Source organism: Pan paniscus, chromosome 7 (genome assembly GCF_029289425.2).
Source record: "Pan paniscus chromosome 7, NHGRI_mPanPan1-v2.0_pri, whole genome shotgun sequence".
NCBI classification, from domain to species: domain Eukaryota; kingdom Metazoa; phylum Chordata; class Mammalia; order Primates; family Hominidae; genus Pan; species Pan paniscus.
This window is the reverse complement of record NC_073256.2, coordinates 107,148,966-107,221,054: the sequence shown is the minus strand read 5'-3', so window position 1 is coordinate 107,221,054 and position 72,089 is coordinate 107,148,966. Positions and strand designations below refer to the sequence as shown.

The 72,089-nt window shown below is 37.4% G+C and overlaps 1 protein-coding gene across 1 annotated transcript; it reads right to left on the bottom strand.

Moving 5' to 3' along the window:
• Positions 1–31,143: 31,143 nt before the first annotated feature.
• RIPK2 (receptor interacting serine/threonine kinase 2) lies at positions 31,144–64,680 on the bottom strand. Its single transcript, XM_003821148.6, has 11 exons — positions 63,983–64,680; positions 59,231–59,384; positions 56,729–56,884; positions 52,263–52,420; positions 50,402–50,451; positions 49,363–49,524; positions 42,057–42,142; positions 38,083–38,172; positions 35,537–35,627; positions 32,731–32,892; positions 31,144–32,130 (listed from the first exon to the last, which is right to left on the bottom strand). Exons 1-11 carry the CDS (start codon positions 64,153–64,155, stop codon positions 31,793–31,795), a joined length of 1,620 nt encoding a protein of 539 aa, XP_003821196.1. The 5' UTR covers positions 64,156–64,680; the 3' UTR covers positions 31,144–31,792.
• Positions 64,681–72,089: the final 7,409 nt, after the last annotated feature.

Genomic DNA, 72,089 nt, shown 5'->3' with positions numbered 1-72,089 from the left:
TTCTTCTCTATTTTTTTCTCCTCCAAGAGTTCAATACACGTTTGGTGAAAAAATAGTGTTTCAATCTAGAAGAAATGGATAAGTTCCTGGACACATACCCCCTTCCCAAGACTAAACCCGGAAGAAGTTGAATCCCTGAATAGACCAATAACAGGCTCCGAAATTGAGGCAATCATTAATAGCCTACCAACCAAAAAAAGTCCAGGACCAGATGGATTCACAGTCGAATTCTACCAGAGGTACAAGGAGGAGCTGGTACCATTCCTTCTGAAACGATTCCAATGAAGAGAAAAAGAGGGAATCCTCCCTAACTCATTTTATGAGGCCAACATCATCCTGATACCAAAGCCTGACAGAGACACAACAAAAAAAGAGAATTTTAGACCAATATCCCTGATGAACATCAACGCAAAAATCTTCAGTAAAATACTGGCAAACCAAATCCAGCAGCACATCAAAAAGCTTATCCACCATGTTCAAGTGGGCTTCAACCCTGGAATGCAAGGCTGGTTCAACATATGAAAATCAATAAATGTAATCCAGCATATAAACATAACCAAAGACAAAAACCACATGATTATCTCAATAGATGCAGAAAAGGCCTTTGACAAAATTAAACAACCCTTCATGCTAAAAACTCTCAATAAATTAAGTATTGATGGGATGTATCTCCAAATAATAAGAGATCTTTATGACAAACCCACAGCCAATATCATACTGAATGGGCAAAAACTGGAAGCATTCCCTTTGAAAACTGGCACAAGACAGGGATGCCCTCTCTCAGCACTCCTATTCAACATAGTGTTGGAAGCTCTGGCTAGGGCAATCAGGCAGGAGAAAGAATTAAAGGGTATTCAATTAGGAAAAGAGGAAGTCAAAATGTCCCTGTTTGCAGATGACATGATTGTATATCTAGAAAACCCCATTGTCTCAGCCCAAAATCTCCTTAAGCTGATAAGCAACTTCAGCAAAGTCTCAGGATACAAAATCAATGTGCAAAAATCACAAGCATTGTTGTACACCAATAACAGACAAACAGCCAAATCATGAGTGAACACCCATTCATAATTGCTTCAAAGAGAATAAAATACCTAGGAATCCAACTTACAAGGGATGTGAAGGACCTCTTCAAGGAGAACTACAAACCACCGCTCAATAAAATAAAAGAGGACACAAACAAATGGAAGAAAATTCCATGCTCATGGATAGGAAGAATGAATATCATGAAAATAGTCATACCGCCCAAGGTAATTTATAGATTCAATGCCATCACCATCAAGCTACCAATGACTTTCTTCACAGAATTGGAAAAAACTACTTTAAAGTTCATATGGAACCAAAAAAGAGCCCACATTGCCAAGGCAATACTAAGCCGGAAGAACAAAGTTGGAGGCATCATGCTACCTGACTTCAAACTATACTACAAGGCTACAGTAACCAAAACAGCATGGTACTGGTACCAAAACAGAGATATAGACCAATGGAACAGAACAGAGCCCTCAGAAATAATACCACACATCTACAACCATCTGATCTTTGACAAACCTGACAAAAACAAGCAATGGGGAAAGGATTCCCTATTTAATAAATGGTGCTGGGAAAACTGGCTAGCCATATGTAGAAAGCTGAAACTGGATCCCTTTCTTACACCTCATACAAAAATTAATTCAAGATGGATTAAAGACTTAAATGTTAGACCTAAAACCATAAAAACCCTTGAAGAAAACCTAGGCAATACCATTCAGGACTTAGGCATGGGCAAGGACTTCATGTCTAAAACACCAAAAGCAATGGCAACAGAAGACAAAATAGACAAATGGGATCTAATTAAACTAAAGAGCTTCTGCACAGCAAAAGAAACTACCATCAGAATGAACAGGCAACCTACAGAATGGGAGAAAATTTATGCAATCTACTCACCTGACAAAGGGCTAATATCCAAAATCTACAAAGAACTCAAACGAATTTACAAGAAAAAAACAACCCCATCAACAAGTGTATGAAGGATATGAACAGACATTTCTCAAAAGAAGACATTTATGCAGCCAACAGACACATGAAAAAATGCTCATCATCACTGGCCATCAGAGAAATGCAAATCAAAACCACAGTGAGATACCATCTCACACCAGTTAGAATGGCGATCATTAAAATGTCAGGAAACAACAGGTGCTGGAGAGGATGTGGAGTAATAGGAACACTTTTACACTGTTGGTGGGACTGTAAACTAGTTCAACCATTGTGGAAGACAATGTGGCAATTCCTCAAGGATCTAGAACTAGAAATACCATTTGACCCAGCCATCCCATTACTGGGTATATACCCAAAGGATTATAAATGATGCTGCTATAAAGACACAGGCACACGTATGTTTATTGTGGCACTATTCACACTAGCAAAGACTTGGAACCAACCCAAATGTCCAACAATGATAGACTGGATTAAGAAAATGTGTCACATATACACCATGGAATACTATGCGGCCATAAAAAAGGATGAGTTCATGTCCTTTGTAGGGACATGGATGAAGCTAGAAATCATCATTCTGAGCAAACTATCACAAGGACAGAAAACCAAACACCGCATGTTCTCACTCATAGTTGGGAATTGAACAATGAGAACACTTGGACACAGGAAGACAAATATCACACACCAGGGCCTGATGTGGGGTGAGGGGAGCGGGGAGGGATAGCATTAGGAGAGATACCTAATGTAAATGACGAGTTGATGGGTGCAGCACACCAACATGGCACATGTATACATATGTAACAAACTTGCACATTGTGCACATGTACCCTAGAACTTAAAGTATAATGATAAAAAAAAAGTAATAAAAAAATAAATAAAGTGTTTCAAAACTTTTTATTTAATTTGAGTTATCTGAGCTTCGGATGGTGCTAATTTGCATGGCCTAAACCATTTAGTAACAAATAAAACAACCGCTATTATCAGAATGGTTTTAAAAAAGTGTCTACCTTACCAAAGCAGCAAGCTAATAAGACATGGTATATTCATCACGCAGTAATATAAATTATTTTTTAGTTTTAATTTTTAGAGACAGGGTCTCACTCTGTTGCCTAGGCCGGAATGCAGTGACACAGTCATAACTCCCTGTAACTTCCTTCCAACTGCTAAGCTCAAGTGATCCTCCCACCTTGGCCTCCTTACATGCTGGGATCCTAGGCTTGAGCCACCACACCTGGCCACAGTGATATAAATTTGACTTTGGACTTCCAAGTATCAATTCTTTTTTTTTTTTTTTTTTTTGAGACGGTGTCTTGGTCTGTCAGGCTAGGGTGCAATGGCATGATCTCAGCTCACTGCAACCTCCGCCTCCCAGCTTCAAGCGATTCTCCTGCCTCAGCCTCCCTAGTAGCTGGGATTACAGGGGCACGCCACCACACCTGGCTAATTTTTGTATTTTTAGTAGAGATGGGGTTTCATCATGTTGGCCAGGCTGGTCTCGAACTCCTGACCTCAAGTGATCGGCCCACCTTGGCTTCCCAAAGTGTTGGGATTACAGGCACGAGCCACCACACCCAGCCATTTTTGTATTTTTAGTAGAGACAGGGTTTCACCATGGTCGTCAGGCTTGTCTTGAACTCTTGGCCTTAGGTGATTCACCTGCCTCAGTCTCCCAAAGTGCTGGGATTACAGGCTCATGTGAGCCACCATGCCCAGCCTCAGGTATCAATTCTTAATGTTCTCCAGTTCATTAAATTTTTGACACTGGAAGGTCCTAAGAATTTCACCTCAGGGTCACTTTTGTGTAATTGCTGAGAAAACAAAGTTAGCATGGTTTCAGTGATTTTTTCAAACTGATCTAAACCACTGGAGTTGAATTAGAATCTATTTCCTGACTTGGTGTTACAGTGCTTTTCTGAGTCTGTTACTAAAGCAGTTTGTTTTATAATATCTAAGATTTTGAAGACATGTTCAAGATGGTGATGTGGTTCCTGAAGGACAGGAGTATGTCTTGTTTGTCTTTGTATAGCCAGTATTTAGCATTGTGCCAGGCCCAGAGCTACCATTTTTCAAGCAAAAGGTTTAGTGAGTGGCTTTCCTGGGTAACTTTGGGAAAAACTTCATCTTAATTCTCACTTTCCTGATCTATAAAGTGGGAATAATACTTGCTTTGCTTATTCTACAGATGGGTTTTGATGATTGAAAGAGATAATTGTGCCAAAAAGCCACTGAAAATTGAAAAGCTAAATAGATTTACTTTTTTCATAGTTAGAACATTTAATAGTGGCTACATCTGAGATGTCATAACATTTTTTTTTAAGGTAAGCTCTGATACTTTTATTAAAAAATGTTTTTAAAACTAGAGACAAGCAACAAATAGAGCAACATGGAAGACCTATGTTTGTTAGGTAAATTGCATGTCACAGGAGTTTGGTTACGGATTATTTCATCACTAAGGTAATTAGCATAGAACTTGATAGGTAGTTTTTTGATCCTCAAAAATATGAAATGCTTCACAAATTTGCATATGTGTTTACATTTCTTTAAACTGTAATATTAGCTAACTCAGAGTTTACTAATCAGTCTAGTCTCTAAAAAGTATATCATAGGTTAATATTCATATAATATAGTAGTTAATATTCACTGATATATAATTAATATTTATATAATTAATATTTATTTAACTATTCCGTGGGTAATTTTTGCTTATTTACTTACATATACTTAGCTTTTGGTCTTACCTTTAATATTGAAATAGCCACCCACAGATATAGTTAAGATGAGGGTAGAGACCTTGGCATGCGTGAAAATATATTGCACTTTGGTCTCCCACTTTAAACTTAGGCAGTTAATAAATAGAGAAAATGAATATAGTAAGTGAAATGTAACATTATGCTAATTACATCACAGGAGCACATTATTCCAAGAATCAGTGTTCATGGAAAACTTTCAATAGGACAAAAGTCTATTGTTTAAAAAATAAAACTCTTAAATCTACATTTAAGAAAATGAAACTACATTCTATATGCTAAAGAAATAGATTTTGCACAGTAGTTCTTAAACTTACCTACTTAGTTTATCTTTCCTACCCTTCCCTACCCTATGATTAGAGTGGCTTCATGAGCTCTGAAATTTTCATAAAGGAGATCTCAGAGTTAGGTCCAAAGGCCTGAGCTGAACCCCAGCAGGCTTCTCTTCTACTTATGTGGAGAAAACTAAGGCTTCCTTGTATTTTATACAGCTCCAGGCACGCCATTCACATAGAAGACAGCTCTTATTTCCTTGTTGCCATGCCTTCCCTCCTGACCACTTCCCACCATTAGATTGCTCATTCTGCTCATGAAATGCTCTCTTGTATATATCCTCATATTTCTTGTTTGTCTAAATCCAATCTTTAAGTCACCTTCTCTAAGAAACTGTTTCTTAAAAGTAATTCATATATTCTCTCTCTCACCTTTGAAATATTACAGTACTTGTTCATACATTTCTGATGGAATATTATTTTTGCTTAAGCTATGTGTCTTAGCTCATTGAACAAGACTTTATTTTTATGTTCCCACAGTTTTTAACATATAGATGATTCATAATGAAATGCAATGGAACAGAAATAAACTATCAAGATTTAGATTCTCATTCTAGGTTCATCACCCACTAACTATAAACCATTAGTTACGAATGAACCTGAAGTGGCCAACTATTTTTTATAAAATTTAATTAAAATAAAAATAAAATTACAAATAAAATTTGTAATTAAAATAATCTGCAATAAATGAATACAACTTTCAGGGTGATAAAAGGCCCTAAGTTTAAAAATTGAATATTACTAGAAGTAGAAACAGCTACTTCCCACAATTAGATTGGCTCACAGCTCAATTTAAAATATAAGGTTGATAGGGCCTTAAAAATAGCCTATGGTCTGGGTGCAGTGGCTTATGCTTTTAGTCCTAGCATTTTGGGAGGCCAAGACAGGTAGATCGCTTGAGGTCAGGAGTTCAAGACCAGCCTGACCAACATGGCAAAACCCTGTCCCTACAAAAAAATAGCCTGGTGTGGTTATGCATGCCTGTAGTCCCAGCTACTTGGTTGGGTACTTGGGAAGCTGGGGCATGAGAATTGCTTGAAATCAGGAGGCAGAGATTGTAGTGAGCTGAGATTGCACCACTGCACTCCAGCCTGGGTGACAGAGCGAGACTCTGTCTAAAAAAAAAAAAAAAAAAAAAAAAAGCCTATGAAATCTCCTTGATTAGAGTCTGAAGGGAAAAGTACTACATTCACATAGGCAGGTGGCCAAGATCCAATTCACCGTCTCGTATGGGGACTCACAGTCTGGTCAAAGTGGTGCGATGACATATTTTATAAATTTGATTGATTGCATTTATGGCATGTCCTGTTGGCTCAGTGAGGAGTAAAGATGACCAAGACTGGATGAAGAGAATTAATTCACTGAAAGCTTCCATGCATGATGTATGTACAGCTTGCTCCTGACTTTGGACTGAGGTTCCTGGCTCTGCATAATATAAATCCCCAAACCGTGAAAAAAAATCCAGCAATGGCCCAAATAATCAGGGAAAGCCCAAAGCCCATAAGAAGCGCTATGCATCAGAACTCCCTTAGCAGACACAAATACACCTGAGCCAACTGTATGCCCCATGTGAGACAGATACCATTCAGTAAAGTGGTGTTCTGCTTCATTTGGATTTTTTCTTCTTGGTCCTCGTCTTGCTTGCCTTCTGGTGGTTTTCCATCACTGGATTTGGCACATTCACCACGGCATTATAGAAAAAGGACCAGCCGTCTTGTGTTGAAATCACACCTGTGGGTTGTGAGAAGAAAGGAAATGCTATTAATAAGACCACACAAGAAGTGGCGAAAACATTTCTTGGCAACTCTCAAACCAGCAGTCAATGTGAAGAGTAGTTAAATAATTCTCTAGAAGGTTCTAATATGCTGTCACCAAATGAATACAATGACTGACTATTTTTAGCATGATTTACTCATTCATTTATCCATTTCAACAAGCAGTTAAAGGACTCAAGAGACATAGGTTCTAGGAATGCAAATAAAACATAATCCTTGCCCCAGGGATCTTAGCCTATTGAGAAAAATTAGAATGCAATGTAAAAGGTTAGTTGGGCTGCAATGAGCTCCTGGAGGAAGCAGCAACTAACTTGTCTCTGGGATTATGGGAGTGTCTTTTGGGTTTGGAATGATGACTCAGAGTTCCTCAGGTACATGAAAGAGGAGGAAAAAATGCAGGTAAAGTTTACAGCATGTGCAAGACAATGACATAAGAAAGACCTAGTAATCTGGTGCAGCTGAAGTTCAGGACACAGAGAGGGTGGTATTAGGAGTGGAAACTGAAAATGTGTGTGTATATATATTATATATTTATTAATTAATGAGTATATACATATTATATAGTAATATAATTTATGTTATTATTATTTTGAGATGGAGTCTTGCTCTGTTGCCCAGGCTGGAGTTCAGTGGTGCGATTGTGACTCACTGCTACCTCTGCCTCCCAGGTTCAAGTGATTCTTGTGCCTCAGTCTCCTGTGTAGGTGGGATTACAGGCGTGCACTAACATGCCTGGCTAATTTTTGCATTTTTAGTAGAGACGGGGTTTCATCATGTTAGCCAGATTGGTCTCAAACTCCTGACCTCAAGTGATCTGCTTCCCTCGGCCTCCCAAAGGGCTGGGATCACATGTGTAAGCCACCATGCCTGGCCTTTATAATATATATTATTAATGTGTGTATATATAATATATAATAATTAATCATTATATAATATATAATATATATTGTATATAAAAATATATATCAGAAATAACATTCTGATATGTATATATATCTGATATAATGTTCTGATATATATATATATATATATCAGAAATAACGTTCCATCCTGTTGATGTTGTATTTTTGCATGACTGATTGATTGATTGATTGATTTTGAGACAGATTGTCACTCTGCCACCCAGGCTGGAGTGCAGTGGCACAATCTGGGCTCACTGCAACCTCTGCCTCCTGGGTTCAACTGATTCTCATGCCTCAGTACCCCAAGTAACTGGGACCACAGGTACATGCCACCACACCTGGCTAATTCTTGTATCTTTAGTAGAGACAGGGTTTTGCCATGTTGGCCAGGCTGGTCTCGAACTCCTGACCTCAGGTGATCCGCCTTGGCCTCCCAAAGTGCTGGGATTACTGGCATGAGCCACCACGCCTGGCCAGATTTATTAAGATAAATCTGAGTAACCGTATCTTCTGGATTTTCAAAGAGAGAACTTATTCTTTGCATAGGCTGTCAAACCTTAATTTTTGTCTTACTGAAATAGAGTAAGAACCATACCACTTTCTATACCATTTCTATATCATAGCTATAAATGTTTTGAAAGTTCTTTTTATGGCTGCAATTTCCTCCCCATTAACTTTTCATTCAATGAGTTTGCAGTGATTCATATGTCATGTCTAGTCTGGATGAAAGCATTTTTGAGCCTTCATACAGACTGTCCTCAGGGACTCGGAGAAAACCTTTTGTATGTTTGCATCCAGGTAAACTCAAATTTTGGCATAATTATATTTCAATTCAATGACAATATACAAAAATGCATCCTTAAATATTTTTGAATTTAAAAATAATAAAGTATTTGGTGTGTTAATATAGAAAAATACGATACCAGTGAGTGAACTGTAGTGAATTTAGTACCTCTTACAGGCAAATTTTCCTTCAAGAAAAGCCAACCTATCCTTTGAGACTGTAAATTTTTCACTTGAAAACATTGCGGAAATTCCCAATGGGGTAGCAGAGAAATTAGAATGTAAAAGTAGTGGCTTAGCTGAAATCCTCGGCACACTCTGCTAAGAAAGACACACACACACACACACACTCACACACAATTGCCTTACACAGCATTATCAACATTGTTAAGTTTCGTGACTTCTTGCTGATGTACCCCCTCCCCAACAAGAAATGTAATGATGATATTTACTATTTACTCATTCCAGAATTGATAGTGAACATCGAGCATATGTCAGGCACTGCTCTGGAGAGTAGAAATGCAATGAAAACATAAAATTCCTATCTTCAAGGTGTTTATATTCTAAGGGGAGAGACCGACCATACACAAACATTGTCTTTTGTCAGAAAGGTTGGAATGTATGAGAATGTATCTAAGTGAGTAAGAGATTCTGTTAGACAGTGATTCATGTTATGAAGAAACCAACTTAGAATAATAAGTTTCAGATGGATTAGGGGAAGAAGGACCTACTTTAGGTTAAAACAATTGTTAGAATACTTTATTTAAAAGCAAGCCCTGAGAGATTCGCCTGATGAAGAGAAGGAGCATGCCAAGTAAAGATTTGGAGGAGGAGCTCTTAAGGTAAAACAACAGCCAATGTTCTAATGGGGGATTAGCTTCCCATGTTTAAGGCACCAAAAGGAGGCCAGTGCGATTGGAAGGTAGTGAATGAGGGCAAGGGAGCTATGAACTGAAGCAGGATAGTGTGCAGAGGCCAAAATAGAATAGGGCCTTTGGCGAAGAGTTTGGATTTCATGTTATGTGTAATGGAAGCCATTGGTCAAGAGAAACGATATAGTGTTGTCTGATTTATATGTTTGAAGATTACTAAGGTTGCTGTGTAGAGGACGAACAGTGAGGGACAAGAGCAGGGAGAGCCATTTAAGAGACTATTCTGTAAATGATGCCTCCTCCATCAGGGGAAGGAATGGTCAGATTTCAAAAGCAGAACTAATAAGATTTGGGAAGTTTCTTAAATTACTTATTAATAAATGCCCAGCTATTCAATGCTAGGCTTCCTCCATCTTTCTAGGATAAAGCTTCTCATGTCACATCAGTTTAAACTTCAAAGGTCCCAAATATTCATAGGATAGAGGCCAATATTCTTATTGCAAAACTCCTTAAAGTTAGCAGTTATATAAAAATAAATATATAATATATTAATCATTATATAATATATAATATATACAATATATAAAAATAAATATATATTAATCATTATATAATATATATTATATATTATATATGTTTATTTATATATTATATATAATATATATGTTTATTTATATATTATGTATAATATATATGTTTATTTATATATTATATATTATAAATATATTATATATTTATTTATATATAACTGCTAACTTTAAGGAGTTTTGCAATAAGAATATTGGCCTCTATCCTATGAATATTTGGGACCTTTGAAGTTTGCACTCCAGCCTGGGTGGCAGAGCGACACTCTGTCTCAAAATCTATCAATCGATCAATCAGTCATGCAAAATACAACGTCAACAGGATGGAACGTTCGAGACCAGCCTGGCCAACATGGCAAAACCCTGTCTCTACTAAAGATACAAGAATTAGCCAGGTGTGGTGGCATGTACCTGTGGTCCCAGTTACTTGGGGTACTGAGGCATGAGAATCAGTTGAACCCAGGAGGCAGAGGTTGCAGTGAGCCCAGATTGTGCCACTGCACTCCAGCCTGGGTGGCAGAGTGACACTGTGTCTCAAAATCAATCAATCAATCAATCAGTCATGCAAAAATACAACATCAACAGGATGGAACGTTATTTCTGATTAGTAAAGTGCAGGAAAATGAATCCATGATACATCAATCTATTTATATTCTTTCTGTACAATCAGAACACCTGATCATTTAAGCCACATGTTTACTCTCTAATCACATCATAAATCAGTAAGAACTACGCATTTTTTGAAAGATAACTGAAAGCTTCACAGAGTAAATACATTACATATGCCACTTGGTTTTTTAAGAACAGCTATTAGAAATTCCCCAAAGAAAAGTACCATTTGTACTTTTCTCTCTGTTCAAGCAATCAAAAAGTTATGCTACTATGATTGGTAATTGATAGAAATAGTCAAATTTCCTTCTTCTGGGGGAAAATCCAGTCATGCTGCCTCTGCTCCATCTAGCTTGAGTTGGGCATTAGCTGAGTCAGATTGCAGTCTTGTGTCCACAAGAGAGTTCTTTGATTAGTGAAGTGGAGTTTTCTTTGGAGAGCTGACCTGAGAAAAGCACAGGTTCTGCCCATGATATGATTGGAAAGCCCAGAACATTGTATCTAATTGCTCATTTTTAAAAATAAAACAGGGTACATGGAATCTTGCATCTATTCTTAGGGAGAAGGAGTGAGAGAGAGGGGTTGTGGTTTGGGACAGGAAGAAAAAAGAAAGAAAAGGGGATCTGATTTTTCCATATGGGAGATAGTTACGGTTAGTGAAGGGTTTTACCAGTGTGAAGAACAGCAACTGTGAAATTCTTTCCTTAGGAATCTGAAGCCTTCTACTCTTACCTGGCGGATGATGCACTGGCCTTCTTGTTTTCTGGAGCTTCAGCTCAGTCTTAGTCCTACTGGTGGACTTCTAGAAGCCTAACTCCTTTAATGGCTGCCAAATAGGACTGTTACTTGAGGACTCTGAAGTGCATTAGTGCTATTCCCTAATGATTATTTTACACATGCACAAGAGATATCAGCAAAGAAAGGGAGGCTCTTTAAATCGCTTCAGTTGAAGCCTTTTGTTTTTTGCATTCTGGTAAAGGAATATTAATTATTAAATAATTCATCTGAAAATGTTAGAAATAATAGGTTTGATTATATCTCTCCATGAAGAAGCTACTAATTTCATCCCTGTGCAAGAGTTTACCATTTTAAGAGCAGTATTATGTTATTGACGCATAGCCAGCTTAAATATTGTTGAAGAGCATTCTTTTCAAAGCATCATATTTTTCTATTACAAAACGAATATCTATTCATTGCAGAAACAAATTTAAGTACAGATAGTTTAAAAGGTTAAAATGAAATGATCATGGTCTCAACATCTAGAGACTGTTACTAAATTTTTTGTATATGCTACACATAGTACATATATAATTTATAAATTTTGAATCATAGTGAATATGTTTTTTGGAAACTCCCACTTTTCACTAAATATATTCTGCTCACTTTTTAATGACATTAGATATTTTTCTATAATTACATGTTAAGGATGTATAGATAGTTATTATGTAGGTGTATTAGTCCATTCTCATGCTGCTAATAAAGACATATCTGAGACTGGGTAATTTATAAAGGAAAGAGGTTTAATTGACTCACCATTCAGCATGGCTGGGGAGGCTTCAGCAAACTTACAATCATGATGGAAGGAGAAGCAAACAAGTCCTTCACATGGTGGCAAGAAGGAGAAGAAAGAGTATCGGGCGAAGGGGGAAGGCCCTTATAAAACCCTTAGATCTTGTGAGAATTTACTATCACGACAATAGCATGGGGGTAACTGCCCCCATGATTGAATTATCTCCCACCAGGTCCCTCCCACGACACATGGGGCATATGGGAACTACAATTTGATATGAGATTTGGGTGGAGACACAACCAAACCATATCATTTTGCTCCTAGCCCCTCCCAGATCTCATGTCCTCACATTCCAAAGCACAATTGTGCCCTTCCAACAGTCCCTCAAAGTCTTAACTTTTTCTAGCATTAACTCAAAAGTCCAAGTTCAAAGTCTCATCTGAGACAAGGCAAGTCCCTTCCACCTATGAGCCTGTAAAATCACAAACCAGTTAGTTACTTCCTAGACACAATGGAGGTACAGGTATTGGGTAAATGCACCCATTCCAAATGGGAGAAATTGGCCAAAACAAAGGAGTTACAGGTCCCATGCAAGTCTGAAATCCAAAGAGGCAGTAATTAAATCTTAAAGTTCCAAAATAATCTCCTTTGACTCTATGTCTCACATCCAGGTCATGCTGATGTAAGAGATGGGCTCCCATGGCCTTGGGTGGCTCTGCGCCTGTGGCTTTGCAAGGTACAGCCCACTCCTGGCTGCTTTTGTGGGCTGGCATTGAGTGTCTGTGGCTTTTCCAGGTGCACGGTGCAAGCTGTCAGTGGGTCTACCATTCTAGGGTCTGGAGGACAGTGGCCCTCTTCTCACATTTCCTCTAGGCAGTGCCCCAGTGGGGACTCTGTGTGGGGGTGCCGACCCCACATTTCCCTTCCTCACTGCCCTGGCAGAGCTTCTCCATGAGAGCTCCCCAGCTGCAGCAAACTTCTGCCTGGACATCCAGGCCTTTCCATACATCCTATGAAATCTAGGCAGATGTTCCCAAACCTCAATTACTGACTTCTGCACACCTGCAGGCCCAACACCACATGAAGCCTGCCAAGACTTGGGGCTTGCACCCTCTGAAGCCACAGCTTGAGCTGTGCCTTGGCCCCTCTTAGACATGGCTAGAGAAGCTGGAACTCACAGCATCAAGTCCCAAGGCTGCACACAGCACGGGGGCCCTGAACCCAGCTCAGGAAATCATTTTTCCTGCCTAGGCATCTGGGCCTGTGATGGGAGGGGCTGCCATGAAAGTCTCTGACATGCCCTGGAGATATTTTCCATGTTGTCCTGTTGATTAACATTTGGCTTCTTATTACTTATGCAAATTTCTGCAGCCAGCTTGAATTTCTCCCCAGAAAATGGGTTTTCTTTTCTACTGCATCGTCAGGCTGCAAATTTTCCAAACTTTTATGCTCTGTCACCTCTTGAATGGTTTGCTGCTTAGGAATTTCTTCTACCATATACTCTAAATCATCTCTCTCAAGTTTAAAGTTCCACAAATCTCTAGGGCACGGGCAAAATGCTGTCAGTCTTTTTGCTAAAGCATAAAAAGAGTCACCTTTGCTCCATTTCCTAAAAAGTTCCTCATCTCCATCTGAGACCACCTCAGCCTGGACTTTATTGTCCATATCACTGTCAGCATTTTGGTCAAAGCTGTTCAACAAATCTCTAGGAAGTTCCAAACTTTCCCAAATCTTGTCTTCTGAGCCCTCCAAATCTCTGGGAAGTTCTAAAGTTTCTCACATTCTCCTGTCTTCTTCTGAGCCCTCAAAACTGTTTCAGCCTCTGCCTGTTACCCAGTTCCAAAGTTGTTTCCACATTTGCAGGTATCTTTATAGCAGTGCCCTGCTCCTGGTACAAATTTACCATATTAGTCTGTTTTCATGCTGCTAATAAAGACATACCAGAGACTGGGTCATTTACAAAAGAAAAAGGTTTAATTGACAATTAAGAATGGCTGGGGAGGCCTCAGGAAACTTACAATCATGGCATAAGACACCTCTTCACAGGGTGGCAGGAGAGAGAATCGGTGCTGAGTGCCGTGGAAGCCCCTTATAAAACCATCAGATCAGGTGAGAGCTTACTCACTATCACAAGAATAGCACGGGAGTAACTGCCCCACAATTCGATTATTTCCCACTGGTTCCCTCCCATGACACATGGGGATTATGGGAACTACAATTCAAGATGAGATTTCGGTGGGGACAGTCAAACCACATCAGTAGGTATGCCATAATTTATTTAACAATATTCAAGACATATCAATTGAGCACATTTGTGATAGGTATTCTGCTAGGCTTATAGAAAGTTTGGGTATGGTGGCTCACATTTTAATCTTAGCACTTTAGGGGGCTGAGGCCGGGTTTGGGAGTGAAAAGACATCACTTGAGTCCAGGAGGTTGAGGCTGCAATAAGCTATGATTGCACCACTTCATTCCAGTCTGGGCGGCATAGTGAGAACCTGTCTCTAAAAAGAGCTTACAATCTCGTGGGGGATAGGGACAAATAGCAGGCAGTTGCAAGATAGGGAGTTAAAACTATGATAGGGAGTGGGTGTTTTAGTTTTCTGTTGCTGCTACAACAAATTACCACAAACTTAGTGTCTTAAAACAATACAAATTTCTTCTCTTCCAGTTCTGGAGACCAAAAGTCCAAAATCAGTTTCACTGGGCAAAAGTCAAGGTTGGCAGGGCTGGTTGGTCCTTTTGGAGGTTCTGAGGTGATAATCAGTTTCCTTGACTTTTCAGGGTCTAGAGCTGCATTCCTGGCATTATTTTTGGCTTCTGGACCCTTTCTCCATCTTAAAGATAGCAGCATAGCATCTTTAAATTTTTCTTTGTTTCCTTGATTGTATGCTTTCTTTCAACTGTAATAAAACATCCCTCTCCCTCACTCTTTAAGAACACTTGTCATTACAATTAGGGTGCACTTGAAAAAGCCAGGATCATCTCCCTACTTCAAGATTTTGCCAAAAAGCAAAATCCCTTTTGTCATATAAAGTAAAATTCACAGGTTTCAGGGTTTAGGATTTCGATACCCTTGACAGCTATTACTTAGTGGGGGGTAGAGAGCTAGTGGGGGCCCATGGAAAGAAACCCACACCCCAGGGTCAGGAAGGCTGGGTGCAATGGTAGACGTCAGAGGTGACCTTTCAGAAAAAGTCTTGATTAGTTGGAAAGGGAAAGGGAAGAAAAGTCTTATTAAAGTTGTAGGAGCCAGAAAAAGCTGAGGTCCAGAGGACAGCTGGCGTTTATGGGAACTGCTGATAGGTTGAGTGAGTCAAATTCGATAAGAAGGATTTAGGGAAAGGAGAGAAAGAAAAGGAAAGCAGAGGCTGGGTGCGGTGGCTCACGCCTGTAATCCCAACACTTTGGGAGGCCAAGGTGGGTGGATTACTTGAGACCAGGAGTTCGACACCAGCCCGGCCAACATGGTGAAACCCCGTCTCCACTAAAAACACAAAAATTAGCTGGGCATGGTAGCGGGCACCTGTAATCCCAGCTACTCAGGAGGCTGGGGCAGGAGAATCGCTTGAACTTGGCAGGGGAGTTGTGGGGGGCGGAGGTTGCAGTGAGCTGAGATCATGCCACTGCACTCCAGCGTGGGTGACAGAGTGAAACTCTGTCTCAACAAAAAAAAAAAAAAAAAAGGGGAAAGCAGAAGTCAGAATTTGAAGGGCTTTGTGTCCTGGGGGCAATAGAAAATTATCAAAGGGTTTTAAAAGCTGGATGGACAGACCCAGCTTGTGCTGTAGAGAGATATCCTTGGTTCTAGAGTGGAAAATGTATTGGAAAAAAAAAGTGGTCATTCATTCATTCAAATTCAATAAATATTTTTTCAAACTACTAGAAAATGCTAGGTCCTAAAAGTATTTAGAATAAGTCAGACATGGTTCCCACTTACCCTTATAGAACTTTTTCTATAAGGAGATAAAGCAAACAGACAATAAATGTTTAAACCAAATATTTACACTTCGAGATATGGTTAAAAAAAAAAGGAATACTTTGGTGATGTTAGAGAAGGTGACTGGGCACCTACTTTAGATATGGTCCTAGGGAAGGTCATCTGAAAAAATGAGGTTTGAACTGGGATTTGAAGAAGTCAGGAGAAGATCCCTGTCAAGAAATCCCATTTGTGAAAGGCAGAGCAAGGATGCCAGTGAGCCCCAGAGGAGCCAGAGAGGAGGGTGAAGTGACATGAGATTAGAGAGATCAGCAGATTCCTACAGGCTTTTCTTCTAAGTATAATGAGAAGTCACGGAAGTATAGTAAGCCAGAGGGTGACTTGGATGGATTTGCTATTAATACTAGATGAATGTTTAAGTGGATGCAGTTATCTGATAAAGAGATGCTGTTGATCAGAAGTAAGGTAGTGCAGTGGGGATGGAAAAAGTTGTTACAGGAAAGGTGTCTGGATCCAGACCCCAAGAGAGGGTTCTTGTATTTCATGCAAAAAAGAATCCAGGGAGAATCCATAGAGTAAAGTGAAAGCAAGTTTATTAAGAAAGTAAAGAAATAAGAGAATGGGTACTCCTAGACAGAGCCACCCTGAGGGCTGCTGGTTGTCCATTTTTGATTATATGCTAAACAAGGGGTGGATTATTTATGCCTCCCCTTTTAGACCACATAGGGCAACTTCCTGACGTTGCTATGGCATCTGTAAACTGTCATGGCGCTGGTGGGAGTGTGGCTGTGAGGGCAACCAGAGGTCACTCTCATCATCATCTTGGTTTGTGGTTTTTAGCCGGCTTCTTTACTGCAAATTGTTTTATCAGCAAGGTCTTTATGACCCGTATTTTGTGCCAACCTCCTATCTCATCTTGTGACTTAGAATGCCTTAACCATCTGGGAATGCGGCCCAGTAGGTCTCAGCCTCATTTTACCCAGCTCCTATTCAAGATATGGTTGCTCTGGTTCACATGCCCCTGACATTGCTACACTGAAAACAAAAATATTTTGGAGGTAGAATCAATAGGACTTGTGATTAACTGGATATGCATAGTGGGGGATTTGAGCATAGAGAGAGAAGGAAGTGAGGGACAAAAGATTGAAGTTCGTCTGGACAGATGGTGTTGTTATTTGCTGAGAAAGGAAACATAAGAAGGAAATCAAGTTTGGGATGTATGTTGCAGTGAGGAATGAAAAGGTCAGCTTTGGAATGTGGAGATTGCTGTGGAGCATGCCAGTTGGCAGGTCTGGTATGAAGTGAATCTCAGGTTTAGGAGAAAGGGCTGACTTTGGGAGTACTGATGTCTAGATGACAATAAGACCACGCAGGGGAATGAGGTAGATCCGGGAAAGGGTTTGGAGTAAGAATGTGAGGCCCAGACTGAACCTGAGTAAGAAGAATAAACACCTAAAGCCCCTAACCAGAAGACCAAGACATAGGAGGAAAAGCAGGAATGTCTGGTGTCACAAAAGGGAAGAGAACCATTAGAAAAGGAGAGGGCACTCAGCCACATCACGTAGGAAGAGGACTGAAAAGCTTCCCCTGGATTTAGAAACTAGAAGGGTGTGTTAATCACTTTTGGGAAGAGCAATTTCAATGGAGTGGTTCAGACAGAAGCCAGATTAAATGGACTGAGGAGTGAATCAAGTGACTGAGGAAGTGTAAAAGTGAGAATTGCTATAGACAGCTCTCTCAAGAAGTCTGGCCATAATTAAGTTATTGGTGGGAATGTAAATTGATACCAACTCTTAGGAGAGAATTTGCCAATATTCACTAACATTTAAAATGTTCATAATCTTTGATCCCAGTAGTTCAATTTCTAGACCTGTGCCATAATACTTAAAAAGTATGGGCTGGGCATGGTGGCTCATGCCTGTAATCCCAGTACTTTGGGAGGCCGGGGTGGGTGGATCACCTGAGATCAGGAGTTTGAGACCAGCTTGGCCAACACAGTGAAACCCCGTCTCTATGAAAAATACAAAAAATTAGCTGGGTGTCGTGGCATGTGCCTGTAATCCCAGCTACTCAGGAGGCTGAAACAGGAGAATTGCTTGAACCTGGGAGGCAAAGGTTGCAGTGAGCCAAGATCGTGCCACTGCATGACAGCCTGGGCAACAAGAGCAAAACCCTGTCTCAAAAATAATAATAATAATAAATATGCACATATATGTAAAATTTACACTATGTTCTGGATGGTATTGCCTAGGTTTTCTTCTAGGGTTTTTATGGTTTGGGGTGTTACATTTAAGTCTTTAATCCATCTCGAGTTAATCTTTGTATAAGGTGTAGGGAAGGGGTCCAGTTTCTGTTTTCTGCATATGGCTAGCCAGTTTTTCCAGCACCATTTATTAAATAGGGAATCCTTTCCCCATTTCTTGTTTTTGTCAGGTTTGTCAAAGATCGGGTGGTTGTAGATGTGTGGTGTTATTTCTGAGGGCTCTGTTCTGTTCCATTGGTCTACATATCTGTTTTGGCACCAGTACCATGCTGTTTTGGTTACTGTAGCCTTGTAGTATAGTTTGAAGTCAGACACAGGGAGGGGAACATCACACACCAGGGTCTGTCCGGGGGTGGAAGGCAAGGGGAGGGAAAGCATTAGAACAAATACCTAATGCCCGTGGGGCTTAAAATCTAGATGATGGTTTGATAGGTGCAGAAAACCACCATGGCACATGTATACCTATGTAACAAACCTGCACATTCTGCACGTGTATCCCAGAACTTAAAGTAAAATTTTTAAAAAAATTATATAAATTAATTTAAATTTATATTTTATATAAATTCATTTACATATAAATGAATAACATATACACCATACCTATTCATATTTTTTCTAATAGCAGAAAGTCAGGAAAATTAAAACGTTCATCAAGAGGAAATAGATTAAATATTGGTACATCAATATAATGAAGCACCACATAATAGTTTAAAAAATAATATAATTTACATGTAATGACATATAAATATGTAAGAAGCAAATTCCAAAACAGAATGTGTAATTAGTTTACAGAAAAACAAAATCTGGAAACCTAATCACTAGACTGTGAATTTAGAAAGCAGTGAGGTAAAAAGGAGAAAAAATCCTCTCTGTTATGAAAAGAGGAAAGAGAAAGACAGAAGTAGACAGAAAGGGCTGATTTTATTTTATTTATTTATTTATTTTTTATGAGAAACTCTTGGCAGGCTTAAGTGTTTCTAGAAGGAAACTTTCTAAGGGAATGGTTGGAGTGAAGTGAGAGGGAGAGTCATCTAACAAGCTAGAGGAGAAATGCAGAAACAAAGGATTATTCTTAGTAGGAGAAGGGGTAATTCTGCCAGCATAATAAGAGAATAAAAAGACAAAAATACAAATATGATTTAGTTAATAAGAATTGTGTTTATTCTTTATTTAATAGTATTGAGGGTCATTTATAATATCTTAGATTATTTGAAATTTTTATGTTGTTTTAAACTTTTTGTTGTATTAAGCCAGCATTTCTCAAAGTATCACCCAGAGACGCTGTGACCTTTCAGGGAGTCTGCTAGGTCAAACCTATTTCCATAATAATTCTGAGATGTTATTGCATTTATTACTCCCATACTCTCACAGGTGAACAGTGGAGTTTTCCAGAGGCTACATGACATGTGATTTTGCAACAGATTGAATGCAGATATGAAAACCCAGTTCTCTTCTATTTACTTACTTTTTTAAACATTCAAAGAGATATGCGAAAATGTAAAATAACATGGCTCTTCTCATCAACTGTTTTTCACTTTGGATGTTTTAAATGAATTAATATATTCTTGACTTCTCAGTTTTAATTTCTAGTGGCAAATAAGGATTGATATAACCCCCAAAAGCAAAATCTCTTTTGGTTTCTCAATAGTTTTTAAGCAATGCCTCAGTGACCATCATCATGGCTTAATCTTTACACACACCTATGATTATTTCCTTAGAATAAATTCTTGGATATTGAATTCGTGTAATCCCCTGATGGGTTCTTCCTGCCAGTTGCAGACAAAACCATTTCACTGAGACTGCAGTATTGCAGTAGAGAAAGAGTTTAATTAACGTGGAGCTAGCCAAATGGAAGGGCTGGAGTTATTACTCATATCAGTCTCACGAAGAACTCAGAGGCTAGGGTTTTTATGGATAATTTGGTGGGCAGGGGGATAGGGAATGGGTGCTGCTGATTGGGTGAGAATGAAATCATAGGGCTGTGGAAAATGGTGCTTGTGTGCTGTGTCTGCCTCTGAGTGAGAGCGGTAGAACCGGTTGAGTCATGAGTCATGGGTTTGGGTGGGATCAGTCAGTTGCCAGAATGCAAAAATCTGAAAAACATCTCAAAAGACCAACTTCAGGTTCTACAGCAGTGACAGTATCTTTAGGAGCAAGTGGGGAAGTCACAAATCTTGTGACCTCTGGCCACATGACTCCACTCCTGAGCAGTAAGGGAACATAGAAACTATGCCTACATTTTAGCAGAATTCAGATCCCTCCCACAATCCTAATGTCATAAACTTTCATTAGTTTTACAAAGGCAGCTTTGGTCTCTGAGCAAGGCAGGGATCAGTTTTAGGGAAGGACTATTATGATCCTTGTTTCAAAATTAAACTATATACTAAGATTTTCCCATGATTAGCTTGGTCTATGCCCAGGAATGAGTGAAGACAGCCAGCCTGTGAGACTAGAAGCAAGAGGGCATGAGTCATGCTAGCGTTCTCTCACTGTCCTAATATTTGCAAAGGTGTTTTCATTGATGGGTCAAAAAGTGCAAAGGTTTGAGGAGACAGGGCAACCAAATGTAATGTGGTATTATAGAGGCCAGGGGAAAACTTCCCCTTTGCCCTCTGAAGGTTTGCTGAAAATCAATTGATGAAAGGCAGAAAAGGCATACAAATGTATTAATGTGGTGGAATCACAAAGGGATTACCCCAATCTTCCAATGGGTACAGCTTATATACCCTTTTTCATAGGGGAGGGAAGTGCTGGGGGATATAGACAATTCTTTGAGGGGCAGTAAATGACTATTAGGGAGAATGGACGGACCATGGAACAGTAATTAACTTGTAAAGGATTTTCTCTGGAATTTTCTCTGAGCTCCAGTGGCAGGAATTATCTTCTTAAAAACAAGTCTGTCCAGGTGTGGTTGCATTCTTGTCTTTTTTTCTGCAATAGATAATGCCATTTTAGGAAGCAGATAGAAGGCAATTTTTTTTTTTTGTAAGACACTTTTTTGAACAGATGAGGGAACTCCAGAGAGAGTCCCTTCCTGTCCTGGGAGGTGAAGTGGGCTGGGGAAACAACACAAGGTTAGACAGGACCTTGTTTCTGAGGCCTTTCAATTTTCAAAAGCACTCAGCATGCCCAAGCCCCACAGGCTGGGGAATCATTTTCCACACCTCAACAGCATCCTGGATGGGATCTTGGAGCAGAAAAAAGACATTAGGCGAGTCTCGCTCTGTTGCCCAGGCTGGACTGCAATGGTGTGATCTCAGCTCACTACAATCTCTGCCTCCTGAGTTCAAACAATTCTCTTGCCTCAGCCACCCAAGTAGCTGGGATTGCCTGATTAACTTTTTTTTTTTCTTTTTTTGTATTTTTAGTAGAGATGGGGTTCACCATGTTGGCCAGGCTGGTCTCAAACTCCTGGTCTCAAGTGATTAGCCTGCCACAGCCTCCCAAAGTGTTGGGACTACAGGCATGAGCCACCATGCCTGACTCAGAATCTAGTTTAAACAGAGTTGATTCAAGTGCAAAGTTTGAAGCCGGGCTTCTTGGGAAGCACAGATTCTGAAGAATGGAAGTCAGTGTTCCAAAGTATAGAAGTTTTTACTCATATTCACAAAGTTTAGGGAAGTTTAGCAGAATATCAACACCTTTCTATGTTAGGCTTAATGTATAGTTACAATGATCTGATTTGTTGAGGTGGTATTTTTCTTTCAGGAAAGGCACGTCAAGCTGAAACAATCAAACGGATCAGAATCCAGTTATAAAGAGTTTATTAAAGTGAAAAGCTGGGAATGGCTATTTAAAAGACACAGACTCCAGAGAAATGGGGTCAGGGCTCTGAAGTTAAAGGTTCTTATATAGGCAGAAAATAGAGTAGGATTATATATAACATTTTCTATACAAGGCTTGTTTTTGAGTTATAAACATTTAATTAGTTATAGTTCATTTTGTTTTCCATACAGCTTGTTTTCATGTCCTTTCCAATTTAAAAGAGTATTTTTAATATTCCATCTGAAGACAATGTGATAACCATAAAGGCTTTTTGTGAGAAAGATAAGAGGAAGTTAATCTATAATAAAGATCAACAGGGAAGAGGGAAGGGGTCTTCCCTGGTGCCCTTTAGTAATATATAACATTTTAGAAAACAATGTAGGTGAGGAAGGCTAATCTATAATCAGAGCAAGAAAGGTTACAGCTGCCTGTCACATGACTCAGGCCCCATAACCTCACATTTCTTTAAGGTTCAAGGTAATTTAGAGTTCCAACAGCTTGGATTTCCAATTACCTATTTTCAGAGGTATATTTAACATTTCTCACTGAGAATCTAATAGTTACAGGGTCTTTTGCACCATCTGGTCTGAGTTAGGTATTGAACAATAAAGGAGGCAGTTAATCTATAACAAAGATCAGTAATTGCAAGTGGAGAAAGGTCTGGTCTCTAGTCTCTTCTAGTCATTTACAGAACAAGAACAATGAGGAAGAGAGTTAATCTATAATCTAATTGCAAACATGCTTCATGACTCAGTCTCCAGAGCTTAATTCCCCCCTTGGCATGATAAATTTAGAGGGTTCTGAGATTTTTTCTTTTATATTATCAATATTAGTTCATTAATTTTAACAAATACACTATAGTCATGGAAGATATCAACAGTAGGGGAAACTGGGTGCAGGGTATATGGGAACTTTCTACACTAGCTTTTCAATCTTTCAAGAAATCATGAACTATTCTAAAAAATAAAGTATATTTTTAAAAATGAAGTATCTTAGTGTCCTAGGACTATCATTAACATATTACCATAAACTTGGTGGCCTAAAATAATAGAAATTTATTCTCTCACAGTTCAGGAGGTCCGTAGTCCAAAATCAAGGTGTTGGCAGGGCCGCACACCCTCTGAAGGCTAGAGGGGTAAAAGTCCTTTGCCTTTTCCTTTTCCAGCTTTTGGTGATTCCAGGCATTCTTTGGCATGTGGCTGTGCCATTCCTATCTCTGCCTCTGCCTCCCATGGCCTTTTCTTTTGTCTGTGTCTTCTCTCCTTTTTTTCTTTTTCTTTTTTTTGAGACAGTGTCTCACTCTGTTACCCAGACTGGAGTGCAGTGGTGTGATCTCAACTCACTGCAGCCTCTGCCTCTTGGGTTCAAGCAATTCTCCTGCCTCAGCCTCCTGGGTAGCTGAGACTACAGGTGCCCGCTGCCACGCCTGGCTAATTTTTGTATTTTTAGTAGAGATGGGATTTCTCCGTGTTGGCCAGGCTGGTCTCAAACTCCTGGCCTCAAGTGACCTGCCTGCATTGGCCTCCCAAAGTGCTGGGATTACAGGCGTGAGCCACCATGCCCAGCCCTCTTCTTATAAGGACACTTGTCACTGGATTTACGGCACACCCAGTTAATCCAGGATGGTCTCATCTTGAGATCTTTAATTTAATGACATTTGTAAAAACCCACTTTCCAAATAAGTCACACTCACAGGTTCTGGGGATTAGGACTTCAGCAGATCATTTTGGGGGCAACCAGTCAATACACAACCTAAAGCAACAATAGTAATATAAAAGACCATACCAGTCAATATATCAGGCATGATTTTGCCTATAACACTGAGGAACAAGACAGATTTATTTATGTTTCTAAGTTAAATTGAATATGGCCCAGGCTCTAACCTGAAAGGGTTGGTGGGAAGTCTGAATCTCCGCCTTTTTTCAGGGTCTTGGCAAGTGGAAAGGTGAGAATGCTCAAGCTCTGAGGGCCACGCCTTTAACCTGCAGTATTCATTGTGTTTCTACTTGCTTTTTCCTCTACATGCTAGTGTTGTGGGCCACTCGTCCTTCCTGACATGGACAAGCCCAATCTGCCACTATTCAGTTTCCTTGCCCTTTGCCCCCTATCCTAGCACCTCTGGAGTACTGTGTCTGATTAGTGCTGTCAAAGTCAAATAAAATATAAAGATGAATCTCTGAAATTAAAATTTTTATTTGGCAAGAAAGAATTGCAATTAGAGGCATACACACAGACCGGGTGGTCTTTGGTATATCTAAAGAACAAAGAGAAGGTTAGAGATTTTATAAAAAGGAGAAACATTACATACCACTACTCTAGAAAGTTCATTGGCTCAAGTAAGGTTTTGGGGAGCTAGCAAGCTTTTGGGTGAGTGATGGTAGTGGGTAAAACTAGTCTTAGAGGTGCAGTAGATTGTTTCAGTAGCCTGTAGATAAAACTGGTTTCAGGTTATAGCAGGCAGTCTCAGCAGCCAAGCTTGCAGAGAATTACATTCTTGGAGCAATGGTATGTGGTCTGACTGCGCTGTTTTAGTTGGGTGTGACAAGAATGACCCAGTTTGTAAGGTCAACTTTTGCTGTGGCTACAGTCTCAAGCAAACTTTTCAGACTACCATCAGGTAAGTCATTTCACAATCAGAGCTGCAATAGGACATTCATGGGCCCTAGGTGTTACTGGAAAGGTGTCCTTATCCAGACCCCAAGAGAGGTTCTTGAACTTTGTGCAAGAAAAAAATTCAGGGTGAGTCCATAAAGTGAAAGCAAGTTTATTAAGAAGGTAAAGGAATAAAAAAACGGCTACTGTATAGACAGAGCAGTGGCATGGGCTGCTCAACTGAGTATACTTATAGTTATTTCTTGGTTATATGCTAAATAAGAAGTGGATTATTCATGAGTTTTCCAGGAAAGGGGTGGGCAATTCCCAGAACTGAGGATTCCTCTCCCTTTTCGACCATATAAGCTAACTTCCCTAGGTTGCCATGGCATTTGTAAACTGTCATGGCCCTGGTGGGAGTATCTCTTGGCAATCTAATGCATTATAATTATATTATAATTAGCATATATTGAGCAGTGAAGATGAACAGAGGTCACTTTTGTCACCATCTTGGTTTTGGCTGACTTCTTTACCACATCCTGTTTTATCAGTAGGGTTTTTATGACCTGTATCTTGTGCCAACCTTCTGTCTCATCCTAAGAATGCCTAACCTCCTGGGAATGTAGCCCAGTAGTTTTCAGCCTTATTTTACTCAGCCCCTATTCAAAATGGAGTTGCTCTGGTTCAAACACCTCTGACATAGGCACTTATGCTTTTGTGGCTCTGTCCTCTATAAAAGATATTAAAATTATTTTTTACAATTGCATTATTATAAAGATATATGTAATCTAAACTGTTCATTGTTATATATTCATTTTTTTCTTCTAATTTAAAAACAATTAAAATTAAAACATTTTCTTGGGACCAGGCTCCCAGTACTAGCTTCCATATTCCTTAGAATGAATTCAGTTAGATTAATGAGCTTAAAATTCTAAAACTATTAACTCTCTTCTGGGGTCGAAATTAATTCGGAATTTTGAGTCCTTTTAACTTTGTCGGGAGGCCTATGCAAAATATATCTCATGTGTTTGTGATCAGGCTGTGCCCAAAACACTAAAGAGTTAATTTTTCAAAAAATTTTTTTCTTGCCCCTTTAGACTTTGTACCATTCCACTAAGGGGCACTGGTGGAAACAAAGGTGATGGGCATCCTGCCAGTCCTAAGCATCTCTTAGTATGATGAGGAGTGCATCAGTCACAGTAAGAAGGCAAAAGCTCAGCAACATGTGTTTAGTGAGGGCAGGAGACTTCAAACTAGCAATGAAAAGTACTTGCAGTTATTTTGTTGGTAGCTTCCCTGTTTGCTCAGGGTTGCTAAATACATCCAAAAAGGAATCAACCAAAGATATGGAAGCTAGAGGCTTGGACTGGTTATCTACCCTAACAAACTCCCAAGTTAGGAGTCCTGGTGAGAAAAAGGACAGTTTTCAAGAATGGATGGGTTCTGGGTTATTATTATGAGAATCATAGTTTAAATGTTTCTAGATCATTAGTTGTTTCTATTTTTTAACAATTTCTCCTAGTTTTGAAGATAACTCAAGTCTCTCTAAGGGTATTATGTATTTTAAAATTATCTTCTGTCTAGTCTTTAATTTTCTTAGTATTTTTTTTTCAGATGTGGAATTTAGAGTTTCTTTATGTGGTTGGCATCCTTAAATCATGGGATTTTGGTGGACAGAGAGTGTCTTGCACCAGATTTTATAAGCAGAGCCTGAGCAATATCCATTTAATATTTTAAGAGAAGAGGCATGCCCCATTTTAATAACTGAATGTACTTGTAGCAAAAAAAGTGGATTTATATTGAAACACACATTTTCGATGAAAACACAAGCCAATTCTTTAAAAAACTGCCCAGATATAGAGACCATGTAGGCTAAATTTGTAGATTCCATATTTTTTATGTTAAAAAAGGAAACTCTTTAAAATATTCCAATTATATTCATTAGTGATTAGATGAATGATTGTAGTTAAATAGTGATGAGCTTTGTCAAATTGAAGGGAAGAAGGCTTGTGGTAATTTGCAAACTTCATGCTTGAATGGCTCAGCACAATCGACATTTTAATTAGTAACTTGGATGAAACTATAAAAAGCAAGTTTGTCAAATTTGGGGATGACAAGCTGGAAGATTCCAGATTTAGGGATAAAAAATGTATTGAATAACTGGAACTAGGGATGAATTAAAAAAAAATAGAGATAGGCCAGTGCAGTGGCTCATGCCTGTAATCCCAGCACTTTGCAGTTTGGGAGGCCGAGGAGGGAGGATCATGAGGTCAAGAGATTGAGACCATCCTGGCCAACATGGTGAAACCCCATCTCTACTAAAAATACAAAAATTAGCTGGGTGTGTTGGTACGTGTCTGTAATCCCAGCTACTCGGGAGGCTGAGGCAGGAGAATCGCTTGAACCCAGGAGGCCGAAGTTGCAGTGAGCCGAGATCGTGCCACTGCACTCCAGCCTGGCGACAGCGAGACTCCATCTCAAAAAAAAAAAAAAAAAAAAAAAAGAGATAAAGGCAAATTGTTATATATGGGCCTAACAATCCAATTTACCTATTTGAAAAGTGGAGAAATAAGGCAAAACAACACAGGTGTACAGATGAAGAATTTGTTAGCTGGTAGTTAAATATTAATTTGACAATGACATGTGACTACTATAAAACGGTGCTTTAGCATTTTATTTAAGGATAAGGGAGCAGATATCCCAACTGTGATGGCAAGACCTGAGTAGGAGCACCGTGTTTAGTTGTGGCTACCATACTTTGAGAGGAATATAGACCATGCCACTTAAATAACCACTGAAGAAAGTAGGAATTATTCTGAGGCAGAAAAAAAATATCACCAGAAATAAAAGAGCTCCTTGGAAATATATAAGATGCTGTCATAGAAGAGGGATTAGATTTACCCTATAAAATATTCCAACGTTTGGAATCAGGATGAGTTGATATATACTACAAGGAAATCAATTTTTATTTTTATTTTTTATTGTTTTACTTTTTTTTTTAGACGGAGTCTTGCTCTGTCGCCCAGGCTGGATTGCAGTGGTGCGATCTCGGCTCACTGCAACCTCTGCTTCCCGGATTCAAGCGATTCTCCTGCCTCAGCCTCCTGAGTAGCTGGGACTACAGACGCACGCCACCATACCCGGCTAATTTTTGTATTTTTAGTAGAGACGGGGTTTCACCATGTTGGCCAGGATGGTCTCGATCTCCTGACCTCATGATCTGCCTGCCTCAGCCTCCCAAAGTGCTGGGATTACAGGCTTGAGCCACCGCGCGTGGCCGGAAATCAATTTTTAAATCAGTGTCTGAAAGTATGGATAGTACTGTCTGGAGATGAAATAAATTGCCTGACAAGGTAATAAGCTCCCCCTTTATCTGTGGAAGTGTTTACTCATGAGATAAACGTCTATTAACATCTTTCCAGTAGAGGATTTTGAAGCATCAGATGCACACTTGTTCCTTTCAACCCATTCATTAATTACATGACATCAAATTTTAAACAAAGAAATAGGTAACAAAATAGAGGTCGTGTAGAATAAACTCCTTGAAAAGGATGAAAAAGGATAGATAGGTTAAGTAAAGAAATTTTGTTTTTAAAGGTGTTAGAAAAGAAATGATCCAGTGGAGAGAGAGAAAAAGCAACAGGTAGTTTGGGAACTAGGCTGTGTGGGAGATAGGAGGTACAATTTTGAAGAAACACATTACTAACTTTCTTTTGTTGTTGTTGTTGAGATGGAATTTCGCTCTTGTCTCGCAGGCTAGAATGCAGTGGTGCGATCACGGCTCACTGCAACCTCTGCCTCCCGGGTTCAAGTGATTGTCCTGCCTCAGCCTCCCAAGTAGCTGAGATTACAGGCGCCTGCCACCATGCCCAGCTAATTTCTGTATTTTTAGTAGAGAAGGGGTTTCGCCATGTTGGCTAGGCTGGTCTCAAACTCCTGACCTCAGGTGATCCACCCGCCTCGGCCTCCTAAAGTGCTCGGATTACAGGCGTGAACCGCCGCACCCGGCCGAAACTTATGTTTGTGAGAATGGCTAAACATGAACGTTTATTGATTTTCCTTCTCTCCCCGTTGGCCATGTTTTTTTCTTCATAAATTAAGTATTTGAAGGGGCTGAGGGTAGGCAGATTAATGGTAGAGAGAAATAAAAAACAGCCCCCACTGCTTGACACAACTGCTGCCAACACCCAAATCTTTCACAGTTATGCAAATTTCTTTAGTATAACTTTCAGCACAGTTTAGTCTTGCTTCTTGTATTGATCCTCATATCGGCTCAGCTCTACTGCTGTCATAACTCAAGTGTTTGCCCCTTCTGAAGTTCTTCCCTAAAGAACTGAGTTGTAGATTCTGCTATAGTGATCTGATTTTCATGTTTAAGTGAAGCTATCTTTCCAAAATTCAAAACATAATTAAAATTGTTTTGAGAATTCAAATTGGATGCAAAACAAAAGTAAAATTTTGTAATCAAACGTCAGTTCAGAGAGTGAACATTCTGAAGGCACGTGGCAATCAGAGTTCATGAAAACACATCTGTGAACCTAGAGAGAAATTATTTTATGCACAAATCTATAGTGTTTCTTAAAATAAAGGGTCTTGAACTTTACCATGAGTAAAAATCGCTTGGAGAGTTTGTTAAAACAGATTCCTAGACCTCACCCCCAGAGCCTGAATCAGTCGGTCTGAGATAGGAGCCATTAAGTTTCATTTCTAACATGCTATAGGTGATGCTAAATGTAGCCAGTCTGTGCACTGTACTTCTGGGTAGCACTGTCTTAAAATGCACTGCAAGGAATGACATCTCTAGCATTATCTAGTACTAGCTAGTTAAAAAATAAATTACTAGGTCCCTTCCTGGAGTGACTGAATTTTAATCTGTCATTTTCTTACTACTTCTATGATTGCTGGCACATTCATGTCCTATCTATATTATAATTTACTTAATAGTACTTAAATTGTCTTTATTTAAATATTATGTAATAACACTTTAGTATAAACAGAAAACTATTACTTGTCATATGTAGAAGTATAAATTTCAAATAGAATGCAACAAAAAAACCCATAAAATTCTTGGTAAATAGTCTCTGAAGTTCTGAGCCTAAAGCCTATTCTCATTTTGTTAACGAGGGGGATAAAAAGATGTTAGCAAAAAAATTGAGATATTCTCCTTTATTTAACTATAAGGCTCAAAAAAGAACGGAAAAGAATGTCCTTTACTAAGTGACTCAAATGCCATTTAGTGGTGAGCCTACATACGACCTAAAATAATCCCACTTACTACTAGCTGTGCTTGCACTACATTTTGGGAAATAAGATTTAAAGGAAACATCTCCCCTTCTCTATTTTTTCATTCCATTACACTATTCATTAAAGAGTTATTCAAAAAGTGCCTACTCTATGCCAGACCCTGTTCTACACTAACTAGTCATACTCAGCATAATCTGTCTCATCTTCCTCTAAGTAGCAGTTACTAAATAGGGGTTATAATAAAAACCAACTGCTGAGATTGTAACAATCCCATGAAGAGATGATGAGAGCTCACTGCAGATTCATCTTAATCCCTGACAACATCTTCTTGCTTATCAACATGTTATTATTTATGCAGAAAAAGTTTGCAGAGCTGTGATGATGGATGACTACACGTGTCTTCCATATAGAAAATTGTGGGAGAAAGTGACTGTAAGCACACAGCCATAAAGCACACAAACTATGAGTTTTTAGATCTTTGCAGAGAATAAAAAACAGGGCAAAGTTCATTTTATCAATCCAGATATACCTCATGAAATCAGTATAAAAGTCAATTTGAGGCCATTAATAGTCAAAATAATTTCTTTTTAGAGTATGTATAGAGAAAAGGGAAAGCTTCCAAAATAATTTTCTCTATTTATTACTTCACAAATAAAATTTGCATCTTAATGCTTTTTAAAATTTAATAGATAACTCATGTGTTTAGTTTTCATTTTTCCCCATTAATTTCCATATTTCTGAAAGGCACAGTAAGAGGTACAAGTTAATGTCAAGCTCTAAAATGGAGATTAAAATGCTTATATTTCTAATTAATACTTAATTGCCTCAATGGCATCTAATTTCTTTTATTCAAACTTTTCACGTTGTGGGTCTGTTGCTTCTTGAAAGTTCATCTTTTCAAATTTATTCTGTATCTCACTTTCTGCTGACTTTGCTATGCAGTTTCAGAAAAGGGCTATTATTCCTTGTAAGTTCTCCTATAGTAATATAACCTATTAACCAAAAAAGTGCTCACACTGTACTTTTATTGTTTGGGCTAAATTTGATATGGACAAGTTAAGAAAATAAAAACTGTGGGTATTAGGCAGCAAGTAAAAAGAGTAAGTTAGAGCCATATCTGATCTGGAAGGCTGTACTATTAAATGCAAAGAGCAGGTTGCAGTATGACGTATTATTATAATAATAATATGCAGAAAGATCCTTTCCCAAATGAGCATATGTTCTAAATATAAGCAGGAAGAAAGGGACAGAAAGATACACATCAGGCTGTTGACTTTATTTAGCTTGGTTATTGGTGACAGTAGGGAAGGCTGAGGTTAAAAATGGGGACAGGAAGCCGGTATTAATATATTTATTTTTTTCTTTATATTGTATTGTTTTACCTTTGAAATATCATTTTTAAAGGGAATTCATAAATAAAACTTTAAAATGTAATCCTAATAATGGAGTTTTAAATTAATAACCCTTTGTAGGGCAATTAAGCCTGGGATTTTAGGGCAGGGATTCTGTACTGTCTCTGGTGGGTAAAGGGTATATACTTCATAAAATCAAATTGCATCTTAGACAAGTAACAAATAATCCATGAAGAACATGAATGTGAAAATGGCTTCCATCAGAAATACATCATACCTTAAGGCACTGTTATAAACAAGAAGAATAATTACTATCCTTTAAAAGTGGTTTCTGTTAACAAAAGAGACATAAAAATTGAACTATGTAGCAAAATTCAAACTTTTTACTTGTATTAATTAAAAAAATACTGCAGTGTCATTGGAGGGAGACTAATATTTACCCAAAGAACCTTCAATAAAGCTTTAATACTCACGGATTTTATATAAAAAAAGTCAAAGCAACAGAGATATAAATATCCTTTTATGAAACACATTTCTTCTTGAAAAACAGTCACTTACATGCTTTTATTTTGAAGTAAATGTAAAGATGGTGATCTAGAAACCACAAGTATTTCCGGGTAAGGCTGAAGACCCATTTGTTTGTTATCTTTCAATTTTTGTACTATAACTTTGGCAAATTCTTCTCCTTGGATGTCAGTAGTGTCTAGTAATTGTCTGACTTTTGAGGTCCTTGTAGGCTTGGTACTAACAAGTTCATAGTCCTCTTTCATGATCAAGTCCCTGGACAGAAGGGCATCTAGCGACTGGTTAAGGCAGGCTTCTGTCATTTGGTTCACAATGTCTTCCCTTTTGCTCTGGATCCACTGCTGGGCTATACCAGGCTGCAGACGTTCTGAAAAAGAACAAGGAATGAATAATTTAAAAGGTAAGGACAGATACATAGCAATAAGTAAAATTCCATGAAAAATAAATAAAGCATAAAACCTAATTTTCCTATGATTGTGCCAATATGGAACACCAACACTTTGGGGAATGCTGTCATTTTTCAGGAAACATTCAGAGATTTGGGTTATCTCCCCCTCACTCCCCAGAAAAGGCACTGCCTTTTCCTATGGTATAAATCACAGGGCAAAAACCACTTTATGTTATCATTCCCATCTTCTGGGATTTGTTCAGTTTTGTTTCATGTCCATTTTATTTCAAATATAAAAGATACCTGCAAATTTGTTAAATAAACAAAAATAACTTTACCATTAGTAATATGTTAATACCTCCTCTTAGCACTGCCTCCCTATTTAGATGTTCATAGAATACCATTTGGGCCATGTCATCATTCCCGTCTCCTGGGATTTGTTTCCCTACTTAAGAAGGTATGTATTTATCATATTGAGGAAATAAAGACAAATAAACCTCATTGTATGGTAAATCCACTGAACACAGATATATAAGGTAAATGGCATCACTTACAAGGTGTTTCACAGTAAATATTTACCTGAGTTTCCTGCAGTTGAGAGTGGATTTATTATTGCTGAAGAGCATGGAGTGGTCTTGTGATCACAGAATGCAGCCCTTTGAGATCCAGAAATGGTGCTATCCCAACTGTGATTTCCAGGACAGTGATGCAGCTTCATAAAATAACAGTCTTGAGCTTTTCCTACAAAATACAACATCTTCATTAGAGGTAGAATACTCCTTAGAAATTCCTATTGGCTAACATGTCAACGTCTGAGCAGACAGAAGGTAGGCTCCAATGTCTTTAGTTTCCACTAATATTAAGGCTGGTTCAGAAACCTAATTCTGCAAGTAGATATTTCTTAAAACAAAAAAGGGTTTATATGGAATGCTTTCACTACAATTTCTGTCAGCAATTGTCTGTTCTATGTAAATTATAAATCACAGAATTTTACTTCTTTACATAGTCCCATATTTTTCCTGTGTGTCTTCTTACTCCTTCTGAAGTTTAAGTATGTTCTCTAAATCTATATATGATGTCTGTCTTTCTAGTTTCTCTTCTGGCAATCCCACTCAGCCTCAGGGACTTAATCATCCCCTCTATTCCCAAATCCACGCAATTACATTTTCTGTCTTCATTGAACTTTCGTCTTATATTTCCTTCCTTCCTTCTTTCCTTCCTTCCTTCCTCCCTCCCTGGCTCCCTCCCTCCCTCCCTCTCTCTCTCTGTCTCTCTCTCTTTCTTAGATGGAGTTTTGCTTTTGCCACCCAGGCTGGAGTGCAATGGTTGCAATCTCAGCTCACTGCAACCTCCACCTCTCAGGTTCAAGCGATTCTCCTGCCTCAGCCTCTTAAGTAGCTGGGATTACAGGTGCATGCTACCACAACTGGCTAATTTCTGTATTTTTAGTAGAGATGGAATTTCACCATGTTGGCCAGGCTGGTCTTGAACTCGTGACCTCAGGTGATCCACCTGTCTCAGCCTCCCAAAGTTCTAGGATTACAGGTGTGAGCCACTACACTCAGCCGTGAACCTTAGTGTTATATTTTCAAAAGCCCTCTGGCCATCAACCCTTTGTGTGCTCCTAGTACCTCAAATTAAAAACAAAAACAAAAACAAAAACATTAAAAGTATAATTATCCATCTTAACTCTAAAACTTGTTTTAACTTTTTTTTTTTTTTTAATTGAGATAGAATCTTGCTCTGTCACTCAGGATGGAGTGCAGTGGTGCAATCTCAGCTCACTGCAACCCCTGCCTCCCAGGTTCAAGCGATTCTTGTGCCTCAGCCTCCCGAGGAGCTGGGATTACAGGTGTGCACCACCATACCCGCTAATTTTTTTGTATTTTTAGTAGAGATGGGGTTTTGGCATGTTGGCCAGGCTGGTCTTGAACTCCTGGCCTCAAGTGATTTGCCCACCTTGGCCTTGCAAAATGCTGGGATTGCAGGTGTGAGCCACCGCATACAGCCTGTTTTAACTTCTATTTCTTTTAATGGCACAAATGTTCTCCCAGTCCCCAGGCTTAACAATTTATTTGGCTTTACCTCTTTTTTCTCTCATTGCTCCTCTAAGTGAAAAGTTACAAAGTCCTATCATCTAGTTATCTATAACATCTCACATACCACCCCTCCTTTCTTTCACTCTGTATCGGTTCTTAATAATCTCTCACGGGTACTACAGTAATAGTCTCCTAACTGATCTCCCCATCTCAAGTTTCCTTTTCCTTTCAAAATATCCTACACATTCCAGCCAGAATGAATCTTCCCAAAGTAAAAAATTTTATGTCACTCCCTTGCTCAAATAATTGCAATAGTTGCTTCCTACTCAAGTAAAAAAGTCCAAATAGTTTAGCTGAAAGTTAGAATTCTTGATGATATGACTCCAATCTACTTAGCTCTTATCTTCTTTCATTCACCTTCTTTACTAGCTAAACCAAATTACTCACTGTTCTCTGTATTTTCTTGCTTCTGTACCTGTATGTTGTTCCTTTTGCCTGGAATGCCTATCCTTTGTAATTACGGATCCAGCCTTCAGCCAGAAATAATTTCATGATGACAACATGGTAGAGTAGAGTGACATGATAATATTTATCAAAAGTCTTAGATGTGCCAGCTACTAGCTATGTGATCCAGAGTCCTTAAATCCGTAAAATGAGGACATTTCTCTCACAAGGTTGTTGTGAAAGTCCTTTGTACAGTGTTATTCTTCCACTGTACTACCATAGCTCTAGATCCACGTCTCTCTTATATCACTATCTCATATAATAGTTATTTAGAAACATTTCTCCTTTTTCTTGTAAGAGATTTTTTTGCGGACATTTTCTGGCAGTGTCTAACATAATGCCTGTTTTTTGAAATTTATTTTTTGACACAGAGTCTCACTCTGTCACCCAGGATGGACTGTGGTGGTACAATCTCGGCTCACTGCAACCTCCCTCCCAGGTTCAAGCGATCTTTCCGCCTCAGCCTCCGAAGTAGCTGAGACTACAGGTGCCCACCACCATGTCCGGCTAATTTTTATATTTTTAGTAGAGATGGGGTTTCACCATGTTGGCCAGGCTGGTCTCGAACTCCTGACCTCAGGTGATCTGCCCACCTTGGCCACCCAACATGCTGGGATTATAGGTGTGAACCACTGTGCCTGGCCAAACATAATGCCTTAAAACTTAAATGTATTTGTTGAATATCACACTACTATTTTCCTATCTTTAGACTCTGTCACTTTACAAAATGAGTTATATATGCAAATTAAAGTTCCATAGAAATCATGACTGCTTGCAAGAAATATGATCTTGAAAGAAAATGGAAAACTTGCAAGTAAATAATGATTGGAAAATCTACATACTAGATGAAAAATCATTGTCTTGAGCTGGCAGGGACCTTGAAGTTTCAGGAGAACCACTATTTTCATGGAGCTGAGAGGATCCACATGATTCCTAAAGTAAATAAAAAATAAAGGGTTTAGGTTAATAAAAATTATAGAGCTTTAATTTCTAAATAGTTCTTGTTTGTGGCTTATCACAAATGAAGATAAAAACTACTAATTTTTTTTTTTTCAGGCAGGGTCTCACTCTGTTGCCCAGTCTGGAGTGCAGTGGCACAACCTAGGCTCACTGCAGCCCCGCCCTCCTGAACTCAGGTGAACCTCCCATCTCAGCCTCCTTAATAGCTGGGATTATAGGTGCACACCACCACACCATGCTAAATTTTGTATCTTTCGTAGAAATGGGGTTTCACTACGTTGCCCAGGCTGGTCTCAAACTCCTGCGATCAAGTGATCCACCAGCCTTGGCCACACAAAGTGCTGGAATTACAGGTGTGAGCCATTGTGCCCAACCTACAAAACTACTAAAAATTATACTTTACAAAATTAAAAAAACACATACATCTATAAAATAACCAACAAAGATAAACTTATTTTCTTAATTAACACAAATGGGCGAAATAGGGGAATAATGAAACATTAGAAATAATTATTTTTTCAGTATTTTCTACATGATCTCAGATGCTGCAGCCAGTAGCTAGAATAGTGAATGAGAAATTTGGTATCTGCAAGTCTGGTCTCCTACAGATTTAGAAATGCCTGTTCTCAGCACCTCAGGTTCCTTCCACATGGAGGCACAGGAAAACATGGAAAAAGTAATGGAGAATTTTACTCCTAGCTCTGTCATGGAATCACTAGCTAACTTTCAATAAGGTATTTAACCTCTCTGGCTCTCAGGTTTTTGGCTCTATTATCCGCACTGTCTATCTAAAAATATGCATGAATGGCCTCAAGGATCAATGAAATACTGTACATCAAGTGATTAAAAATGTGATATACTATGCTTTAAGGTTCGTTTTAAAGATACTACAGGTTTAGTATCCCTTATCTGAAATGCCTGGAACCAGATGTGTTTGGATTTTTGGATTTTTTTCAGATTTTGGAATATTTGTATATATATATAATGAGATATCTTGGGGTTGGGACCCAAGTCTAAATATAAAATTCATTTATGTTTCATATACACCTTATACACACAGCCTGAAGGTAACTTAATTCAATATTTTAAAATAATTTTATGCCTGAAACAAAGTTTTTTTTTTTGAGGTGGAGTCGCCCAGGGTGGACTGCAGTGGTGCGATCTTGGCTTGTTCAAGCAATTCTCCTGCCTCAACCCCCCGAGTAGCTGGGATTACAGGCATGCGCCACCATGCCCAGCTAATTTTTATATGTTTAGTAGAGATGGGGTTTTGTCATGTTGGCCAGGCTGGTCTCGAACTCCTGACCTCAAGTGATCCACCCACCTTGGCCTCCCAAAGTTCTGGGATCACAGACTTGAGCCATCGTGTCCACCCATGAAACAATGTTTTGACTGCGACCCATCATATGAGGTCAGATGTTGCTATGGTTTGATATGGTTTGTTTGTCCCCACTAAATCTCACGTTGAAATTTGATCCCCAATGTGGTGGTGTTGGGAGGTGGGGCTTAATGGGAGGTGTTTGGGTCATGGGGGAAGATCCCTCATGAATAACTTGGTGCCATTCTAGAAGTGGTGAGTGGATTCCCGAGAGAGCAAGCTGTTAAAGAACCTGACTTCCTCATTTTCACTCTCCTGCATCCTGTCTCACCATGTGATTTCTCTGCATAGCTCGCTCCCCTTCTACTTTCCAACATGAGTGCAAGTGGCCTAAGGTCCTCATCAGATGCAGCTGCCCAATCCTGGACTTTCTGGCTACCAGAATTGTGAGCCAAATAAACCTCTTTTCTTTATAAATTACCTACTCTTAGGTATTTCATTATAGCAACACTAAACAGACTAACACAGGTGTGGAATTTTCCACTTGTGGCATCGTGTTGGTGTTCAAAGTTTTGGACTGTGGAGCGCTTTGGATTTTTGGATTAGGGATGCTTAATCTATGTTACTTTTCTAATTCTGTAAAATGAACATACTTATACATTCTTAAAAGAAATTACTAATTCAGACTAATATAAGTCTGATTGAATGCTACTAAAGAGATCTTTCTTCCTAGGCAGCAATGTTTTCCTCTCATTAATTATTATAAGAGGTAAGAACAAGGAAGCATAAATACAGTGTTAAAACTGTAATCAATGATTTGCCTACATAATACCCTGGGATATCATTTATTGTATAAAACAATGACAGGGACAGAACTCAATGTCAAACAAAGAAGCAATAATTGTGATTTGATGGGATGAACAATGAACTGAGAATTAGTACAGCTGGGTTTCAAGTTGGAGATTGACATGAGCTACCAAACAAATCCTAAAAGCTCCCTGGGCTTTAGTTTTCCTTCTATAAAAGAAGGGCTTAGACCAAATGATTTTTTCAAATTCTTCTCACATTTTGAGTTTAATATAACCTTTTTTTTTTTTTTTTTGTTTTTACCTCTTGTGGACCATGATTTACAGGTATGTTCAGAGATAATTCCATTTTCTTCTTGTCACATAGGTGAATGGCACTTGAAACACTCTGTAACTGTAATGAATACATAAATATATATACACTTTAACTGGAGATGATTAGGAAATTATAGAAGTAAAATACAATCTAACACATTTTATATGTTTGTACAAAATACATGGAAAGAAAATATAAAGAGTTGAGAATATAACATATAACTGAAGGAAAAGACAGTGTAGAACGGGAAATAACTTTAGAAACACAGACTTTGAATCCTGGCTCATATTAATTGGTTACCTTCTCTCAGTGTCTCAGAGCTTCATCCTCGAAATCTAACAATACCTACATGCAGGATGGTTCTAGAGATTGAGCTTATAAATATGAAATATCTGGTATAAACTAGGTACTTAATAAAGTTTTGGGAATTTTTGGGAGTGTGATTGTATGTCTATCTATAGTTAAGTATTTACCACATTTTAGGCACTGTGCCTGTAAGTACTATTATTATTTTCATTTTATAGTTAAGAGACTGAGGCTTGGACTAAGTAAAGGAGGTAGAGTGTCAATAATGGAATGGCAGGGCTATGGAGCCAATCAGATGTGATTTAGAGTCCCACATCTGTTTGACGTGAGACATTAGATTTAATCTCAGTTTACTTATCTGTATACTGGAGATAAAAATTCCTATTTTGAAGGATTACTGTGAGGAAAATGAAAAGTAATATATGCAAAAAGGCCCAAACATTACTTGTAAGCATTCAATAAATGGTAGCTGCTGAGTAGATGATTTACTTAAATACTATTCTTTTGTGTTAAAATTAAGTGGTTTATTCCTGTCTATATAAGCTAGGCTTGGAATAGTTTCCATCACTACTCAGTGATTTAAAAACAAACCTATCAATCATTTTCTTCCCCAGACCATCATAATGTCAACTACTCTTCAGAATTTGGAAACTGGTGAATTCACACCCAGCCATCCATTATGCACATTTATGACTGCATGCTCCATTTACATGGCTAAGGAACTTCAGAAGGAAATTACTCCTATTCATCTGTGTATATAATGTACCTAGCACAGGGCGTTATACACAGCAGTTCAATAAACATCTATAAACATATTGTTATATGACCCTTTAAAATGAGTTTTTGGTTTTATCTGTTATGTGAGGTTTTCCTCTGCTTATAAAATTTGCCAAAACATTTCCGATAATGCAATATCCTTGAATTAGTAACAGTTTTTCATAACTGATCAGTTATGATAATTCAAATTACTTGTGAATTAGTGAATCTGTCCCTAAGAAGAAATGAACAACTGAAGAAAAACTATGTTTGTTCAGTGTTTATTATTCAAGATTTAGAAGCCAATTACCTAGGAAAACATAAATTACGGGAGCTGATTCCAAGAGTTGAAAAAATGTAGGAAACTCAAAACAAATTTCCCTACTAATTTTGGCTTTCAGAATTTTTTTTTTTTTTTTCTTAAGAGACAGGGTCTTGGTATGTTGCCCAGGTTGGACTGGAACTCCTGGGCTCGAGATCCTCCTGCTTCAGCTTTCAGAGTAACTGGGACTATAGGCATGTACCATCACACCTAGCTCAGAAATTTCTTTATGAAGAATCTTATTTAATTCATGTTCTACTGTTGTCCCTGACATTAGCTTACTGTGTGAGATGTACATAAGTGACTAACTTCCCTATACGGTAGTCCCCCTCTTATCTTGGTTTCACTTTCCGCAGTTTCCATTACCCTTGCTCAACTGTGGTTTGAAAATATTAAATGTAAAATTCTAGAAATAAACAATTCATAAGTTTTAAGTCACATGCAGTTCTAAGTAGTATGATGAACCTACAGCTCCATTCCACCCAGGATGTGAATCATCCCTTTGTCCAGCATATCCATGCTGTATAAGCTACCACCCTGTTAGTACCAGAACAACTGTCAGGATCACAGTGCTTGTACTCAAGTAACTTTTTTTTTTGAGACAGGGTCTCACTCTGTCACCCTGGCTGGAGTGCCAGCTCACTATAGCCTCTACCTCCTGGGTTCAAGTGATCCTCCTATCTCAGCCCTCAGTAGCTACGACTACAGGCATGTGCCACCACACACAGCTATATTTTTTGTTTTGTTTTGTTATGTTTTTTTGCCACATTGCCTAGGCTGTTCAAATAACTCTTATTACTAATTAAGTCAACTCTTACTACTAATGGCCCAAAGTGCAAGAATAGTGATGCCAGAATATTGTTAGAATTGTTCTACTTTATTATCGGTTATTGTTAATATATTACTGTGCCTATCTTATAAATTAAACCTTATCATAGGTATATATGCATGGGAAAAGTAAGTATGTATGTATGATAGGTATGTATGTACAGTATACATAGGGTTCAGTGCTACCCATGGTTTCAGGCATTGACCAGGGTCTTGGAATGTATCTCCCATGGATAAGGGAAGACTACTGTACCTCAGTTATCTTATCTACAAAAATCAGATGATATTCTTGCCCTATAAGTATCACAGAATTGATACAAGATTTTTTTAAAAAAAAGAACAATCCTGAGTGGAAAAAATATGGCAACTTAAAAAGTAGCTGAGTGTGGTAGCCCACGCCTGTAGTTTCAAGCAATTGGAGATGCTGAGGTGGGAGGACTGCTTGAGCCCAGCACCTCGAGGTTGCAGTGAGCTATGATCCCATCATGGCACTCCAGCCTGGGCGCCAGAGGGAGACCCTGTCTTTAAAAACTAAAAAAAAAAAAAAAAAAAATTGAATCTATTAAGGAAGAGAGAAATTGGTATTTTCTGGAAAACACTACCTACTCAGAAGTGGTGGAGCCAGTGAAAAGTTATTAAAAGAATGAAAACACAGTTCCTCTTTAGTTCCTTCCTTTATGCATTTCCCTTTGAAACCAAGGGTTATGTCACTAGATCCAGCAACCCACAAGGGGCAGGCAAGCAATGTCATTTCGTGATAAAAATTGTAGATGTTGCTTGTTCACACCCCAAGAGTTTGGCTAACTGCTGGTTTTTATATCATATATTAAGTACAATTTAATGAAACCTATATCCCCTAACAAACCACAGTTCATTAGGGCAAAGTAAGCATAGTTTAGCACTTGCGCTAATGAACTGTGGTTGCTTTTTAAACAATTTTGAGTAATATTAAAAAAAAAAAAAACCCTGCAGTAATAGGTCCCTTAAATTGTTCCGACCCACAAGAATCAGACTGAGTATTTAATACAACTCTCCTAGATAATTCATATCAACTGTTACTGCTACCTTGGTCTATAAAACATGAAGTGTTTGAGAGGAAAAATGAAAAAACAAACCACAAACACACTTTGGTCTCAAATTTAATAAAAATTCTACAGCTAAACTTGGCAAGGAATCTCAGAAAAAAATGTACATTAAATAAAAAGAGAAGTGCGAGAACCCAGACATCTATTATTCTCTAGGCATTACAACTTTGGGAAAATAAATGTACATTAAAAAACAAACAAACACCTCTAATGGCTCAGTGCATTCATTGTACACAACTGGCTGTGATTACACATTTTTAAATTTACATCTGATATATAAGGGTTCTGGAAATGTCTTTTTTTTTTTTTTACATTTTAAATAAAGGTGGGGTCTTGCTATGTGGCCCAGCTGGTCTCGAACTCCTGGGCTCAAGTGATTCACTCGCCTTGGCCTTCAAAGTGCTGGGATTACAGGTGTGAGTCACCACGCCTGGTCCTGGAAATGTCTTTAAAATCTGAAGGTGGCCATTTGAATGAAATAGAAAAGCTTTTGGTGACAAAGGAAAAGTAGTATTCATAGTCTCTGGTAAATTTTCTCACTCCAAAACTGTAGCTTATATCTGTGTAAAGTATATATATTAAAAACTACACTTAACTAAAAATCTCCATGAATATTATATAGTTGTTTAAATTTCTAATTTCCAGCATTTCATTTAGCAACTTACCTTTGTTTTCTTTAGCTGAATAACAGCTTCAAGAAAAGTTATCTCTTCAAGTGTTCTCAAAACTGGTTCAAGTTCTATTAAACATTCTACATAAGAGAAAAAAATACAGGTTGAGTTCAGATTGCTTCTAAGTATTAAAGTGAAATGCTAACATTTAATGTACAAGACCTCAAGTCAGTTTTTCCCCAAAGTGATGACATTCAGCTGTTTTACGAGCTTTTATTACTGACATAAAGATAGACATAAGCAACAATGGAATAGGGTTGAGAATCTAAAAACACCTGCTTTTGGACAAACGTGCTAAGCCAATTCAGTGGGGAAAGGATAGGATAGCCTTTTCAATAAATGATGCTAAAACAGTTGGATATACACCTGGAAACAGATAAATTTAGATACTTATATCACACTACACATAAAAACTAACTTGAAATGAACCACACACCTAAATGTAAACATAGGAGAAAATCCTCATGATCTTGGGTTAGGCAGAGTTCTTAGATATGACATCAAAAATGAAATCCATTAAAAAACTTGAAAATTGGGCCGGCCATGGTGGCTCACACCTGTAATCCCAGCACTTTGGGAGGCCGAGGCGGACAGATCACCAGGTCAGGAGATTGAGACCATCCTGGCTAACACAGTGAAACCCCGTCTCTACTAAAAATACAAAAAAAGAAAATTAGCTGGGCGTGGTGGTGGGCACCTGCAGTCCCAGCTACTCGGGAGGCTGAAGCAGAAGAATGGTGTGAACCCAGGAGGTGAAGCTTGCAGTGAGCCGAGATTGTGCCACTGCACTCCAGCCTGGGCAACAGAGCAAGACTCCATCTCAAAAAAAAAAAAAAACACCCCCAAAAAATCCCTAAAAATTGGACTTCAAAAAATTTGAACACTTTTGCACTTCAAGACAGTATTAAGAAAAAATAAAAAGATAAGCTGCAGCCTTGCACACTGTATTTCCACATCATGTATCTGCTAAAGGGTTTGTATCTACAATATATACAGACCCATGACAATAACAGGAAAAATAGCAAAATTAAAAGACAAGTAAAAGATTTGAATTTCACTAAAGGAGATATACAAATGTCTTCAAGAAGCACATGAAAAGATGCTTAACATCATAAGAAAAGGCACTTTAAAACTGCAATGAGATATCACTCCATACTCACTAAAATATAATTAAAAGGAAAATAAGAAGTGTTGACAGTGACGTGGAGAAAATGAAACCCTCATACATTGCTGGTGGGAATAAGATAATGCAGCTACTTTGGAAAACAGCTTGCAGTTTCTTAAAAATTAAAGATAAATTTATCATATAACCCAGCAATTCTACTCACAGATAATTAACCAAGAGAAATGAAAACATATGTTCACAGACTTGTATGTGAACAGTCATAGCAGCATTATTCACAGAGGCAACAAGTAGAAACAATCAAAATGTTCATCAACTGGCCAATGGATCAACATAATGGGATACATCCATATGATGAAGTATTATTCAACAATAAATTACTGAACTATGATTCACGCCGAAACCTGGATGAACCTGAAAAACATTATGCTAAGTGTGAAAAGAGCCAGATGCAAAAGGACCACACATTGTTATCATTCCATTTATATGAAATATCCAGAAAAGGCAAATCTAGAAAGACAGAGAATAGATTACTGGTTACCTAGGGTTAGTGGTGAGAACACGCAGTGACTGCAAATAGTTAGGAGGGATTTTGTAGGGGGTGATGGAAATACTTGAAAATTGGATTATAGTAATGGTTGCAAACTGTAAAATTATTAATACTAAAAAGTCAATGAATGTATAGATAAATTTTATGGTAAGTAAATTATACTTTGATAGGCTTTTGAAAAAAATAATCTTTATTATATGATTCCTCTCTGCTACTGTGTTACTTTGCCATTTAATATGTATATTAATTGAACAGTTAAATCCATTTTCAGAATATATACTCTCTAGTTACTTTTTCAACAAAGGTTTACTGATCTTCCTCTTTTCCTTAATTCAGTTAACCTATATTTTTTTTAAAAAAGGAAAAATATTGCTTGCTTTTAGTTTTTCAAGCTTCCTTATTTTTTTTATTAAAATTTCTTTCATTGTGAACTTTTCATTTCTTTTCAGTAGGTTTGTCCAAAAGTAGGCATCTTGTGCTTACTCTGGTATCTAGAGATCCCTTTGTAATTTCATGTTCTTCCATTTGGTCCTATTGACAGAATTTCTTTATTGAATACACTTAAACTTTCCTTATTATTGATCTTTTTTTCTTCCTTTCCCTTTCGGGTTCCCAGAATCTGCTTTTCAACATTCCAATATACACCAGAGCCTTAAAATAAAACGGACAGGCTGTATAGGCAGTAGTGTGTTTATAAATCAATGATGGTACCTTCCCACTGAAAATAGGAAACAGTCATCCTAGGAAAAAAAAGTCGTACTTCCATTTAAAAACAAAGTTCAAAACCTAACAATAACAACAAAACCAGTAGCATCCCAATGGCTATAAATGAAAAATGTCTAAGGCAGACAACAGTACTTTGTAAGAAATGTGATAAATTAAACACACACACACACACACACTCACACTGTACTATTAGATACAAAGCTGGATATGTTTATAGGCCATTTCAGTTAAGACAGTTTAAAAATAAACTCTGAGTTCTTATTACTAGAAAAACAATGCATTGTATTTTTCATTCAATACTTATATCCATTGTTCATCAGCATTATATTTACAAATCAAAAGTTGCTAAGGTAATGGGTTCACATTTTGTTTCCTTCTTTCCAGAGCCATGAGGAAGGGTATATATCTCTGTTGTCCTCTCTTTGCCATTTCCAAATCGTAATTTCTTCTTTCTGTGAAAATTCTAGATCCTCTAAAGTTCATGCCATTAGGCAATACTTACTTCTCTGCAAACTTCTCCTTTCTCCTATGCTCAAGATTTTGGCTTTTGGCTTACTGACTTCACCCTGTACTGATCAGTGCTCCACTGAATACTTGAGAGGAACCCTCTGCAAATCTCTGGGGTTCTCACTCTGTGTACCTTTTCCCTTCTGGTGCAATGTCCTATGAAGTCTATCTGCCTTGGTCTACCCACACTGTCATCCCTGTCTCCTTGATCCTGAGTGTCCACTGGGTTCCACCTGTTTTCTCTCCCCATGCTGCATCTAGAAACTCTCAAGGCAGGAAGCTGGGCAATCGGAAGGCTCACTTCATTTGTTTCCTATCCATCAGAGATTGCTGCTCTTTGTTTCCTGATATTTAGTGTCTTAAAAACCAGTTTCACATATTTTGTCTAGGTTTTTTGGTTGTTTCAGGCAGGAGGGTAAATTGGCCCCAGTTACTCCATCTTGACCAGAAGTGGGGTCGCTGGTTTCTCTAAATTAACAGCCCAAACTAGACACTAAATACCACTTCTCAGCAATCCTATTTTGCTTCCTAAATACATCTACTATTCTGTTCTCATAGATAAGTGGTTCTTAAAGTGTGGTCCAGGGACCCCCTGGCGGGGGTGGTTCCTGAGGGTTCATGAAGTCAAAACTATATTCAAAATAACAAGTACTAAGACATTATTTTCCCTGTTCACTGTCATCCCCAAACAAGTATATAGTGGATTTATCCAGAGGCCCATAAATAAGGTGTGATAAGATCACTGCTTCAACAGATAATGGAATGTGTTCTTGTATATTCCTACGTTTTAAAATTCCTTGGTTTTAATTTCTAATACAGTAAATGCTAATAGATATTACCCACACATACAAAAGCTCTTTGAAGTCCTCAATAATTTTGAAGAGTCTTGAGATCTAAAAGTTTGAGAATTGCTGTCTTACATAATTATCTTGTACTGTTGGAGGAGACACTTAAGTCCTTTTCTTCATGTTTCCAACAGGAAGATGACATTTCCAGTTCAATCCTCAGGAAGGAGAAGTATAGGAGGAATTCTTCCAGCTCCTTTCTGCCCCTCAGACTTACCTCATTTATTAAACTTGGAGAAAAACTAAGCATGCTTATTTGGTCCCTTTGCAGTTTTCTCCTTCTTTTAAAAGTCAGCTTGCCTTAAAGAATGCATACATTTTCTGCTTCCCTATGTAGAAGCAGGGTGAGGCCTGTGGTGGGCTGGTAAAGCTATCAACTGTAGGGGTAAAATGCTACTAAGCCCATTTGGCTGCAGATCTAAAGGTACATTCTCCAATTAGCTTTATCAGTAATGAAACTGATATTCTGATCAACATCTATCTTTCTTCCTCGGCTTTTTCTTAATATATTCTGAACTTAGAAAGGGAAGGCAGGGGTAATAGGCATTGTACTTTATCTTCCCTTTTTCAGCCTCTTACATCCCATCCTCCATGTTTCCTTTGAGCTAGCTGATCATCTGCTCTCATACTACACTGAGAAAATAGAAGCCATGAGAGGGAATTCCTTCAGGGTTCTACAACCAGATCTACAAACTTCTTGTACTTGTATCCATCTCTCCAACCTCATTTCTCTTACAGTAGAAAAAAGTGTCCATATACTCATACAAATGTAAACAGTATCACTTGCATTCTGAATACCATTTCCTCCACCTCTCCAGCATTCTGTTTCTGATACTCTCTCTCAGTTCTTGCACTGACAATCTCTGACTCTCTACTGGATCATTTGACTAGTAATCTTATCTTTCTCCAGGATTTTTTTTTTTTTATTTAAGAAACAGCATTTTGCTTTGTCAGCTAGGCTGGAGTGCAAGTGCAGTGGCACAATCAAGGCTCACTGCAGCCTCAACATTTTGGGCTCAAGCAATCCTCCTGCCTCAGCCTCCCAAGTAGCTGGGATTACAGGCAAGGAACCATGTCTGGCTAATTTTTTAATTTTTTTTTTGTTGTTGTTGAGACAAGGTGTTGCTGTGTTGCCTAGGCTGGTCTGGAACTCCAGAACTCAAGTAATCCCTCTGCCTTGGTCTCCCAAAGTGCTGGGATTACAGGCATGGGCCACTGTGCCTGGCCATAGGAAAAAATTTTGACCCCATATCATCCTTTAGCTATCACCTCATTTTTTTCTGCTTCTGTTCAGAGCCAAGCATCTTGCTGGAATTTTCCATATTTGCCTTCACTTCTTTCTATTTTTTTAAATGTACATCAGTCTTCTGTTTACATCTCTCTATTAAAACTCCATTTGTTTGGATTACCGGTGATGACAATGTTGGAAAATCCTGCTTATCTCATTTGGCCTCCTGGCAGATTAGACATGTCCGACTATACCCCTCCTTGACTTCCAAGACACAAGGACTACACTCTCTACTGTCTTCTCTTCCTTAATCCTTTTTCTTCTTCTTCTTCTCAATTTCTAAGTGCTGGAATGCCTCAGAGCTCTACTATGGGTCCTCTCTTTGCTATGTATATTCCCTTCTTAGATGAACCAGTCCAGACTATCAATATGTTAGTGATGTTCAATTTTATATTAGGATCCTGGACTCTTCCTGGAACAACAGATTCATGTATTGTTGTAGTAGTAGCAGCAGTAATTATGACTGTTTCTACTTGCTGGCTATTATAAACAATGCTGCTATCACTAATCACATACAACTGTGAACATATGTTTTCATTTCTCTTGGGTTACCTGTTAGTGGATTGCTTGGTTGTATGGTAAATTTATCTTTCATTTTTAAGAAACTGCCAAACCGTTTTCCAAAGCGGCAGCATCATTTTATATTCCCACCAACAATGTATACGGATTTTGGTTCTGCCACATCACTGTCAACACTTGTTATTTTCTGTCTTTAATTATAGCTATTTTTGTGGGTATGAAGTGGTAACTCATTGCAGTTTTAATTTGCATTTCCAAATGACTAATAATATTAAGCATCATTTTATGTGCTTTTTAGCTATTTGTATATCTCCCTTGGTGAAATTCAAATCTTTTACTCATTTTAAAATAGGGCTACATGTCCTATTATTGACTTGTCAGGGTTTTTTATATATTCCAGAATCAAGCCCTTTAGCAGATACATGTTATGCAAATATGTTCTCCCAGTCTGTGGCTCTGCTTTTTTTTTCCTTCTTGGAAATGAGGTCTTGCTATGTTGCCCAGGTTGGAGTGCAGTAGCTATTCATAGGCACGATCACAGTGCACTATTACACATCCTCAAACTCCTGGGCTCAAGTGATCCTCCTGCCTCAGCCTCCTAAGTACCTGGGACTAAAGTCGTGGACACTAAATGCCTGGCTTTCTCTTTTCTCAATAGTACCTTTCGAAGTGGAAAAGTTTCCAATGTTTGCAAAGTCTGATTATAAATTTTTTAATGAATCCTATTTATTTTTGATGTCATATTTAAAGATTCTGCCTAACCCTAGGTAATGAAGATTTTCTCCTACATTTACATTTGGATGTCTGATCCATTCTACCTCTGAAATACTATCTTAATTCTGTAACTCTTCTGTCTTCAGAATTTCCACCTTAATTAGAATATTCCTGAAAGTGTCTTTTCTAGCCTCTTTGCTTCCACTTTTGTCTTTCTCCAATCAACTTTCCACACAGCAGTAAGAATTTCACCTAAACTTCTATCAGATCATGTCACTTCCCTGCAAAAGATACTTTAATGGCTTTCCATTGCACTTGGAATAAAAATCTAACCTTTTTATGATGGCCAATAGCCTCTCTCTTAACTCTCCAATATCATCTAATTCCTTTCCTTGCTCTATATTTCAGCCACACAGGCCTTCTCACTGTTTCTTGAGAATATAAAACTTTTTCCTCTTCTAGGCTCAGAGCCTTTATGCTTGCTGTTTTGTTTGGCTGAATACTCTTTCTTCAGCATTTGAATGACTGGCTCTTTTTCAAGCTTCAAATCTCAGCTCAAATGTTTGCCCCTAAAAAAAGGCCTTTGTTTCCCTCCCTTAATTAGTCTATTACCTTGCTTATTTCCTTATAAGACTGTCACAATTTGTGTATCTTGCTTATTTATTTGTTTTCACTCTGCCTTCTCAACTAGAATGTGAACTAGCTACAGAAAGTTTGTCTTGTTTACTACTCTGTTCCCAGGGCTCACTCCAGTATATACATAGCACATGGTAGGGGTTTAAGACATATTTGTTAAATATATGAAAGAAATTGTTACTCCTATCACACGATTTCTCTTTTTTGTTAGGAATTCTCAATTCTGCTCTAGAAGGAGTTACTCATATATAAATGCTATGATAAGACAGAAAATAATTTAAACAACTTCTAGCTAGTCATCTAATTTGCACAATTTTTCAAGGAATATTTTATTCACAGTATATTAACTAATTCTGTAATTCAAAGAGTCTAGGTTAAAACTATATACTCACTTAAGAAAGATGGTCTTTCATCTGGATTTTGTGCCCATCCACTTTCTATTAGAGAGATCATACGTGCTCGGTGAGGTATATCATATGGCAAACTTTCTTCATTAATAACAGGTCGATGTCCTTGTGACACACTATACATTATCTGCAAAGGATTGGTGACATCTGTCAAAACAAATAGATTGCATTCATTAGTAATATATTATGATTAAGCATATTACTTACATCTAAAACTAACTAAAAGAAAATAAGTGAATATTGAAATTTTAGGAATGATGCCTTACCCCCCTTTCTGTAAAAGGAATATATATACCCCAAACCATTGCCAGACTTACCTGATTCCTATGGAAGGAGTTTATATCCTCACCTCATTAATTTTGGGCTTGACCATGTGATTGGATTTGGTCAACAGAGTATTTGTAAAGCAGAGCTGAGCGAAACCTAGCAGAACTAAGAAGGGCTACAGCAACTAATATTTAATGTGAATGAGAAATAAATGTTTATTTCATAAGCTACGGAGATTCCGAGGTTGTTTTTTGTTACACAACAAGCTGACCTACACAAACCTCAAAATAAAGAAATAAACAATATTTTCAGGGAATAAAAAGGACAGATTAGTCTTCAATATTTGCTAGTCTTTATAGAGGGGGTAGTAATTAAATTATCATATAAATAATTTTACAGCTAGACTAGAACTTGGAAATAGTAATTTAAAATTCTTATTATGCAGGCGACAAAAATGAGGACGCAAGAGATTTTGTGACTTGATCACAGAGCTAATTACTGTCAGAACAAGAATTAAAATCTGGGTTTTTCTGATCCTTAATCCAGTACATTTTCCAGTGTATAGTAGACTCACAACTGGATCCTTAACCCAGTATATTTTGCAGTATGTGATGCATTCACAACTGATAAATTGTTGTTTTAGTGTGTTTTCCACAAAATGAATAAGCAGATTTAAAATAACATGATTTTTAGATAGTTCTGAGAGTGACCTACTAACATGATGTTATTGAGCATAAAAAAGTCAAAACATACTTACCTTCAAAAGGCTGTTTTCTGGATAACACTTCCCATGTGATAACTGCATAGCTGTTTAACATAAGAACATACATGTTACATATTTTAAATGAACTCTGCATAATAAACTAAAATAGCACTATTTTTAAAAGCTGACTGAAGATACCATTTTTCAAAGTGATAAGGCAGCAAAGAATTACTGTATACAATGAAGATGATAAATGCTCATGTAGTTTGGAAACAAAATCAACTTTAAGTTAAAAAATTAGGAAATTACTGTAATACAAGCTTAACGTTACATGCAAGATTAACTTTTTGTGGATGATTTAATTCTTGGACACCCAGATAAGCTATGCCCTTTAATTAAATGATATTATTTTTCACAAAGAACAAAGAACAAGAAAAAAATTGTCTCATAGAGCTCTATTCTACTGCCTTTTTTCTGCTCTCAGCACTATCTTCTTTGGTAGTGGAAATATCTTGCCTACAGTTTAACTTCAGATGTCAATTACAGGGTTAAGCTGCATAGAGTTTATAATTAGAATAAATGGTTAAATAGGATATAAGAATTTTGCCACACCCCAACATTAACCATGCATTCAAAATGGACACATAGAATTTATTACTACCAACACCTTGTGTTACAGGGAGAGCGAGGAGTACAGAGGGAATTCCTACCCAAATAAAGGAATAATATTTCCTCATTTTTCCCTGACAGAGAATATTGAAATTGAACATAAAGGGAAAATTCACAAAATGAATGACTGGCAGATTTATTGGCCCATTTTTATAGAATCAAACCAGCTTTAAGAATTGTTGGGTAGAACATGATCTCTACCTTAGGAAGCTATAAATACATTTCTCCTCCCCTCAGTACATCATTCAGAATGAATTAAAAATATCAGAAAACAAAATATAAAAGGACAGTTTCTTATATTCACACAATGTGAATGTAAAAGACACTGTATGAATTGTTTTAGTGTAGCCACTAAAACGGATTGGCTGGCTTTGGTTTTAATGAGAAATAACAAAAATTAAAATGCTTTTGAAGAAAAGGAATATGCAATTTAATTAAATATATAGTTTTCTGGTAGAGATATAGCATTCATTCCTAAAATGATTCATTAACAGGTTATTTATTAAAGATGGCAAAAAGCCATTTAAAGGACTATAAAATGTGTTCAGAGCAAATTTAGAGAGTCTGCTTTTGCATTCATTAGTATATTAAAAGAGATAAGAGTAACTTATACACGAGGTGAATGTCCCCATCTCCTAAACCTGTGTAAATAATCATCTTCCTTTTATTCTGGTTAAATAACCAGTGTCAATAACAATGTGTTATGCTTATTACTGCATTATGAGATTATAAGTAATATGCATCTGAAATATGAAAATATGATCTTATCAAACCCATTGATTTGTTGTATAAAAAATTCACACATATACAAATATTAGGGATTCTTTAAATAGAAATATCCCCAGTGTGATTAAGAGTTTGTCTATTTATCTAAAAAGATATGTAGATATCAAAAGCTAAAAGGTTGAACAGGTTGAGAAACTTAAAGCTAAAATGTTAGGAACCACTGTTTCCCTCTGCATTTCCAAGTCACATATGATAAAAATCCTTAACTATTATATTATAAATTGATAGGATAAGAAGAGATGCTTTAAAATTTCTTAAAGGATGTAAAAGTTTCTTAAAGCAAATCATTAAATTTCCTTAATTTGAAAAATATTAATCACCGTGGGGCCTCAAGTTTACTTTCACCACAATTATGAGAGAAGAATAAAAATCACAGTTTAAAATGTAGCTTCAAAATTCTGGTTGACTAATTTTGTGTCTGAGACAAGGTTAACTCTGAGCAGAAGCAACTTTACTCTACCTATATATATCGTGCTTGATACTGGCCCTTGATTTTTGTCCAGGTTCATAGTTTTCAGGTGGCATATAGATAATTGTCCCTCCTTCTGGTGCAGACTTGCTACTTCGTGACTGTGAGAGGGACATCATGCGCCATTTTGATAAACCAAAATCTGCAATCTGTAAGGGACAAGAGCAAATAATTAAGAAATTTCCTCTTTAAAAAGTCCAAAAGTCAACTATCTTTGTGTATATTCACTGTATTTAGATATCAAACCAGAGAAAATGTAATATATTTTAATATTTTATTTCTGTATATTCCCCCAACTTCTTACAAAATTAAATTCCACACTGCTGAGCCAAATAACTCTAGGAGCAATACATACTGAGTTAAAGTTTAATATAACATTACAAATTTCAAAAGAGAGACTAATTTTTGAAAATTAAGCAGAGGCATTTTTTGTCTGATATTCTCAATGAGTGTGTACCTTGCACACCTTACTTTTCATGACATATAGCTTGATACCATGTGCTTCCTACATCTCACAGAGCTGCCAAGTCTACTCACGTCTCATGCAATTGTCACTGGTCATTGTTTACAATTCTGGTTTATACAGTTGTATTAATAATGCCCTAAAGGTAGCATCCTTAAATTAAGAAATACACTAAATCTCAAAATTGTAAAGGTAATTATTATACAATTTTATGCTGATCACTAAAAGAAGTATTTCATGAAAACAGTATAATTGCAGAGAAAACATATTTATGTCCAATACAATGGGTGCCTAAAGAATTATCAGTGACAATATTCTGTGCCTTTGATATGTCCTGTACAGTTTTGCTTCAGTTGTAAATCTTATGCATATATTATACAGTATCTTATAACTAAATATTTAAAAGCTTCCTTATTTTTTACTTTATTTTTTAAAAATGTAAGACAAAATGTAAGAACAGAAATAATATTTAATTGACAAGGGAGTATGGGAAATCCTAAAAGACACTGAAATTACTTAAAATATTTTACTGCATACTTTAGAATTCAGCAGAGTGAAATGAGCTCCATGCAGCACATCATTTGTTTCCATTGTTTACCTCCTATATTTTTTACCAATTTTAACAAAATACATAATTTTTATTAGCATTTAGATGAATTTGAGATAAAAAAATTATGGCCTCCATTCCCAAAAAGGAGGGGTAGAATAAATGAATTTTTCATTCATTTGCTACAATAAAAGAGTCAATTTAAGAAAAAAAATAAAAATAATCAAGAATTTTAAAATTGAATTCACAGAAAAGGACCAAGATGACTAAGTCATGAGAACAGCTGAGAAAAGCAGTTAAGCAAAGACTTTCATAAAATTTTTAAGGACAGAATGAAGAAATATGGGCTGTATAATAGCACTTTTAGGAGTATTCCAGACAAACTGAATGAGTATTCTCCAAAAGCGCGGATTAACAAAAGGACTGATATTGACCCAGATGAAGGTTCTTATGGCCATGTGATACAGCTCTGATTCAAGCTCTGTACTGGTTCATATTTAATCATGACTTAAAGATACAAAAAATTATCTAATTAAATTTGAGCATCACACAAAACTTGGAGAGAAACTTAAAACCTTTGGATTATAGAAATAACATTCAAAAAGGTCTTAAGAGACTGAAGCAATTGCTCCAATCTAACAAGATAAAATTTGATCATATCTAGAAAGTATTCTGCAAAGTACATTATTTTGTGTACTTTGTTGCTTAAGAAGAGGTGGCTTAAGCAACGATACGTGGCAAAAAGAACCTCCAAGGGTTTTTTGTTGACACTAAGCCCAATTTGAACTATGTGATATGACTACCCCTGGAAAGCTGATGAATTATTAAGGAACTATTAAGTATTTAGGGCCAAGGAAATGACACTTTCACTAAAGTCTGCATTCATCAAACCACACCAAAAATAGTATTGTGTTCAGTTCTGATGATCAACATTTAAGTGAGATTTAAACAAAATGATGCATCTACATAGCACCAAGGATTAAAATCCATGTAATGTAATAAGAAAACGAGTTGAAGGAACTAAAGGGTATTTATCAGGGAGATGGATAAAATGCACTTGTACGTGAGGGTTTGGGAGACAGCTCATAGCTGTCTTCAAATATTGAAAGGGCTGTCTTGCTGAAGTAACTAAATTGGATTTATTCTGTTTATCACAAAAAGTTGAAGTAGGATCAATGGGTGGAAGCAACCAGGAAGGAATTTTGGTTGATCATTTAAGAAAATGTCACAATTATTCAATTAAGGATGTTAAGACTCCCTGTTACAGGATAACTGCTTTGGGAGACAGGGATTGTTGCAGTGAAGTATCAGAGAACTAGTTGACCATTGAGGTACTTCTACTTGATGGTTCTATAATTGATGGAATAGATTAGTCTCTTTTTTTCTTAGCAATACTGAGGCAGCAGCTTGCTTCTCTCTCCTTTCCCCTACCACTTTATTCTAAGGAGAGGAGAGTCTTCAATAAAAATTTTTCCCACTTATTTTCTCTCACATTTCTTGTTTTAATTTCCCTGTTGTTTCAACTTCTCTATTACTGATTTATTTGAACATTTTTATATTTATAATAATTTTCTGATTACATGTTATTAAAAGAAGTATAGCAAAATGATACATAAAAATATGGTGAGTTACATTTAGTATTAATTACTCAAAAACTACTTTTTATTTACACTCAGTTAGATATAGAATAGCTGTGAAATCACAATAGCCAGTGTCTTCAGCACTTAAGTCCTGCATCTTATTAAAAAATGAATTCAAGGTGGATCACAGATTACATATGTAACATAAAACTATAAAACTTACAGAAGATAACAAAAAAGGAAATCTTCAGTAAGTAGAACTTGGTGAAAAGTGCTTAGAGATGACAGCAAAAGCATGATCCATAGAAGAAAAAATATGGACTTCATCAAAATTAAAATTTTTGCTTTGTGAAAGTCCCTGTTAAAAGGATGAAAAGACAAACTATAACTGGGAGGAAATATTTGCAAACTACATATCTGATGAAGAACTACTACTGTAACAAATACAGAACTCTCAAAACTCAACAGTAAGAAAACCAAAGAATCCCTTTAGAAAATGAGCTTAAGACATGAGAGACATTTCACTGAAAACCACGTATGGGTGGCAAATTAGCATATAAAAAGGTGTTCGATATCATTAGCAGTTAGGAAAATGCAAATTAATACCAAGATGAGATATCACTACGCATCTATTAGAACAGCTAAACAGAAAACAGTGATAATACCAAATGCTGGTGGGCATTTGGTATTATCATTTTGCTTTGTGAAAGTCCCTGTTAAAAGGATGAAAAGATAAACTATAACTGGGAGGAAATATTTGCAAACTACATATCTGATGAAGAACTACTACTGTAACATATACAGAATTCTCAAAACTCAACAGTAAGAAAACCAAGGAATCCCTTTAGAAAATGATGCGGAATAGCTGGATCTCTCACACATTGCTGATGGAATGTAAAATGGTACAGCCACTCTGGAAAATAGTTGGATACTTTCTTTAAAAACTAAACACACCCTTACCATATGACCCAGCATTTGCATTCTTGGGCATTTATCACAGAGTAATGAAGACTTATGTTCACTCATAAACCTGTACAGCTTTGTTCACAGCAGCTTTGTAAATAATTACCCCAAAATGGAAAGAACCAAAATGTTCCTGAATGGTTAACTTTGGTACATTTATACTGTGGAATACTATTTATCAATAAAAAACAACTATTGTTACAAGCACAACTTAGACGGATCACAAGAGCATTATGTGATGTGAACAAAGCCAATCTCAAAATATCACATACTATATGATTCCACTTATATAGCATTTTCAAAATGACAAAATTAAAGAGATGGAAAGCAGATTAGTGGTTGTTAGGGGTACAGATTGTGGTAGGGAGGAAGTGGGTGAGGTAGGATGAGTGGTATCTTTGTGGTGATGTTATGAGTAGTGCTGTACCTTGATTGTTGTGGTTACACAAATCTATACATGTGATAAAGTAATAGTACTATGAACACACATTGTACTAATGTCAAATTCCTGGTCTTGAAATTATACTATAATTATGTGTGATATAACAATGTGGGAAACCAGGTGAAGGATACATGAAACCTCTTTATTACCTTTGCAACTTCCTATAAATATATAATAATTTTAAAATAAAAAGTAAAAAAAAAGGTGATCTTGACAATTCAATTAAGGAACATAATGGCTTAGTATTTTGTACCATAATTCTATCTCTGTCTAGGAATAACTTCCTAACTGCAGTAGGAAGAAGGAGAATAGAAGATAGAAATTAGGGGCTATGGAAATTACTATTCATTAGTCCCTATCTCTAAGGAGAGACATGAAATTGGCTAGGTCGAAGAAATAACTAAAAAGTATTTTTAAAACTATAAGGACAAGGAAACATAAACTTTTTAAAAAAGTAATTACCTTAACATGAAATTCATTGTCCAGTAAGATATTCTGAGTCTTCAAGTCATGATGAAGTAAAGGAGGAGTCATATTGTGCAGGTAATTTACACCAAGGGCAATTTCATGCAGGATGCGAAATCTCAATGGCCAAGCAACATCAGGATATTCAGTTTTCTTCATATATATGTGAAAAGAAAGAAAATGAAATTAGTCCAAATTTCACTATGTTTCACACTTAGAAAGTTAAATATTCCATGAGGAAACACAGTATAAACTAAGGTTAAAACATATGCTCATTTTTATAAAATAGCACCAATTTGATAGGGTTTAACATTTTTGTGTCTTACTTTCCTCACTTTATAGAGAAAATTATGATAACTTTATGGCACCAATACTTCCTTTTAGTTTATATTGGTCATGCAACTACATGGTTTTGGGTCTTTCTTCAACTGACACAAATCTGAATTACTTTGTATCTGTATATAGCCAGAGTCATATACTTACACCCACATCCACCTCCTCATTCTATGTCTTAATCAGGTAATTTGAGTACACACAAATACACACAAAATTACAGACAGTTTGTTTCTAGTAAATACTAAGGCATTCATTCAAAATTTGTATTTTAATTTTTCTATTAATATAAAATCATACATTATAATCACTGCATCAGTTACAAATTATGATCATATTGTATTTATTGACTAAGCATTAATTTATCATACATTTAATCATATAATTAATTTATCTGCATTCCAGCTTATAAAATTAGCCTTTTGTTTTGTTTTTGTGGAAGGGACACTCATTTTTGTTTCTAAAACTATATAGAACAGACACATTTAAAACATAACATTTTATTTTTCATAGTACTCAAATAATATCCATCTGAATTTTCTTAAAATAAATGTTTTCTGAACATAAAAGTTAATGTGGCTTCCCAGGAGAATGAACATACTTCGGAAGATCAGGCAATTTGGGAAGATCCACGATGAATCACCAGGCACCATACCACATTTTTCTAAATGCTATGAAAAAGACTGCTTCTACCGAAAGTACAAAACTGTTCTTGAGAAGTTTTTCTGCCAATGCGTCAGCTTATAGTTCAGTGATCAATCTGGCAGGGGGAGTGGTTCAAAATATTTTAGACTGTTTATGATACATCTTGAGTTTTCTCAATGAATTTTGTGAGGTTGGGGGAGGGCACTTCAAGATAAATCCCACCCTAAATAATGCAATACAGGAAACCAAAAGAAACACAAAAAGCTGACGTGGAACATTACTTTCTCTGGCATACACAGAGGCCTGTCCCCTAGAGAAACTTAATCTTTTAATCTGTAAAAAAGGTAACTTTTTCTGAAAATTATGCAGTTTAAAGCAGTTACCAGGCCTCTCTGCAGCATAATATAATATGGGGGCTTGTGATCATGGAGACAAGGGAGAGAAGTGCTCACTCTATATTTTATGATTTTTTTCCAGGAGTTAGCAATCCCCCTTGAGGAGACTGTAGAATTTCCAGCGAGCTGCAAATTTGGGTGCCAGAGTATCTGCTGGGGTGTGGGAAGAAAATGTTAGATTTCTACTTATACTCATTTCTCAACAAAAATAAAAGAGAAATTGTGATTTATTAATATTTGTATCTTGGCTCTGTGGTAGTTATACAAATCTTACAGACTGACACCAGTTACTTATTCCATCCTTGTTTCAAATGGTCACAAGTCATGAATAGAATGTGATGTATTCTGAAACTGAGAGGAAGTTACTCTATGACTGACTGACAGTGGCACCCACTTTCCCTTGGCCACTTACAGGGCATTGTGTTACACTATCATTTGAGAGTATCTATTGATTGGATTTTGTAGATTAATACAGTTTTAATTAAGCCAACCCTCAAAAAATGGACCAAGTAGTTTAAAAAGATCTATTGAAACTACAGACTCATGATAATATTAATAATGAATACATGTATTTTGAGAATGAGGACCCCTGAATTTGTTTACTCAAGGGATTCATAATCAAAGAGAGAGTGACTGGTACCTTGGGAAAAAGGGTAAATGGCTCACACCACTGTCTATTATTAGAAAAGCTAATGTATCTGGTATTCAGAGATAATTTATTAATATTTGGCCTGCTAATTCAGAACTTTATGAACTGGTATTAATAACATTAAATTTGAATTTGAAATTGCTATTAATATAAAATAAAATATCACTTAACAGTGGATTTTACAGTGTGCAGAGTTTATCTCTTCCATTTCTACCCATGTAATATGCATGTAAATACTATAATTTGGTATAAATGTTAGGAATGGTAACCCAGGCAAAATAATCTAGAGTACAGGGCCTGAATCCACAGTGTTTTAATCAACACAAAAATGTCACAAAAGGTAAAATTTTATCCCTGTGATAGTCTTTGATTCATCTATATACCCCTAAATAATCTGATCAAATATAAAATCAAAGTAAAATATAGTTTGAATAGTAAAAGTGGCAATTATGGCCACTAAAAATGTGTAATACTTACCCTATGTAGGAGTTCATTTAATGATCCATTTGGCATGTATTCAGTAACTATTCCCAAAAATTCAGGCTCATTGCAAATTCCCAAAATTGGAAGAATGTAACTAAATCTAGCTTTGTGTAAAATTTCAGCTTCTCTTAAGACATCCTTTCTTTCACTAAGAAGAAAAAATGCATAATTACTTCAAGTAATAAAAAATATACAATTATCATGCCTATAAGACTAAGCCTGGATTTTTTTTCATTAATTAGCTATGTGACCTCATGTAAATTATGCAACTTCTCTGCACCTTAGTTTCATCATATTTAAAATAGAAATAATACCTACCCTATATATTCCACAGGTCTGTTTAGAGACCAAAATAACTTCTATAAGCCACTGACAGGTAAAAGTGCTAAACACAGGTTTATTATTATTGTACTTATCCTAGGAATGGGAAAGAACATAGTATTAAATTTATAAAGTCTATCTATGTTAGAACAATTGGTGCCTGAACTAATTACATGATTAAGTTTACATTGTATTCAAATGAGCATGTTTTATTAGAATATTATATTAAATTTTATGGTTGCATACCATATAAACATTTTCCAAATATCCTGAATATTAAAACCTTTAAATGTTATAGATTCAATAGCTGCATAAAAGTCAGTAATCTTTATAAATTATATACCAGAACTCAGGAAAAGAACACTGAGAACAGGTAAATGCTCAATAATATTAATAGATTGCTGGGGTAACTGGCTCCCAGGTTCATTTGTTTATTCATATGTAAAACAAATACATATTTAACTATTTTTTTTTCTATTTTTCTTTGTCACCCTGGCTAGAGTGCAGTGGTGTGATCACAGCTCACTATAGCCTCAAACTCCTGGATTCAAGCCATCCTCCCACCTTAGCCTCCCCAGCAGCCAGCTAGCTCCACAGGCATGCAACCGTGCCTATTTTTTTTTTTTGTAGAGACAAGGTCTCACTATGTTATTCAGGGTGGCCTCAAACTCCTGGGCTCAATTGTATCAGATGTCCAATAGGTAGGTATCAAATGATTTCAAGGAAATTAAAGGGAAGGCTAAATTTGGGAAATTGTGAATTGTTTAATGCACTCCTTTTATGTAATATAAAAGGAGTGAAGGTGAATAAGACAGGTTAGGGACATATCTCAGTCTTAAAGCCTGGTTAGGGTGGTGAAACTTCACTTAGCAGTCACTAAGTGATTGACGGTTTGTTTGCTTTTTTTTAACATACAGAATACACACTGGAAACTTTTTTTTTTTTTAACAGACCAGATCTTGCTATGTCGCCCAGACTGGCCCTCCCTACTCTGCCTCTTGAGTAGCTGGGACTACAGGGGTGTGCCAATGTACCTGGTGTGACTGAAAGTTTTTGAGTTGGGGAATGACAGTAGAATACAATTTTAAGATGATTAATTTGGCAACAAGATGTAGGATTAGTAGAAAGTGGTAGAGTTTGAAAGTCAGGTGTTAGGAGATTTTAATACCAGTTAATACATGAACCTAAAACTACAAAGGTAGCAGTGGAAATGGAAAGAAAAACACTAAGTGAATAGAATGCCCGCGTTGTAGTGACTGACTGTAGGGGGTTAAAAAAAAATGAAAACGAATTGGAGATGTCATTATTTTTTTACCCTGAGTGACCGGATGTTGGCTGCAGCAATGACAGAAATAGAAATGTTTCCAGGAGAAGCCTATTAGGTAAGTAATGATGATAAGTTAGTTCTTACACCTCCCAAGCTCTGAATGAATGGCTGTTGAAATATGAATAGCAACAGACATTCTAGACCAGACTAAGAGGACTACTTTTAAAAACAAACAAAAAAAACAAAGCAAAAGAATCTTCATCATTTATTTTTTGAATAGGTCATATATTTATATGTCTTAAAATTCAAGAGTAACAAGAAGGCATAAAGTGAAAAGCTTCTCTCATTCTCTGTCCTTCAATCACTTAATACTCCAACTGCTAGGAAACCAGTATCAGTTTGTGAGACCCATTTTAATTAAACGTTTATTCCCTAGATGGAAATAGTTCCGTATCTGCCCCAAGAGATTTAGGCCAACAACAGAGGATGACCCTGAAGATTCCTGGATACTAAGAACAATAGAGAGTGCATGCTGCAGAAGTCTCAGTGACACTTCACACACTCTTTCCTCCTCCCATTAAGAGGCATTCTTCTTTCCACTGTGACCCTATTACACGTCAGTCACTTTATATGCACTAGCATCCTAAGATCACCCTCTAAACATAGTTTCATTATCTCCACTTTATAAATGAGGGCACTGAGGCTCAGAAAAATTAATACTTTTCTAATGGTCACACTAATAAGTGGCAGGGTTGGCATCAGATTTGAATTGCAATCATGGGACATTAAAGCCTGCATTCTTTCTACCCTATTGCTTGATCAAAGAATATAGTAGGAAAGTTCTTGAAGGTAGATTTTTGGCAAGATTGAGTGAGTGGGAAATTTTTTTTAAAGCCAAAAGATTTTAAAAATTGATTTTTACATTTTGAAAATAAAGGTGTAAAGTACAGCTTCTATAGTCACATCACCAAAATTAACTCAAAAATTTAATCAGAAAAGTTCTGTCATCTACAGGGTATTTGAACAACCAATTGGACTCATTACTCATAAGGGGTGGGAAGATTGTTGGGGAAGGTCCACTCATCGGATAGAAGTCAGGTTATGGAGACTGATTCACCAATCATTAAAGTAAGAGCATGTAACATTGCATAAACTTATTTTTCTTTCAGGTCATCCCAAAGAACAATGCAAACATTGTTCTCCATAGTCCGAGAAACACATGTATTTATTATTCGTATTTTATAAGTGAGGAAAGAGACACCAGTGAGTCAACTGCATAGCCTCATCTAATGCTCAGACTACATAAATACTGCAATGATAAGATCTTAAGTAACAAATTGGAGAAAAGAATGTGATGCAGTAATACCAGAGTGTTTCGCTGGTCTTATGGCTTCCTCGAAGACAGAATTAATTTCCTACCCAATTCAGTGAAGAATTTTAGACTACGAAAATTGTTCATGAGTATGGGAAGGAAACTCCCTCTTCACTTCTTGGTCCCCAAACCGCACAAAGCTTAGATAAATCAAAATCCTGAGAAGCAGCACCCAAAATGGGAGGATCAATTGGCTTTTCAATACCTAATGGGTCCATCAGTGCTACATTTCCATATAGTGTTTGCATAACTGGTTCTAACATATATCCACCCTCTCTAACCAACCACCACCCTTAAAAGTTGACTACAGACACATATACACACTTGTCCAGCACTTGCTCCACAGAATATAAGGCCTGGAGTAAACAGACACCACACCTTGTATATCACTGAATCTGGAGTATGATAGACAAGAAGTGGAAACAAGCTCTAGAGGTGTCCCAAATCTCCTGTGCCATTTAGGCCATCGAAGCCTGACAGTGAGAGACAATGAAGAAAAGCCACAGGCAGGTGAAAATCCAGTAACTTTGGCAGGGCGGAAGCTGAGGAATTTATCTGATGCTGGATACTCACAGCTTCTGGCCAATCAGGCATCGGGGATGACGCATTTTCACATTAGATATAGGAGGAGGAGAAGAGAATGTTGTAATCATGGATGTTAACTCACTAAGAACTGAATGCTGGGCCTAGTTAAATCCCTGTAGGAAGTAAAATACACAAGACTAGTGACCAGACCCATTGACTAATACACAGTCACAGGTCTATGGCACGCGGTTGTAATGTTCTTCTGAAAACAGAAACTAACGCTAACCTTCCCTTAAAACCTGTACAAACCAATAAGTGAAAGCCATTTACAATTTCTGGCCATTTAACAGTCTTGGTTCAATTTATTGTGGCAAAAATAGCACACATTTCCTCTACTTAATCTTCCCTGTGAGAGAAACTGAGACTGGGAGAAACTGAACTGCTAGTATTGAGTTTGATATAAAACGTTCCTGACAACACATAAACCAAAACCAAAATAAAAACAATAAGAAGCAAAACATCCTTGATTCTAAAGCAGTGCGGTCCAATAAACATATAATGAGAACACCACCACATACAATTTAAAATTTTCTCGTGGCCACATAAAGTAAAAAGAAACACATAAAATGAATTTTAATCTTATATTTAACCCAAGATATCAAAAATGTTATTTCAGCATATAATCAATAAACAAATAATAAAATATTATAAGTTCTTTTTTTAATAAATACTAAGCATTCGAACTCTGGTATTTTACACTTAGGTCACACTTCAATTCGGACGGGCACATTTCAAGTGCTCAATAGCCACCTGTGGCTAAGAGCTACCTACTGGACAGTGCAGCCCTACAGCCCAATTTCAAAAATAAGGAAAAAACAAAGCAAACAAAACCCACACCCACTATGTATAAACACACATCAATTTCAATAAACGCAGCGTTTAGAGTTAGGCAGTGATTGCTGATTTTTGGAGTACGGAGCCAGAACGCCTAGGAGTAAGAGGGAAGGAGAGAAAGGGTAATGGAGAGATGTGTGGAGGAATGCAACTGCTGCATCTCCAGAGAAGCCTGTGCTCCCTACGGTGCCAGAGCTTGAAGGGTCGGTGCTCCCTACCTCCCAAGCTTGAAGGGCTGCCTAGAGGTGACGAGGTGAGGCCGGCCCCAAGCGGTCACTGCCATTTGGGTTCTAAAGCCCGCTTGTCAGGGGGCTTGAGGGGATGCAGGAGTTGAGGGCTCTTCCAGGGAACCCCAGTGGCTGCCTACCTGTCGAGCAGCGGAGTGTGGATGTGCAGGTGCTTCACGGCCACCTGGACGCGCCAGTCTGCGTGGCGGGCGGACGACACAGTGCCAGAGGCGCCGCGGCTCAGGTAGCGCAGGTCGGCGAGTTTGTGGTAGGGAATGGTGGGCAGGGCGCTGCAGATGGCCTCCCCGTTCATGGTCCCGGGCGCTCTGGCCGGTTCCGGGTGTGCCCCCTGCTGCGGCGGCTCCCAAGGCTCCCCCGCCGCGCTCAGGCGCCCAGATACGCCCCTGCACGAGCGAGGCCGGCAAGACCCTTTTTGCCCCGCAACACTAGGTCACGAGGGCGCCCATTCCCCGGATGGCCCACGCCAGCCGCTGCTTCTCCGAACCAGAGCTGACTTCTTTTCTAGAGACTGGTGCCAACGCCGTAGCGCCGCGAAAGAGCTTCCTCTCTCGCAGCCCCGGCCCTCCCCGGCGCGCGCAGCGACCAGCTCCGGCCGCCCGAGCTCCTCCCTCCCCAAACTTCGCAGGTTACGTCAGCGGCGGACAGCAAGGCGGGGAGAGGGGCAGCCCGCTCGCGGCCCTCCCGCCTGGCTCTCCTCGGCCTGCGGCCGGGATCCTCCGCCCGGGTCGCGCAGCCGAGGCCGAGGGCTGGGGCGGGCGGCTGGGAAGTGGGAAAGGGAGCCAGAGGCGCTCCTTTTGTCTTCTCTTCCCATCCCCCAGGTTTGGGAAAGTTTTACTTTTGGGAAAGCCCCTCTCTTCATCCTGCTGGCGGGTGTCGGATTGGTTAGCGGCCACCGGCCCCCGCCGCCCCCAACAGGATTCTCCTTTGGGCCACAGGTCTTCCGGAAGTTGCCAAACCCCGGTAGTGGCAGCGTCCGGCTGGGGGCTTTATTAGGGGGCACCGGGGTCTGCTTTCCGACTCCCTTCCGACTCTGCGCCTGCGCAGGAAGCTTTTTGGGGAGTGTTGTGAATTCCGAGGGCTCCACACTTAAAAGGTTGTACACTCACCTGTCTACCTGGACTCCAATTTCCATATTTCCAGCCACTTGAGGACTGAGAGGTGGATGATAAACCCTGTCATAGTGGAGCAAGTTCAGGTGTTTAACCGCTGTTACGGGGGATCTGCCTTTTCTCCCTCTCCTTTCTTACTTCCATGAGTATGTATGTGCAGAGATTGAAAAATGACCTTGAGAGAGTCCATCCATCTAACTCCAGGTAAGACTGCAAATATTTCTTTCTTATAAATCTGGGAGGAATGCAGTCAGTGTTTCATGCCAACCAAAAAAGACTGCAAACGTTTTTCCATCTTTCTGCCTTGAATACCTTTCTACTTAGATGACTGTTTTGTAAGACATGAGTGCAAATGTTATATACAATACCAAGTCCATACTAGATGTTTAATTAATTCTAGGGATTCAGTAATAAGGAATGACTCGAACAGATTTCTGCCTACAGACAGCTAATGGTTCTTGTATTTTTGCATTACCTGAAATGAAAGTAGCAATGTTAGATTTTACAGTAGTGGGAGGTTGTAAACAATAGTGTGTTAAACATTTTTGATCATTTATAATAAAATGTTCAGCGCTAAACATATGGTCTGATACTCTGTGCTTTATTGCTTAATAAGCTTTTTTTTTTCTTTTCGAGAGGGAGTCGTGCTCTGTCACCCAGGCTGGAGTGTAGTGGCGCGATCTCTGCTCTGCTCATTGCAACCTCTGCCTCCCTGGTTCAAGCAATTCTCCTGCCTCAGCCTCCCAAGTAGCTTGGATTACAGGCGCCCGCCACCACACCCAGCTAATTTTTGTATTTTTAGTAGAGACGGGGTTTCACCGTGTTGGCCAAGCTGGTCTCGAACTCCTGACCTCGTGATCCGCCCACCTTGTCCTCCCAAAGTGCTGGGATTACAGGCGTGAGCCACCGCGCCCGGCCAATAAGCTTTTTTCTTAAAAAGTACTCAGAAGACTTTTCTATCCATTCATTCTGTTAACGCGCGTCAGTGTGAAGAGACCACCAAACAGGCTTTGGGTGAGCAATAAAGCTTTTAATCACGTGGGTGCAGGCCGACTTAGTTCGAAAAAGGAGTCAGCAAAGGGAGATAGGGGTGAGGCAGTCTTTATAGGATTTGGGTAGGTAGTGGAAAATTACAGTTAAAGGGGGTTTTTCTCTTGCGGGCAGGGGTGGGGGTCACAAGGTGCTCAGTGGGGAGCTCCTGAGACTCATTGTCCAGGAGAAGGAGTGTCACAAGGTCCATTGATCAGTTAGGGAAGGGCAGGAACAAATCACAATCGTGGAATGTCATCAGTTAAGGCAGGAACTGGCTATTTTCACTTTTGTGGTTCTTCAGTGGTTTCAGGCCATCTGGATGTATACGTGCAGGTCACAGGGTATATGATGGCTTAGCTTGGGCTCAGAGGCCTGACATGTTTATCCAGTCAATTAATTAAAAACCTGAGTCCTAGAAAAAGAGGACAAAAAATAAACAGGGAAGAAATGATCAAAATAATAATTTTAAAAATTTTGCTAGGGCAGGAGTCTTCATATTTAAAGGCCCACCAAGTAAAAAGACCTACATTAAGGCACATCATTAAAAAGGTGAGAACACTAACACTAAAGGGAAGATTCTAAACGTTTTCAGAGGGCAGAAACAAAAATTAAAGGGATGGGAATTAGAATGGCATTGAATTTCTTAACAATGTTACTAAGTCATTGTTATCCTGAAATATAATGAAGTGAAATTTTTCCAATATTCTGAAGGACAGTAACTTCCAACTTAGAATTCTATAGTCAAACTTTCCATCAAATATAAGGGCAGAATAAAAACATTTTCACATATAGAAGGATGAAATACTTTCTTTCCATGTCATTTTTTTTTTTTAAAGAAAGCTCCTAGAGAATGTGTTCAGCAAAACATGGGAGTAGGCCAAGAAAAAGAAAGACATGAGATCCAGAAAACCCGACCAGGAAATTAAGAAGGGAAACTCCAGGATGAGAGAAATATGGCAGAATTAGAGAGCAACCCATTTTCACTGAACAGGGAGATGGCAGACTTCAAGAGAAAACAGTAGTTACAGTAATTGAAATGATAGATTATCTAATTTTGAGTATTTGAGAAATTATATTGATAGATGTTTGATAGATCTAATGAACTATGGGATAAAATTGGAGAATGAATTGTAAAAAAAATACAAGTAAAAAAAGGAGACAATTGTTAATTCCATGAAAATTATATCAGAAGGGAGACAACATTTCTCTAAACTGTTTTGTGGTGGTGAAAAATGTAGAACTTTTCGGAGCTTTTGAAATGCTAATATGCATCTCTAAGAAGGAGAGAGCATGAAGCATAGAACTTAATGGAATTTATTTGTATTGTTAATTACATTACTTTTAAATTTACTTTTTAAAACCATATCACATGGTTTAAAATTTAAAACAATAAGGACTCATAATGCAATAGAAAAATTGAGAAGAGGACTTAGATACCTTGAAAAAGAGGTGAAAAGGTTCTCAACATCATTAATTATCAGGGAATCACAAATTTTATTCACATTGCAACACTACTATCCAAACAGTAGAATGAATAAAATTAAAAGGACAGAATATACCAAGTGTGAGTGAGGATTTGGAGCAACAGGAGCTCTTGTACACTGCTCATGGGAGTGTTGATTGGTACAATCAATTTTGTAAATTGTATGTCAGTATCTATTAAAATTGTAGATATGCAGACCCTATGACCCAGTAATTCCTTGCTTCGGTATGTGGACATGTGTATGCATCTACTAGAATGTTCATAGCAGTGGTGTTTATAATAGCCTCAAACTGGAAATTACCCAGATATCCATAAATAGTAGAATAGATAAATACATTTTGGCACATTTATGCAGTATAATACTAAATGGGAATGAAATTAAACAGTGTACAAATATAATGTTGGATGAAAAAAGCCAGATACAGAAGAGTACATATTGCATGAGTCCATTTGTATAAAGTACAAAAATAAATAAAACTAACTTACGCTTATAGAAATCTTCTCTCTAGCAGGGGAGAGGCATTGATTAGAAGGGAATCATGAGGTATTTAGGATGATGGTAATGTTCTATTTTTTGATTCGGGACCTAGGATGTAGGTGCCAGTTGCATGGGTGTGTTCAGTTTATGAAAATTCTTGGAGATTACACTCACATTCACTTTTCTGAATATAGTACTTCAATAAAAAGTTAATTGGTTTAAATATAAAATAAACATGCACATATATAGGCATATATTGTATATGCATATATAAATATAGATTTATATATATTATTTATTTTATCTTTATATTTATATATTTATATATTTAAATATATATAAATATATATTATGTGTGCATGTTTACATTTAATTATATATAAAATATATATAAAATATCTGTCACTTTTATGTAATTATTATAACACTATATACTCGTCTACTTTGCTTACTTTTCACTTAATATATCTTGGATATCTTTCCATATGAATGCATAAAAAGCTCCCTTATCTTTTTTATTTTCTAAACGCTGATGGATATACCATAATTTATCCCCCATTGATGGGCATTTACTTTGTTTTCACACATATGCTATTACAGATAATGCTGCAATAGTTAATTTTTGCTTATGTTATTTCATACATATATATCTACGTATTCCAGAAGCCAAATTGCAGGATCAGAGTATGTTGGTTTGTAACTTTGGTTGATGTCATTGAATTGTTCTTCATTGAAGTTATACTAATTTTCTTTTCCTGTAGATGATGAAAATAGCTATTTCTCCACACACTTACTTTCCTTCCTTTTAAAGATGGATAGTACGTTGTTGGTCTGCTGATTCCTGAAGTGTTCAGTGCTTCTAAATTCACGTAAATGCTAAGATTCTTTTTATCCAAGCTTTCTAAATATTTTTAAATCACAACCTTAAACCTTTAGCTTTCATGATAGGTTTTACCAGTATACAGTTTTAAAAACATATATTATTAGTCATATATGGGAATTAATTAAATTATATATTTCTTCATATACATATAGTTCAATTCCCACAATTAATTGGCTAACGATAGAAAGTTTAAGGGATATCGATGCTGAAATACATCAACTAAACAAGAAAGAAAATATTAGAATATTTACGCAAAGTAGGCTTAAAAAACAAGAATCACATCTATATGTTGATTTCATCTGTTCAAAATTCTATAAAATTACATCAAGATTTGTTTTTCCATGAGATAAGGGTTATTTATACCTGTATGTATTATTTTAGGAAATTGAACCTTGAAATTGCATATCTATTCAATTAGACACGAGACAAAAAATGGAAAATAAACTACTTAAAAAACTACAAATTTAAGAATTTCAAACATTTCATATTGTAAACTTTTCTAATTTTTGGTCTAAAAGCACCTAATAAGTTTTAAAGACACAAATCCTGGGGAAGTCTCTATAATTGCATAATAATAACTGTACTGCATGGGAAAACTAATGTTTAGGGTACATTTGATACCTTCCCCCCAAAACTTTTAATACATGATGTATCTGATGATAGAGTCTATTATTATGAGGAGATAGAAAAATATACTTTTTGCAGCTAGCTAGTAAAATCATGTTTCTCATTTAGCCATCTGTATTCAATCCTAAAATTGAACATGTCATATTTAAATTGATTGGAGAAATGATGTTTTTTTCTTTTGAATTATTAGCAAACATTACATGGAAATGAACCTTTTAATATGATATTTACTAATAACACTTTTCTCAAATATTTGTCAATTTAAAGTTACATTTGAATCTTACCATTTGGAAAAAAGGTGAAATTTTTAAAAAAAATTCTAAGAAGGTGAAGTTAATATATATTTCTTTGAAAGTGCTGAAAAGTAAAAACAAAACAAAACAGTTGGAGACACAGAGCTAGTACAATCTCCCACCTAATTCAAGAATATCTAATGAAGAGTTGACCAGTTCTTTTGAACATTCCCTGGCAAAAGGGAAATCACTACATTTTGAGCAAGCCCTTTCCATTGGTTACAGATTTCTTTTGTTAAAATTCTCTAACATTCTAAATTTTAGGAGGTTCTTCTGGTGTTAATATTACTGGCTTTTGTTGTATTAAGTCTAACTCTCCTACCTAGACAATTGAAACAAAGGGTCTACCCCTTTTAAGGCGGTATGAGGGATTTAAAAGATAAATACTTGGAAGATAGATATGTCATCTTTAGTCTTCTTTTACTTCAACTTGGTTTTTAGTCTCTGTGGTTGTCCTATATTCATCAATATCCCCGCCTCCAAATAGATTAGAAAATTTTATGTGAAATCTGACAGATGAGAGGGATTGTGGCTATACCTGTCTTTGATCTGAATCTATTCACGCAATGGAAGACGGCCCTGCTAAACTATTCATTTAGGTTGGGCCTAAATTTTTTTCTTTTCTTTTCTCTTTTCTTTTCTTTTCTTTCTTTCTTTCTCTTTCTTTCTTTTCTTTCTTTACTTTCCTTCTCTCTCTTTCTCTCTCTCTTTCTCTTTCTTTTCTTTTTTCTTTTTTTCTTTTCTCCGTTTCCTTCTCCTCCTTCTTTTTTTCCTTCTTCTCCTCCTCCCCTCCCTCTCACCCCCTTCCTCTTCTTTCTTCATCCTTTTCTGTTAATGAAGTGCCTTTAAAACAGGTTTTCCCTCTTGTACAATTGATTCTTTTAGACCCAGTGTTATTGTTTGAACCATGTTTCCCAAAAAGATGTTGAAGTCCTAACCCTCAATACCGATGACCGTGACCAACCATATTTTGAAATAGAATCTTTACAGCTGATCAAATTAGGATAAGGTTATTAGGATGGGACCTAATCCTGATAGTGTCTTTATAATGAGGGGAAATTTGTACATCATGACAAGCATGCATAGAGGGAGGATACTGTGAAGACATAGGGAGAACACTATCTGCAAGCTATTGAACAGACTAGACTACCAGCAGCTAAATGAGAAGCATGGAATGGATTCTCCCTCATAGTCATCAGAAGGAACCAACTCTGCTGGCGCTTTGATTTTGGACTTCTAGCTTCCAGACAATAGATTTCTGTTGTTTAAACCATTCTGTGTAGTTTTGTTATGGCAGCCCCAGGAATCTAATATACTCAGCTACAATTTAAAAATACTTTTTAGGATAATTATAAATTTATAGGATGTTGCGAGGATAATACAGAGAGGTCTCATGTATCCTTCATTCAGTTCCCGCCAGTGGTTATATCTTACAGAATTGTAATACAATATAAAAACCAGTAATATAGCATTCATCCAATATATATATATTGTTCTGTGTCATTTTATCACATGTGTAGATTCCTGTATCACCACCCCAGTCAAGATCCGGAACTATCCCACCACAAAAAAGATTTCATTTATACTCTTTACTTTCACACTCACCCCCTAACTCCCCCACCATCCTTAATCCCTATTAATCACTAATCTATTTCTACTCTATTACATTAATGGAATCATAAAGTATGTGATATTTTGAGATTGGCTTTGTTCACTCAGCATAATGACCTTGAGATTCATCCAAATTGTTGCTTAGAATTAGTATTTGGTTCTTTTTTTATTGCTAAATAGTATCCATTGTATAGTGTATCACAGTGTTTTAACCATTCATCTGTTGAGTACAGTTTATGCTCAACCTTCATTATCCCAGAGAAGTGCTTAGGTGTCCCAGATGATTGATTGGTCCATGAAATGCTCAGTGGTCTGGATACCATACTGTCTGAGGGAGAGGGATGCACAGCTGGGCAGAGCTGGACCAGTAAAGCTTGCACTCAGTTCCTTCAATGGTGGCTTCCAGCCCCAATGGGGATCAGAGGGCAGTCCCCAGGTCCCTGGAGAAATGCCCAGGTGAGGAGTGGTGCAATGCTGCTGCCCCAAGGTCCCAGCACAGGGATGGAGGGGTGGTCCCAGTGCCATGCCACAGCCAAGTGAGAGGGAATGTATTTTTTCATAGTTATTGTAACTGAAATTGCCTTTTTTATTTGGTTCTCACCTTGATCATTATAAGGGTATAGAAGTGATACTGATTTTTGTACATTTCTTTTCTATCCTGAAATTTTACTGAATTCATTTATCAAATCTAAGCGTTTTTTTAATCGAAT

Coding starts and splice junctions, on each gene's coding strand:
- RIPK2 (XM_003821148.6), bottom strand. CDS start 64,155: ATGAACGGGGAGGCCATCTGCAGCGCCCTGCCCACCATTCCCTACCAC. Junction 38,173..42,056: donor TTCAGCTAAAGAAAACAAAG/GTAAGTTGCTAA, acceptor TATTCATTACAG/TTACAGAGTGTTTCAAGTGC. Junction 35,628..38,082: donor TAAATCATGGTCCACAAGAG/GTAAAAACAAAA, acceptor TATTTACTTTAG/GAATCATGTGGATCCTCTCA.